The sequence below is a fragment of the Haemaphysalis longicornis genome, unplaced genomic scaffold, assembly GCF_048455015.1.
Source record: "Haemaphysalis longicornis isolate Haplotype H1 unplaced genomic scaffold, Haemaphysalis longicornis Haplotype H1 scaffold_9, whole genome shotgun sequence".
Lineage (NCBI taxonomy): Eukaryota > Metazoa > Arthropoda > Arachnida > Ixodida > Ixodidae > Haemaphysalis > Haemaphysalis longicornis.
This window is the reverse complement of record NW_027526460.1, coordinates 825,842-897,516: the sequence shown is the minus strand read 5'-3', so window position 1 is coordinate 897,516 and position 71,675 is coordinate 825,842. Positions and strand designations below refer to the sequence as shown.

At 50.8% G+C, this 71,675-nt stretch overlaps 1 protein-coding gene and 1 long non-coding RNA gene across 2 annotated transcripts in view; both read right to left on the bottom strand.

The window, feature by feature from the left end:
- The window catches only part of LOC144152725 (uncharacterized), a 1,892-nt gene extending 1,290 nt beyond the window's left edge, over positions 1–602 (bottom strand). The window contains exon 1 of the long non-coding RNA XR_013319216.1: positions 494–602. This is a non-coding gene — a long non-coding RNA (uncharacterized LOC144152725). The remainder of the gene's footprint in view (positions 1–493) is intronic.
- Positions 603–21,863: 21,261 nt separating this feature from the next.
- On the bottom strand, positions 21,864–71,295 carry LOC144151913 (uncharacterized). Its single transcript, XM_077683084.1, has 2 exons — positions 71,090–71,295; positions 21,864–28,009 (listed from the first exon to the last, which is right to left on the bottom strand). Exons 1-2 carry the CDS (start codon positions 71,278–71,280, stop codon positions 27,664–27,666), a joined length of 537 nt encoding a protein of 178 aa, XP_077539210.1. The 5' UTR covers positions 71,281–71,295; the 3' UTR covers positions 21,864–27,663.
- Positions 71,296–71,675: the final 380 nt, after the last annotated feature.

Here is a 71,675-nt window from a genome sequence, read left to right as displayed (position 1 = left end):
CAACGCCTTGAACGCACATCAACATTAGGCGGAATAGCGTGATTAGCACAGTAAATTTATGGCTCTCAGAAGACCAACACAACCCAATTAACACGGAAGTTTGAAAATACCGATAAGTCTAAAGACTGACGCTCCGACAAACATGTTGTGCAGTGTGTGCGCCTGAGACAATAGCATGCGACTAACCCGAGAAGATTCAGTACCGCTGACAGGTACAGCAACCGTCAATATACAACTAAGCAACACCACACCATAAGGGGACATGCAGACTCGAGAAATGCGCGCACCAGCCACTTTCTAAATAGCACTAGCTAACGTACGCAGTCATAAATGTCAAGCCGACTCCAACCCACAAACGCACAAGCTTAAGTGAATAACGGCCGCAAACGTTTCTCGCATCGAAGAGGAAGCGGAGCGGCACGTTTATCGGACGCAGTGATGAACAAGTCAAAGAACAACAACCGTTACCAGAACATAAATAAGCAGCACTGACCTTTTTTGCGCCTCCCGGCAAAACTTCACATCGTCGAACAGTAAATACAGCCCGAGGACATGAAGAAATCCGCAGTTTCACGCCACAACCAAACTGGTAACCGTTCCCGCCAGTCTGACCGACAGGCGACAGTTCATTTAGTACATCAGGCGCATAACGCGAGCGATCGAGAAAACCGCTATAGAAGGCCACTGGTGGCGCTGCATGCGGATGAACAAAAACTAGCTTCCGTAAAGGTTGAGACGTAGGGGCGCTGCTGTCGTTAAAAGTGTTCACGCAGTCCCGTTTTTCCCTAATCGTCGTTGTACCCGTTGCCGTCCCACTATACCATGCATCAACGCAAGCGGCGCTGCCTTGTATTCTTTCCTCCATGCTGTCAACGCATGCGCACGGCATGCCGCACTGAAGTGGCGGTCGTTTCGTAATGGTTTCGGCCAAACCACGGCGATGCACGCCGTGGCCAGTGACCAGGCCGCGGAAGAGATCACAAGCTCGGCACCCTTGATCGCTTATATTTGCTTCGGAAAATGGGAGTAGGCCTCTAAGCGGACGTCTACGCTGCTCTGAGGCTGGAACAAAGAGCTCAGATATTAGCCAATTTAACCCGTTAGTTGGGCTAAAGTTGTTTCTCTCCGCAGTCCGTAAGCGCGTGCGGTATGTGTGCATAAACTTTGATGACAGCTTTATTTCTTTCTTTGCAGTGAAAACAAAACGACGCTTCTTTATTGACTGCGTTCTCTTGACAAGTCTTTCAAATACCAATAATATATACTGCAACGTTGTTTGATACCCACGTTATAGAAAACTACTTCCGCATAGTGAATCCAGTGTGAATACTCGCTAATTAGCGAGTAATAATACATCTGCGCGTTTTCCAGCAGTTTTTCTTCATGAACACCAATAGTGCAGGAAAAGAGCAACGGGGGGACCAGCAGGAGAAGGCAGGTCATTCGGTGAAATTGAATTACTACGGCAAGTAACAACATTAGGGAAACACTGCGAATTTTCGCGATACTGCAGTGCATAATTTGAAATAAGAATGCCATTTCAGTATAAATATATAGAATGTAAGGCAGATGCCGCGGGGTAGATTTAGTTCTCCGGGTTTTGTGTCATTCTCCTCCTGCAAAGAGGCTTTCGTTTTTGCTTGTGAAAATTACTAGCCGGGACGAGACAAAATACAAAAACTAACTTCTAAGCAAATAACTGCATGCGTAGCATTATGTGTGTGGTGTAAAATGTGACGCAGTCGGTTACCATTATGTATGTACCCCATCACAACATAAGTAACGTGGACTAAGTACCATTGAGCGCGTACTACACCACAGCGAGATGATGACTGAGTGTTGAACAAAAACTGCCGTTTCTGCGACGCTTTGTAAACCAAATGCATAAAATGTAATGGCCTCAACAAGTATTTCGTAATGAAGATGTTCACAAAAGCACCACGAATTCTTCAGCGCTATAGCAGCTATGGCTTTGCCCGAACGGCCTATGGGGAAAGGGAAGACGTTTAGTCCTTCTCAAATTGAAGTCACTGGTAATTTTGTACTTGACGCCTCAAATTAGAAAAATACGACGTTCACGAAAGCGGTTTGGGTGCCGCAGAACACCTGGAAATAGATTCCTGCAATTTCTTCTTTTGCCTAAGATATCCTCCTCTCGACATTTTTAATGCTTCATACGGCGCTGACAAAAAAGTGGGATTTCGTTTTCTGTCAAAGGACGTCACTAAAACTACAGCTTAGCCATATTATGAAAGTTAACTGCTGCAAGGCAGTATCATAGATGTCGGCAAAGTTCATTAAATTGTATGTGCGGTGTGCGCGTGTATATTAAACGCGCACGTGCATCTTGGGTCAAGAAGCACCTAATATATATGCGGTTCATTGTTCCAGTTGATACATGAAAGAGTGCATACTTCACTGCCGTGCACGAGTTATGTGGAACAAGACAAGAGCAAAAAATATACAAACGCACTCTCCCCAACCGTTTACTGGGACATAAGTGGAACAGTAACCGGAACCGCCGACATCGCATGACCCCATTTCTTCGGTTCCAGATAACAACCACGAACATAAAAAAAACAAGCTGACGGTTCCAGATAAGATCCACCTATATGCCTCGTTCCAGTTATTCTTTCGTTCGGGTCCACATAAAATATATGGATCACCCTTTTTAACTGGAACTTATATGGAACCAGATTAAGAGTGTAGTTATGGCATTGCTCTCATTGTGCTTTCTGTTTCACTGATTGATTGATTATGAGGGTAACGCTCCGACGCAACACAGCCGGTGAGGCGTGCTGCAGTGGAGGATTAATTTATACAACCTGGAAATCTTTAACGTGTGCCGAAATCGCGAATACATGGGCGTTTTCACTTCTCGCTTCCATCGGAAAAGCGGCCGCCGCGGCTGGTAATCGACTCCGCGTCCCTGGGCTCAGCAGCACAACGCCATGGCCACGGCGGGATTCTGTTTGTTTGAGAGTTTTGTTAGTTTGAAGCTTTGTACGGCCCACATGGATTTCGTATTAGTAGGAGTCAACTGTATTGCGAAATTGCAATTCGAAGCGCTTTTGTAACTCATTTCATAGAATCATTTTCATTAATATCTAACAGCTTAGCTGTCTGATCAGCTGAGCAGGAGTAATGGTCAGTTTTTATACGAAGATTCCGTATTTTGGTACCAACTGTGCACATCGCTGTCTAAGTTGTTCATTTTGGCTTTCTGAGTTTTTAAAGCGAAGCTTCAGAAAGGTTCAAATATTCCAGCAAATATTCAACAAATAAACACGTTTTTGGCAATGCCGCACAACCAACCCCTGACCTAACCTATCGCAGGATTGCGAACAAGAACATCTGTAATAAATAGGTTCGTATACTAAGTCCGAATCAAAAGGTCCGCGGGCCGCGTCTTTGAGACCCCTGCATCAGAGGAATAGATCAGGAGCAAGGCGGGCCGGGAACGGCTAGCGGGGCTCCGGCCGTGGTTGGGGTCAAGATGACGACGTAGGCCACGTCTGAAGCAGTATTGTACAGAACGGCGTTCCAAGGAACGGCGTTCCTTGCAAGACCGAACGTCTGGGCACCGAAAAGTCCGCACCGCAACGTCCTGCACCGAAATGTCCTACCCCGAAATGTCTGGATCCCCGGCGGAGCGTATACGCGCAGTTCGATGGAGGAATAGCGCCGCCACGGGAATGCTTTTCACCTTTCATCGTTTCTCTGGACCAGGATGCGCGTCTGGCCGATAGAATTGTTCCCTGCCGAGGAAAGGTTGTTGGAAAAAACTGTATGGCGTGGGGTGCCGACGGGGGAGTCGCGCTCGCTGTGAGGTCATTCGAAGTGTCGATTGATTGATTGTAGGGTTTAGCGCGCCGGCGCAACGCAGGCGATGAGGCGCGCCGTAGTGGAGGGCTCCGGATTAATTTTGACCGCCTGGGGATCTTTAACGTGCGCCGAAATCTCGTACACACGGGCGTTTTTGCTTTTCGCCTACGCCAGAAAAGCAGCCGCCGCGCGGCTGGTGATCGAACCCGCGTCGTCGTGCTCAGCAGCACAACTTCTTCGCCACTGAGCCACCGCGGCGGGTTCATCCGAAGTGTCACCGGCTATGAATAGGGCTGGGCGCGCCGCAGTGTCTCGGTATGCTGTACTGCTCAAAGTTAGAGTACGCATGCAATTCGTCACGGCGCGGTCTGGGGGTCGACGGGAATGGGTCGAAGGGAGTGCCAGGACCTTTTGTATTGCACGCGTCGTGTTGACAAAGGACAGGAATTTCGTCATTGTTGGGCATACTTTTGCCGCATGCGGTATGGACAATACCTGAGAGAGGCCGCTGGAACGTGGACGACCAGCGTTCAGAGTTACTTTAGTTGGTCGGTTTCAACCTGTGCTTTTATTTCCTGTGCTTTTCCCTTATGCGTATTTCTAACCACAGCAACTGATTTGTGCGTCGAGTCAACATATTTGGATATTTTCGGTTGTTTACCTTATCTACTGCCGTGATTGTATTCGGTATAGTTTGTAATTCTTGCGCGTAGATTTCATGTGTGACTACAGTGCTGACTTTTATTTTTTTATTTTTCTTTACTAATACTTGTATTGTGAACCTTGCAGCCATTACTTGTTCTGTTATGTTTTGCTACTCGCAAATTTGTGCTGTATGATCTGCAAAGCTTACTCAATTACTCTTACAAAGCTTACTCACAGCTTACTCAAAGCTTACCCCCTTACGCAATTCCCTGCGCAGGGCCTGTAAGGCATTTTAGATAACCTGCAATATTGTAATAACCATTCATTAAACACCTATGTATTGCTCCTTTCGGCACAGTTTTTTATGCAAACATTTTAATTATGTGCCTGCATGTAACTTTCTATCTGCACATCTCAAGCGCAGTAACCTTACGGCGCATTCGTAAAACCGAAGTTGAAAGTGCCATATGTGTTGCATCCATAATAGACGAGCACCAAAATCGCAGTTAGACATGTCTGGAGTTTTTCTGGTTCTCCCCGAAAAAATTTGTCTAGGGGCGTTTCTGTGGATCCATTTTATCTCAAGATAATCTGCTGCCGGCAAGGCTCCTATTCGTATAATATACGTAGTTTGGTGTGAGTTTTAAATTTCACACTTTATTTCGCCTCGGGATTATCCGACACCACACTTTTATTTAAAAAATGAAATGTAACGTTAATGTAACGACACGTTCCAATGTTCGAAGTGGAGCTGGAACGCGTGCCTTTCGCAATAAAGGAACTTGTAACGGTAACTCGTTTCAAAATTGGGAAGGAACGAGGAACGAGCTTTCTTTCCTGTTTTAGAGTAACGTGTACAACACTAGTCTGAAGTAAATTTACTGACTTTACTGCATGATCAATAAATATTTCTTCCAGTCGATATTGAAAAAAACATAAAATGAATACAACATAATCGAGAAACGATTCTCAATAAAGAATGACAGGAGAAATCGTTTCAAGGAAGTAGAGTGCATTTATATTAGGCTGTGTTTATATGCCGTCCGACAGTATTGTAAGCCCTCTACTGAAGCGCTACCACCGGCGTTGTTTCGATGAAAAATGTCCCGCCTGGCTGTAGTGCCTAGAATGTACTAGGCACTGTAGTCTGGCACTGCTTCAGCTTCCATGAACGCACCTAAGGTGAACGAATCTAACATAACCTTACGAACAGAAAAAAATTGAAGACACCGAAAACTAACCTGAGCTGCGAAAATTACAATAAAATATGAGGATGTAAAAAATAATAAGCAGAGAACCGACAAAGACTCCTGGGTTATAAGGTTAAATGGATCTTTTTTCTAGTACCGGTCCTCCAAGCAGCCGCCACGGCGAACTGAAATTATTCGTAAGGCACTTCCCCCCAAAGTCGGGCTTTCGCAGAACCTGTGCACAAGATATCTTCGGCCTGCAGTGCCTCCCGCCCCCACGCGTCACCTGCGCTATTCACGTGGATGTAGCAGGCGCGCGCTCGCGTGACCAATCTGCAGTGGCCGGAGCGCCCCTTTTTCTTAACTTTTTTTTTTTATTTTCGTTGCTCCCTCACTGGTAACCAAGTGATCGCAGGGTGGTCAGCCTCAAAAATTTTCGCCCCTTTCTTTTGAACGCCTTTTTTGTGTGCACGTACGGATTCGCTGGGAACTGTTCGAAAAGAGGAAACAAAAACGTGCAGCCCTAGGTACATATCCGCTCCCTAAGCAGCAAGCTGAGGGGCGCCTTTTTGTTTAGTTCACCTGAGGTATACTGCCAAGAATGGCGTACCGGCAGTCCGCGCATGCGCAGGTCGCTACTGGTAAAAGGTCCATTAGCCAGTGTTTAAGGTGTGGTAATGTATTTTTATGTAGTTTTCTCCAAATGAGCTTCACAAACATTCGGTTACCTAAAAAATGCAGAAAATCGTATGAAAAGATTTATGTAGGCTGGACTGTCACGCTAAAATGAATTTGCAAACACTGTTGTCGCTAGCTTTTTCACAGCCAAGCCTATAGGATATTGTCATGGAGGAAAAACGGTCCTTTTTGGAAACAGCTGTTCAAGCTCGTACGGGTTGTGCTCGCAAATACCACTCATTCCCGTATTAGGGCTTTCTGATTGCACGCGTACTTCCATTTCATTTTAATTCTTCGCCCAAGCCTTCACCCATTCCCTCCCCACCCTCGTCTTTAGGTTTCAATCTCCCCCGGATTCCTTTTCCACTCATATTCTTTTCGGTTTCCCTTGAAAACCTTACATGCCTCTGAAGCCTCACTGCATTGATGCAAGAAAAAGCTATACGGTCACCATGAGCGCACACAACCTCAATTACGCAACAAAAAACCACCCGAACTTGAAGCCGCTGAGGACACAATGTCCAGGTATCGTTGGCGCCTGTCCACCCGTCGAGGAACAAGCTTGCTGGCTACACTTCCTCGCACGTGGGGTCTTGCCGACTGCGCCTCCCCTCCAGGAATCGCTCTTTTTTCGCCTTCTGTCGCCCCATCGGAAATTACCTCTTCAAGTCGTGCATATCATAGACACCCCAGATAAACATCGCTTTCTTCCATTATAAAAAGGAAAAAAATTGAATAGGCTGGTTTGGCGAGAGCTGAGACAGTCGTCTTCATGAAAAAAACAAGTGACACACCCCTCTCTTTACCAAGGGGGCTGGTAGATGAATAGGAGAAAGCCTGAAAATTACCAATAAATATAGTTATCAAATGAACTAGAAATGTGCTCGGAATTGCGATTTCATAATACCTTCTTATTGAATGCATTGATTGGGCTCACTCTAAGCGTGTGTGTAAGGAGTAGAACAACCTTTATCACTGTGATGCTAATGGATTGTTTCAGGAGGAGCGGCTTTGTGTTCCTTGTATTAAAACTGCGACTGGCAATTACTCATAATATTGATTGGGATAAAACTTCCTGCGATTATATAGCCGCTTGATCCGTCAAGCGTCATTCATTCGTTTCAGAGTAATTACGATAAGTAAAGAAACTGGGCGCGGCGTAGTGACATAGCAATCCTATCGCACCGTGATTTCTTCCCGAGATACAGAACTACAGAAGCTTCGTAGGAATGTTGGCTTCGTCGCAAAGCATATTCTGCTGAACGATCCCGCTTACGGGCCGCGACAAGAGGAAATGAAGTCGGGTGAGCCATATACAGCTTCCCGCAAAAGAAAGATCACTGCCACCTAATTCTCACATAAAATATAATAATTGCCATCGTTGATCGACTCATCAATCAATCATTTAAATTATTTGACTAATTAAAATGTTTTGATTGATTGATTGATTGATTGATTGATTGATTGATTGATTGATTGATTGATTGATTGATTGATTGATTGATTGATTGATTGATTGATTGATTGATTGATTGATCAAAACGTTGTTATTCGGATATGGGGAAAATTCCCCTTGATTAATAAAATTCCGTCGGGGTCGAAGCCCCTTAGGGGGTCGGGCTGTCGGCGTCCCGTGTCATCGTTGTCGTCGTATCATGTAGTCACGGCACAAAAACCGGGACACTCGTTTTCCAATTCCTCGCACTAGAACGTAACGCATCCTAAACGAACGCACCGGGACACTCGGTATACAACGCTTCGCGCCAGAACGTTTTATCTCCGTCGTCAAAAACTCCTACTAAAAACACACCATGACACTCGCTTTCCAACGACTCGCGTCAGGGCGCTTCGTGCTTCAAAGACACGAGACTTACAGCAAAGCTGTATATCATACCCCCGAACGGTTTCATCTCCGTGGGCAAAACCGCCAAGCCGCCGAGAATACACATAGAGTCGTACACTTTTCGCCCCTCCGCAGGTTTCACGTTAGTGAAGATGGCCCGGGACTAGTTTGCTAATCATGCGCCGGTCCAACCTTCGACTCCGCGTCCTTTAAATGTACGTGTACAGAATATAACTTGCAGAAACAGACTCTACAGAAGGTTTTGTACCGGAAAGCCTTCGTCCAAACGTTTAATGTTCGATGAAACGGCCGCCGGGAGTTCGATAAAATGGCGTTTGATAAATTGCCGGGAACAATTTCGCAATCCACCCACCTGCTCTCTCCCTTTTTATTTGTCAGGGTTATTTTTCCCGTGAGTGCGGATTAAGTAGTTTTAAATATTTCCCGAAGGTAATTTGAAATATCTCCATTTGCTGCCCCAGTATCGCGACACAAGGAAGAAATCGAGAAGCTCGCTCTGGGAATTTGAAAAGTTTAGGGGGGCGAGGAACCAACAATTTATGCTCTACAGGGCTGAAAGTTTACCTGTGAGTGCGCTTTAAGTAGTTTTAGGTATTTCGCGAAGGCCTTTTTAAAAATCTTTCTGTGCAGCACTAGTATAACCGCTAGTATTGCGAAACAAATCAGAAATCAAGGGCCCCTGTTGGAAAACTTTAGGTGGGTGAGGAACCGGTAATTAATGCTTTACACTGCTCTAATTTTCGCCGCGGGTGCGCTTTAAGTAATTCTCGGTATTTCAAGAAGGCCTTTTGAAAAACCTGCTTCCGTTCGAGAGCTACGATTTTTTTTTTGCTCCCTCCCATTCAGTTACGCTCGCCGTCGACGGCTGCCGCCGAGGAGGGCGCTAGGCGTCTTCGGAGGCGCGTGTCCCCGAAAGTTGGGGATGAAGGTGGTTGGAAAGCAAAGCTTTGAACGACACCCACAACAATTGCCCATGCGACGTCACTTGAATTCGCACACGTGGCTCTACAAAGAGTGAAACTAGAGATTCTGACATCCGTGACCTGGAATTTGCGGGGGCGGCGTCCCGAACGCAGCAGCCAGGTTGGAGCGGCGGACGCCGCGGCTGCAGCCCGGCCGTGATTCAGGAGAAAGAAAAATTACGCCCACCTCCCCTCGCGGGAACCCTGGTGTGATGCGACGCTCAGGGGAGTTCAAGCGCAAGCAGAGAGCAACCGTCGACCGAAAGGCCGCCGGAGAGCGGCACACCGGTTATATGCGGAACGCGCCCGAAGGAGAGGAGACAGCGGAGAGAGAGAGTACTTCACATGCGCAGCACCGCGCGCAGCGCGGAGTGAGAGCGCGCTGGGCCGCACACCCGCAGATGTTGAGAGAGAGTGTTCGCTCTCACCTGGGCACGTGCCGGCGCCAGTGCGTCTGCGCGGCTATGACGCAACACAATCCAACACAATCCACTTTAATCCAATTCAATCCAATCCAAATCCAATCCAATCCAAGCCAAGCCAATCCAATCGAATCCAATCCAATGCCCCTCGCGGGAGAGTGGTCGCTATCGGAGAGGAGAGGGGGTGAGCGGAGGAGAGTGCGGACGACGACGACGGACGCACGCAGGAAGGAACGGGCCGCCGACAAGAGATGCTCTCAGCGTCGCATCTAAAACGGAGAGAAGCGTCTTTACATGGGTGAGACAGCGGAGCTTAGGCAACCTGATGTGCTAGCCTAGGCTTTCACCACCGTGCGACACAAGCGCAGACTCCGACACAATTCATGTGAACTTAGTGATTCCCATTTATACCGATTCAAACTAGTTGGTTTAGTAAGTTTGAGAATTGCGAGAAAGCTGAGGGAACTTTCATAGCCGCTATTTTTCACAACCAGTTGCTTCTGTCGGCTTTAGCAATACCTCTTAAAACACAACCGAATTGGTAATCACCAATTTCGAAAGCGGAGTCCCATTCGTGGCAAGCAGTGCGCAAAAGGTAGCGTTTCTCTAGCGGCCAGATGCGGTCTCTACATTTTGTTTTCCCGCTTTTACGACCACTTTGTTTTGCAGTACGACCACTTAATTCCTTTGGGTGCGGGTTACCCTGGAGGTGCTGTCGAACAAGTTAATAAAGCCGTGCGAAGGCACCGCGCAATGGACGCGAAGCTGCACCAAAACAGGCCCAAAACAGCCATCGCTAAAGCAGACGACAAAGCCGCACCGCCGACGCCGGCGAGCAGGCAGTGCGGGGGACGCTGGATAACGTCGCAGCGCCATCTCTAGTGTGCTCCGTGAGTTAAACCATCCGATCCCTCTCCCCCCCCCCCTCGCCGCCGCCTCCGAGGCGTTGGGAGTTTGTTATCCCGCACGCCGCGAAAGATCCGTTGGCTGGTATAGAGCTAGAAAGCTTTGCTTTAAAAGGAATACCTCAAGGAGCCGTTTTGAGCCCTCTGCTATTCAACCTTACAAAAGCGAGTACTCCGGCCTGGCGCCCATGTCACACTTGATGCGGACGATATCTGCATCTGGAGTGCGTCGCGGTTGTGTCGTACCACGCAGCAAAGGCTATACAGAAAGATATTGCAGAAATATCTGCGTATCTTTCACCCAGAGGACTCCACCTATCTTCCGAGAAAAGTGTCGCCATTGCTGTTAGTCGCAAGCAGATCAAACGATATCCACTGGTTCTCGGAGGCCGCACCCTGCAATATGTTTGCAATATGTGCGAACCCAAAGATTCCTCGGAATCTTAATAGACTTGAATCTGTCCTGTGCTCCTCAAGTGATGAAACTACGTACGAAAATAACCGCGATATCAGAAACCCTCGGGTATCTCGCTGGCAGTCGCTGGGGCACTGACTGTCGCTCAGTGGTACTGCTCTGCAAAGCTTATGTCGAAGGTTTACTGCCGTACAGCCTCCCTGTCCTTCAGAAGCTTCCACCCACAAGCAGAAAGCAGCTAGATGCGGCCAGAAAAAACTGCCTCCGCATCTGCCTCGGCCTCCCGAAAGGGTCGTCGTGCTTAGGTACGATCGCTGAAGCTGGCTGTCTGCCTTTGGACGTGATTCGAATCCAGGAAACTGTGCGAATACGTCTGCGTCATCGGCTGCACGTCCAAAGCCATACGCTAACACGTATGGTTGAAAAGGGTAATTCGAGTTTCAGGCAAGCACTCAGTACATTAAATCTTTGTTTCCTCCCAGGCACCAAAAGCAATTCCATCTAATTTTCCACCCTCGACCCTTTCTCCCCTGCATATCAGATGCAGCATCCCCGGAATTTACTCCAAAAAGAGCATGCCTAAAATTGGACTCTACAATTAACACTTGACCATATCAGCCGGATGAACTCTAACGCAAACCACATCTTCGCAAATGGCTCCTGCATACCTAAGCGCAGTTCCTGCGGAATATTTATTCCCTCTACTGGCCGCACGTTTTGCTACCGTCTCGGGCATGCGACATGATCTATGACCGCCGAACTTCACGCCGTCAAGGAAGCTATGCGCCGCATTCTACGCCAGCAGCCGAAGCAATGGTCTGTTTTCACGGACTCGAAGGCGGCTCTCCAAAGCCTGCAACGCAGCGACTGTTTCACTATTCAGAAACATGCCTCTCGTGACATCACGTACCTGTACCACCTTGGCAACGACGCTGGACACCGTATAACGTTTCAGTGGCTTCCAGGTCACTGCGGTGTCCTAGGAAACGAGAAGACGGATGAAGCTGCTCGCAGGGGCCAGGAAATGCGCAATGTGAGGAAGATTTACTTCACTAAGCGTGATGCCACAACTATGGCGATTTTGCGAGGGCGCTCGTTTTAATGAAACAAAACCGTCTCTGGTCACTTCTAGAGCTCCACCATGCGTTCCTACGCCACATAGACCCTGAGCTCCGGATGAGGCTCCCAGAGGTACTTCCCTGCCGATTAGAGACCCTATACCACCGACTTTGCCTCAACGCGGCGCTTACGAAGTCATACCTTTTTCGACTTGGTGTCACCAAAAACCCTTACAGCGAAAACTGCGGATCGCTGGAAACCGTGGGACATGTGATGTTGGAATGCTCCGCATATATCCACGAAAGGTGCAGTCTTGTGCAGGAACAGAGCGCCTCAGCCCCGGACCAATTACTTTGACAGTACTCCTTGGTCCATAGTCATCCCCACCAGTTCAACGCAAAGTACTGGCGGTGTTGTTCGACTATCTGTACAGGATTGGCGTCATTGCAGTGATTTAGAGTTTAAAAAACAGTCTTTTCAATGACACTACTGACACAAACTGAACGTAATTTTTTGTTATTTTTCTTTCTTCATTTATTTATTCTCTTTCTTCCTCTTTCTTCTGCCCTGTAATCTCTAGGACATTGTCTTACCCACCTTCCCCCTTCCCCGCCAAGTAGCATGTCGGTGTCGAAATTCCGGCAAACATCTCGGCTTTCTCTTCAGCCTTCACTCTCTCTCTCTCTCTCTCACGCAATTTGGTAATCGCAGTGACGATGGCTTTGAAGGACTGGAGTTTTGCTCGAACTGCGTTTCCTCCCGTATAGAAAGAAGTGCGTGCATTGAGAGCAGACGGAAATTCCACAATCTTTGCAGCTTGACTTTGCAGTACTAAATTGTGAGAAGTAACTGAAATTGGCCGTAATGGTAATGTCGATTACGCGACCAGTTCTCATATAAGTGTTTTTTGGGAAAGCTTTCGTGAAACAGAGTCAGAGCTATTTCCTGCGGATCATTCACGATAAAATTGGCTTTGCCGCCAGGTGTTTCTGCGCAAGCAGAACAAGGTGCATGCCATTGCAGAGAACCCTTGCTTATGTGCGTCTCGAACGCGGCATTCATCTCAGTTATGTAGCATCGATGAAGGGAATGCATTTGGGCGCGTACGGGGGGGTACCGCACTCGAACCCAAGTCCTTCCGTGAGGAACAGCGCGGTGTGCGCTCTAACTGCGCGGCCACCTCCGGAATCATAGGCCGTTCTTGACGCCTTGCTTCACCTCTCCTTGCCGGAGGGCTTGCCGCTGGATAAGCTTTGCTTTGACATCCCCGCTTTCAGATGGCTGCGATGCGTCTCCTACGCTTATGCGCCGCTGCTCGCATATGCCCCCGTGTAATGGGAGAATTGAGACGACGGTGAATTCCGCTACTTGTCCTTCCCTTCCCTTGTACTGGCGGAGACAACTACCTCTCGTTGCTCCCAAGTTTAGCTCGCGCTGTGCAATGCCACGAGAAGTGGCCGTTTCTCTGTTGCCGACTCTCATGACGGGCGCTGGCGTTTTCGCTCAAGCTCGCACCGTGGAGCGCCTGGAAGCAGCCGTTTCTCTGTTGCGGACATCGATTTTTTTTTTTGCAAATGAGACATTACAGCTTCGGCCTTAAAGCGCACTTCAACAGGAAGACGGAAGACTGACAGTGGCAAGCGTAGACTAACATATTTTTATTATCATAAAAGCCGAGGGTATATATATATATGATGGAAGCATACGACAAAGTGCGAACATATAAAAACAAAATAAAAGCGTTTTGATGAAAGCAAGACACGACCGTGCATTTGCGCCTGGTGCGTGAAGCTAATTTCACACTCCGAAATGCGGATTGAAGAGGAGCTGTGTCCTTCCAGCCCCGGCAGCATTGTGAATGGCTTCCAAACTTGGCGGGTTACCTGACCCTCGGAGCGGAAGAGGAGAGGAGGGGGGGAGGACGACGACTCTCTGAGCGCAATATAAAAACAGCCGCAGCGTGTCTTGGCCGCCTCTTCTGGTTGAGGGACCCTGCAGAGGCTCATTACAGTGGCACGCTCTTCTTCCGTTCCCGCTGCGGGTGGCAGAAAGCACGGCACGCGTGCCCAAAGTGGGCGTCCGTGGCGCCGTGTGTTGGACAGAGAGGGAGAAATGAGCGCGTTAGCAGAAGCGGTCTCGTTAAAAAGAAGGGGGCGAGATGGCGCCCTGCGCGGTCAAATTGCTCGCACCCCAAAGCACGGCGCGGTTATTTCGAGTAGACGCTAATGGCCCTGTTCCGGGCGCTGCTCTTGCGGGCAGCTTCCGAGGCGCCTCTGATGCGGGTCACTCGTCCCTCCTGCCGGGGAGCTCGGCTGCAGAGGGGTCTATACTTAGAGAAGAGCGCACCTTCGCGGCCGCAACTGGACGTCACTAAGTTACGTCAGCCGTCGAGTAGCGGGGAAGGCTGCGTGGACGAAGCGTGATTCGCCGTGATTGTAGCCGTTTGAGTTTCACTGCGCGGGCAGCCTGGCTATCGAGCTGTTGCGCAACTTCCTATAAGCGTGCGCAGGGTAGCGGTCGTCAATTAGGGACACGCACGGGCGTTGAAACGTCACTTGTTTGCTCCGGCCCTGTCGTCGCTTATGCCGAAATAAGCGCCCCGAGACGCAGTTGGCGAAATCGGGGCTTTCTCGAACCGCCTCCGTGCATCGGCGGACGAACTGGAGGGATACGTGGCGGGCCTGCGGGACAGATTTCTTCCAGGCGGTCAGGTAACAGCAATACCAGCAGCTAAGAGGGAAAAAAGCAACTGTGGGCAAAATGCCCTTCTTTCCAGGAGGCAGCCCTATAGCCTCGAATGTGCACAGTCTGTCCTGTCCCATTTGTACTGGTCTCGTCTTTGACGTGCAGTTTCTTTCTATTCTTCAAATGCAGTACCGAGTAGCTCAAGAACACGCTGTACTGCGCATAGCCCGCACTGATGCCAGCGTAGCTGCCAGGTTGGCGAACCGCGTGCACGTCGGAAGGCTTAGAACTCAGCGGATGCTACCGCTGCGAAGGCCCGGCAGACTGTAAACATGCACAGGGAAACTCGTCCGTTCCAACTTCAAGAATCCAAATTTATGGGTAATTCGAACGGTACGGCTTGGTCCGGCTAAGCTGCGCACAAGTCAGTGCGAGCCCGTGTATTCCGGAGAGGGTATGCAGTTGCGCCACCGATAATTCGAACTGCGCACCCCCGCGCCGGCTCCAATTGGCGCCCGATGAACGGTCGGATAAGCGCTTCCTACACACGAGCCTGCGTCGCCCCCGGCACGCACGGAGAAGGCAACATCGTGCAAAACCAATCTGAAACCTCCGTGGTGGGCGTTTCGTTTTATAAGACGTATTCGTTGTCGACTGCGTCGGTAAGGACACGAGCGCAGAGGTGCGTGGTGCGCCGACGGATGCCCTTCTCTGGTCAGAAGAGCAGAACATGTTGTGGGACAACAAGGAGGAGGAGGGGCTCCGTTATTTCGGCTTTTTGAAGGGGCCATGAAGGCAAGAGAACAGTTTATTTTATTCGAAAGATGTGCCTCAATTAAGTGCATCAGCGCTTGTGCGCCGGCAAACGCCAGTGCGAAATAAAACATTTTAAGACTAATTGTCAAGTTTTTCCGCTGTGAAACATGGTTAAGTAGCGCGGTAAAGACGGGACAAAAGTAGAGACCACTTTAGTAACGAGAGACCGCAGGACGTTTCCACAGCGTAGGTTTAATGAGAAATTTAAGGAACAGCAGAAAAACTAGATGATGATGGTTGCACGCTCCACGAGGCAAGGCTTCTTCTTTCTCACTTCCATTGTGCCTTCTACGGGAGATCCGCTGATCATGATCTTCAACAGGGTCCCGCCCGCCGGAAATGGTTCAATAGCTTGAATTTGCGCTCTCATTTAAGCAGTTCTCAATCGGATATAGGTGTTTTGTTGATCTTCGTAGCAACTCCTTGCGGCTTGTCCGCAGAAGACATGATCTTATTCTTCCATCGCTTCCGGTATTCGTCCGTTCTATACGGCACATCTTCCAAAACGTCCTGGGACCTTTATCTTTGATGAGTACGACGTCGCCTTCCGATAACTGTTGGCTGCTTGTAGCCCTGGCTTGTACCGTTGATCCAATGTCCTCTAGGAATTCATCGCGACATCTCGCCCACCACTCTTGCGTGAAGCGACAACGGCTCCTCCACGCTTCTTTAATGTCGCGGTTCTGTTGCTTGCCTGAGGAGTCATGAAGCTGTAGCTTGCGGCCAATTATTTCCGCTGGTGTTAATGGAACTGGCTGGTCAGGTTCGCCGTGTGCGTATGTCAGTGGACGATTGTTTAGAGCTCCTTCCACCTCTGTTTCTACAGTCCGTAGCTCCCCAAGAGATATGATTCTCTTGACGATTACCTTGCGTATGGATGATTTCATGCTTCGTATGAGGGGTCCATAGAAACCGCCCCACCAAGGTGCACACTCTGCAATGACCTTCCACTTGATCTTGTGCATACTGCTGAAACTGTTCACTGGATTATTCATTAATGCTTCAAGCGATCTGTTGATCTCCCTTTCGGCCCGTTTGAAGGTCTTGGCATTGTCCGAGTATATGACCTCTGGGAGTCCTCTTCGAGCTACAAATCGTCGAAACGCTTGTAGGAAACTATTTGTGGTCATGTCGTCTGTCAATTATAAGTTAACTCCTTTTGTCACTGCACATGTGAAAATAAGAACATAATGTTGTACTTGTTGGTCTTTGTACGTTGCGTACAGTTTTCCGGTGAAGTCTACTCCAATAACTTCGAATGGCTTCGATTAGTTCACCCGATCCGCTGGCAGTGGAGGTACTGGCTGCTCTACGTGTCTTGCATTGCGCCTTTTGCATGTTATGCATTCGCAAATGATCCGCTTCACCGCCTGCCCTCCTTGCACGACCAAGAAATTGGTACGAAGTCTTGTGAAAGTTTCCTGGACACCATCGTGCAGCCCTATAGCCGGTATTCAATGGCGTGGAATGCATGCAGGCAACCAAGTGTGCGCCGCCATATCGGTGGCCAAGCGTCTGTTGCTAGGCGACGTTGTGCGCACCGCCCGCAGATCAGGCACCCCTCTTCTCCTTAATGTAACCGTGCGACTGCGCCGTCACTCGTTACGTCGGGCTCCGTGGGATGGCGGTACTTGTCCATGCTAAGCACGACTGTGAAACACGTGACTGTGTTCACAGCCACACATGCGTTTACAGCCACACCGAACGCAAAGTATTGCTTCGAGTTCAGTGTGAGTGGGATGAATAACATCTCTGTTGACGCCACCGTTCAGAATTGGATTGGAACGGAGCAGACGACGCGCGCCGGTGGTTTTTTTTCTTCGGCGTGCGGCCGCAGTGGCCCAAGCCGCGCCGTGTCCGTGCCACTCCGTGTTTCCCACCTCATCAGGAGTTACGGTGTCACGTCGTACCGAATGCAAGTGTTTGAGCTCACGAATTTGCACCCGTAATTTTTTTACCACGCGTGAATTTTAAAACTCTGCATGCTAGTGAAATCAGAGTCCACCTGAGCCCGAGCAAATTCCTAGCACGAGGGAGTTGTGAGGCCATTTGAGTTCTCAATGCATTTTGAGTTTTCAGTCCATTTTGAGTTCTGAGTTCATTTTGAGCTTTGAGTAAATTTTGAGTTCTGAGTACATTTTGAGTTCTGAGTCCATTTTGAGTTTGAGTACATTTTGAGTTTTGAGTACATTTTGAGTTTGAGTACATTTTCAGTACCGAGTACATTTTGAGTACTGAGTACATTTTGAATACTGAGTACATTTTGAGTTTTAGTACATTTTGAGTTTGAGTAGATTTTGAGTTTTAGTACATTTTGAGTTTGAGTAGATTTTGAGTTTTGAGTGCATTTTGAGTACTGAGTACATTTTAAGTACTGAGTACATTTTGAGTTTTACTACATTTTGAGTTCTGAGTACAGTTTGAGTTTGAGTACATTTTGAGTTTTGAGTACATTTTCAGTACTGAGTGCATTTTGAGTTTGAGTACATTTTGAGTTTTGAGTCCGAGTTAGTTCTGAGTTCTGCGCTTGCTGTGAGTTTGAGTTTGAGTGAGCGCAGATGTGCCGCTCAGCATTGAGTCTGAGTGTGGTTATTCGAAAAAAAATTTGTGAGTGAGTTTGAGTGAGACGCGCCAATTTTGCCGAGCTATGCCACAACTACACCTTCCTCTATTGGATTTCCCCAACCGCATACCCCCCCAACTGCCCATACTGTTCCGGCACCCAAAATACAGCAACTCATTTGGTTTGGATGTGCCCTGCCAACCCCCCACCTTACCAACCACACACCCTTGAGGAGTGGGAGAGCTTGCTGCACAGTGGCCAGCTCGCTGATCAGGAGTTTCTTGTGACGCGTGCCCGGGCCTCCGCAGCACAGCGTGTACTACCGGACTATACATGCCTTGCAATTACGTCATAGGCTCACGTCACACGCAGGTGACGACCATCTTGGTGGCGGAGTTGGCCGTGTTGACCGCCATTCAGCCATGGTAAACTGCGCCGCGTTCGGCTGCAACAACCGCTCGTGCAACAAAAAGAACGACACCGGCAGCTTCAAGGGCGGCTTCTCCCATGTCTCGGCGATAGTGACGTCGGAGAGCCCCGAGGCAGAGCGTTTGTCGAAAAAGCGAAGGCGGGAGTGGCAGAGCAGGCTGAAGAGAGCCGACCTCGACGATGCGGCCACGCACTATGGAGCTTGCGGGATGCATTTCGTGAGCGGTGAGTGATGTGGCCCCTTTTATAACATGTCTATGTTCGTGCAAGCTTTGCGACGCGCTACAGGTTAAAGATATATTGGACTTCGTACATCGAACGAAAGAGCTTCCCTGTACATGCGTGTGTGAAATACACCTTCATATTCACGTATTCCTCCCCGAAAGACAACAGAAAGACGCCAGAAAGGGCTAGGCATTTACCATGAAGTAACAACGAAAACTGGGCGAGCTGGTTTGGGTTCATGGTGAAAAGAGGCTCGACGAAACAACGACGTTTAGGATAAACAAATACCAATTCAGAGGAACTAATCAGCGCTCCGTCCCCAGTTGTTTCTTCGCGCTTCGTTTCACCATTTACCATGCGCCCGTACGCATCATCGGATGTTCGCAAAAAAAAAAAAAAAAAAAAAAACAAGCCACGGGTCGCATGACCAGAGTCTCGTTGGCCCTGATGCCCACCCCCGTACTCTTCTCGTCTGCCGTTCTAGCAGTGGTCCTGGACGCGATGAAGGGGCTCTGTTAGCCCCACTGTCGCCCCATTGGAAAACAAGCTCGCTCGCTGCACCCCTCCGAGCGTCGCAGTCACACCGACGGCACAACACCCCCCCTGGAGGAGTCGTTCCTTGTTCGCCTCCACTCACATCCTCGAACCCTGCGCGACATTCCTGGATGCCGAAATTCTCCTCGCTTTCTTCCATTATACCAGGAAGCAAATCTGAATGGGCTGGTGGGGGACGTAAACTGAACAGGCGAAAGCTGTGGTTTTGTTACAGGCGTGTTCCAGTTTTAGACGTCCGCATTACACATTGGAGGGACACAAGTGGCACCCCCTCCCTTTACCGAGGGGCTGGTACCCGGGGCCCAGGTTCCCCCCCCCCCCGGCCCCCCTTAGAGACGCCACTGATCCTTGCCATTTTCATAGCATAACTCGCCGCCGCAGACCATTGCCATTTCCATCGTCATTACTCGCCACCGAAGGCAAGGCTGTAGCACGGCCCTATAAAGACTACAACTCGCCGCCGAACGTGAGGCCATAACTCACAGCCCTTTCCATTTTCTTGCCATTTTCATCGGCTTAACTCGCGGCGGAAGGCGACACTATACCGCTGCCATTTTTACAGCCAAACGTGCCTCCGGAGATAATTAGGGTGCATGTTCACAGTCTCAACTCGGCCGCCAATGCAAAGCCATAGCCCCGCTACTATCCTGGCCATGACTCGCTGCCGAAAATACCCTTGCCGCTTTCCCGCCGCGAAACAGCTAAAAGAACTCTAGTGCGACTGCTACGGGGTAACTCTTTAGAGCTGCATCACTTTCTTTGTCCATAGCAAAATCACGCAGACGCGGCGCGAGGGACAAAGGCTCTCTTAACTTTTCTCTGTCGCGGGATTAATCGCTGTTCTTTAACCTTGGGACCCTCAATTTTTTTCTCCTAGTCCTGTAAATTTTTTCTACGTTCCGAACTGATTTTATTTTCTTCTCCCTCTTATTCATGTTGCTGCGTATTTCTTCCCTTTTCTTTTCTTTTTTTCACCTCACTATGTTTACGTCCATCTGAAGTAGCAAGCCCTGCCGTTTGTGGGGCTAACTCCTTCAGTATTCATTAAAGTTTTCTCTATCTCTTTCTCGCTCTCCGTCTGCCCTACATAGACACGCTTGTAAGGCAGAGGAATGGAATAGACGACGGAAATGCGACCAGGTATGTAGCTTTGTTTATGCTCCACAGCGCAGCCAGGTGTGGAAGCATTGTTTTTTCTTTACGCAGTGGTCGGCCTTTGTGGATGATGTGCCCAGCTTGTTGCGCGTGGAAATTAACACCTGTACACCATGGCGAGAGGCAAGATTTTTTAGACTATGAATAAGCCATGCATGTAAGGCAGCACAACAATTTTTTGCGCTCTTTTTCAGAGGAGGCGCGGTCAGTTATGCCACCTTTCTGAATGTTCTGCACCCACTTCTGGCAGGCCAGAGACAGCGCGTCCTGCAGAAAGCCAGCTTCTCTTAGTCGCTGCATCTGACCGATGAAACTTGCTTCTCTCAGTTCGGGGAACGACGAAGTTACCGCTGAACGAAAGCAATAAAAGCAAAGGGCATTTTTCACCAATTTGGTATGCCCTGCGCTGCACTTCAACGAAGGTTTGGCCGACTTCGTACGTCTTCACGCGGGTGTACCGTGCTGTTGATAAGAAAACCACGCGGTCGAATAACGCGGGAGGGCATTGCATCAACAACTTGTAGAAAGCTAAGCGAAATGGCTCGGCTAACCTCACTTTCACCATTAAAAAATAATGCGAACCGGGCCAGTACTCGCGTATAGGGCAGGCGCAAATGAAATATTAGACGCGACTGCTTTATTGGTTTATACCGGTTATTATCTGAGCATTTAAATCAGTGCGGAATGACAGATTGCGCCACACACATTTAGATACATGTGATTTCATGCCGTCGAACGACTACTTGGACCACCGCTAATACGAGCGAAAACATTTGCACATCTGCGTGAACAAGTTCGTAGACAAGTCGGCGGGTGGGTGGTACTACGACGAATTCTCCCTTAAAGCGCACTACCGGTGCCAGACTCCCCTCCACAAACAGTGGGCGAATGTACCCTATTGACGCTGTAATACCTGCGAGACACAAAACGACACAGAGCGCTTCGGTACTTACAGAAGGGTGATCCCCGGCGTCGTCTTCGCGCGATTAGCGCAGCCGAATGCGATGCACGAGCACGCCATTGCTGAAATTTCTACGCCCTTATATCGTCCAGACAACATTCACGCGTGCAGTGGGGAACCGGCAGAATGCGACAGATGCGGTGCGGCTGCTACCTATGAGCGCGTTTTCTGCCCAAGGCAAGAAGGCGGCCATCGCCGCCGTCAGCTTTCGAGCGCCATCTCCACTCCAGAAGTTTTAATTGCGGTATTGCGCGAACATTTTGGTCTACCTTTATGTCTGTCAGTCTGTCACTCGATTCGCCACCCGGCCAAAGTGAAACAGAATCTGCACAATTGCTTTATATAGCCAATGCCAAATCTAAACGTGTAAGTCCGGTGGCAATATTCACAGTTGTGAACATTGGTGAACAAGTGCAAGACATTACGCAAATATGAGGTAAAAAATCAACACGTAAGCGATATTTGCAGTGTTCCTTTATTACAAATTCATGGATGCTTTGATTTTTGCAATAGCAAATGCAACAGCAATCCAGCCACCCGGCGTGGAGCAGTGGAAAACGGTAAATTTGAATTGACTTGAGCAAACCTCTATCGTGAGGTGAGCAGGAAAGAGAAGGGAGATATATACTTGAGAAGGGCGCCAGACGACTATCGTTTTTCGTCGACATTTGCAACGAAACTAGCAGATACGGGGCAATTTTTAACACGAAAGTATTTGATTCCGGGATATAGAAACACTTGAGTGACGCCATTTGCGTCGCGGAAATGACGCCAGTAAAACGAAGCAATCGGCCTGTAAATGGTGCACCCCCGCATACAGGGTCTTAGTAAAGTTTGGTTCGTTGTTGAAGGTGGTTGGTGTCGTCGTGGAGGGTGGTGAAGGACCCGATGACGAGACGAGGCCAGTAAGTGATGAAGAAAAAGAAGTCTATTTACACGTATTTACAAGAGACGACGAAACATAGCACAAGACAAGAAAAACTGGATTAAAATTAAAAGGCGCCGCAGCGCACAAAAGGGGGTATCGCGGCGCGATCCCTGATGCGGGCACGGAGGCCAAAAAAGGGTGCCGAACCGCCGCACGGTTGGCGAGAAATTCGTGGGGCTCTAGCGCCCAGAAACCGCCACGGGAGCAAGTCTTGGTGCGACCACTCTGGGCCGCAGCTCGGAACAAACTCGTCGAAGCGTGTGCGAGCAGGGCGCGAGCAATGCCGCCTCCCCCACAGCAGCGCACATGCCAAAAACGGTTTTGACCTCCGCTCCCCCCCGGCCGTCCCCGAAGGTCAAGATGGAAGGAAAGCCTCCCCCGACGCCTCACAAAAGCCGCCGGCGGAGCCCAACAAAGGGTTGCGACTCGCTGGCGTCGGCGGAGGCCGCCCCAACATTCCGACACCGGATGGGGAGACCCAGCAAGGCCACGAGAAGGGAGGGGGGTCATCGTCAAGACGGGGGTCATCGGCGCTGCAATCATTACAGCTCCCCTATCAAAAGCCTGTGTCAGGACTGCTTGGACTACTACAGGCGCCAAAACAAAGTGATTACAGCGCTGTAACCCAAACAAACACACACAAAAAACTGCGAGGAATATCCCTTGAGGACTCCATGCATGCAAGCGACATTTCCGCTGCGAGCAAAGCGCACAGTAAAGGCTACGCAAAAGAAATTAACCAAAAAGGGTGCAAAAGAAATCAAAGAAAAAGGGTGCATAACACTCCAGGGGCACATCATGCAACCAGCAAAATACCCGCGTGCGGGATACACCAACAAAGGCAAACGTGGGGCTCACTCGCGGGAACAAGGGAAGAAACAAGAGAAAACGGCGGCCCAATGAGCAACGCAACTGCAAAATAAAGCGACAAAACGCAGCGTGAACGTTACACTCCGCCCAAAGCACAGGCAAGAAAAAACAGCAGCGGAATGAACCGCGCACGAGCGTTCAATCCGTTCACCACAGTTTTTCCTTCCGCCAGTAGCACCCAGATTAATCGGGCGCCGCTTCGAGGTGAGAGTCCACCTGGTTGCTGCACCAATTGCGATGTTCGGAGTTCGCCGAGGCGTGAGGTGATCCGCCTCTGCAAGCCGTGGGGGAAGTCCCCACTGTCAGAGCCACACGCATGACCACGAGCCGAAGCGTTTGACACTGTCCCCTCCAGCGCATGCAAAGTGGCTCTCCGCTGCCCCTTTGTCGAACCTTGCTCTCACTTGGGACCCTCGATTTACTGCTCCCGCAAGCAGCAGTCCATCAGCGTTCGATGCTGTGAAGCTGCGCCTAGACCTAGGCGACCCCGAAAGCTTGTACAGCGCAACACTGGAGCCATGGTCACAGCTGGTCGACGGCTTGTCAACGCTAATGAGCGCTGGCGGACCTTGCTGAGGACGCGTACCCGCATGTGTGGACGGCGGCTCAGTGCCGTCCGAGTCCGTGTCGCTCGTCGGGGCATCACCCGTCTGCGTTAGCCCGCTGGACACCGCCGCCGCTATGCCTGCCGGGTCTCCGCTACCACAAATACCCGCGGAAGCTACTGCCGCCGGAAGCCCGTTTGAGCAGGATCGGGCACGATTCCGAAAAGAACCGCGATCAGTGCGGCGGTCAACCAGGTTCGACGCAGCTGAGCCTCGTCTACTCTTAGGGGGACCAAATATGTCACCCGGCGAATTCCGCAAGCCTCTATTGATCCCGGATAGTGGCTCGTCGAAGCAAGGGAACACCGGCGGGTATGCCTGGGCGCGAGCACAAGTCTGCGCGGACGGGAGCTGCATGGCGCGCAAATCCGGGTCTCTCGCCAGGGCCCCGCCGGCCGGCGTTCGTACTCTGCCGTCGGCCGTCGTGCCTGCTGCAGTTTTACCACCGCAAACTTCGGCGGCAGCGTCTGCCCCAAGCGAACCATTTGGGCATGGCCGGTCGTGATACGGCAGAGGTTTTGCAGCACCCAAGCGGGCGTTGGCTGTCTGACCGACCGCCGCTACCTCTACCGCTGAAAATCTCAGCGGAGGCGCCTCGATATTGCCCGGCTCATTTGCTTTCCCGGGACAGCCGCTGGCCAAGCCCGCCACCACTTTTCCGGCGCGTGCCGCCGCGGCGAGCGTGCATGCCCGGCGCGTGGCCTGGCCTACCGACTCTGCTAGCCTTGGCTGTGTAGCCGAGGAGCCGCTGACGGGAAGCTTCTGCTTCTGACGGGAAGCGCCTTCACGGGAAGCCTCTGCCAGAGAGGCAGATTTCGCCGGCCTGGTCAGCTGATCAGGGGTAACAATCCTTCTCAACAACGCAATTTCGTTCACTGCGCTGAGGCTCAGCTTGAATGGCTTAGCGGGGACACTCGGCCCGCCTAGCCGGCCGCCCACCTTGTATGGCCGTCTTTTAAAGATCCCGGAAACCGCCGCAGTGACCAGACGCGGCCTTTCAGCGGCCTCGGAATCAGCGACTTCAACCCACCGTTCCCTCTGTGGGAGTGGACTGGCTTCGCGATCGAGATAGCGGTAACGGCGGCAGTCCGCGGACGAATGTGTTGTCTGACCACAGCTGCAGCATGGCAGCACAACGTTCTCGTTTCCCGGCCGCGCCCAGAATTCCGCTTCGGCCAACCTTAAAAGCCGCTCCAGCTCTCGCGTTTTTGCGCGTTCGGCCTCCAGATCTTTATCCCTAGTCATGGTGGGCTCTGGCAATGGGGATGTCCCTCCAAAAAAAAGAAAGGTGCAGAGACGGACCACTCACCGTCGATGATACGGCCGCTCCGCTGCACCACGCACGTCAGTCCCACACGTCCCGCGGGGATCGGAAGGTGCTGAAGTGAAGTTTCCCCGGCAGGAAAACTAATTCATCCATTGTCTCGTAGGCGGCGCGCAGCCGCCCTGCTTCGTCGTTTTCCTTGCGTGTAGACGACTTTTTTCTTCTACTCTCGCGGTCACCTTTAGGTCACACTTCGTTCACGAGTTCGCCACTTGAAGCGACGAAGATATCCACGACGCTGTCGGGCTGCGCCAGTAAAGTTTGGTTCGTTGTTGAAGGTGGTTGGTGTCGTCGTGGAGGGTGGTGAAGGACCCGATGACGAGACGAGGCCAGTAAGTGATGAAGAAAAAGAAGTCTATTTACACGTATTTACAAGAGACGACGAAACATAGCACAAGACAAGAAAAACTGGATTAAAATTAAAAGGCGCCGCAGCGCACAAAAGGGGGTATCGCGGCGCGATCCCTGATGCGGGCACGGAGGCCAAAAAAGGGTGCCGAACCGCCGCACGGTTGGCGAGAAATTCGTGGGGCTCTAGCGCCCAGAAACCGCCACGGGAGCAAGTCTTGGTGCGACCACTCTGGGCCGCAGCTCGGAACAAACTCGTCGAAGCGTGTGCGAGCAGGGCGCGAGCAATGCCGCCTCCCCCACAGCAGCGCACATGCCAAAAAGGGTTTTGACCTCCGCTCCCCCCCGGCCGTCCCCGAAGGTCAAGATGGAAGGAAAGCCTCCCCCGACGCCTCACAAAAGCCGCCGGCGGAGCCCAACAAAGGGTTGCGACTCGCTGGCGTCGGCGGAGGCCGCCCCAACATTCCGACACCGGATGGGGAGACCCAGCAAGGCCACGAGAAGGGAGGGGGGTCATCGTCAAGACGGGGGTCATCGGCGCTGCAATCATTACAGTCTTCTTGCGAGGAAGCAACCTTTAGAACTAAACAGTACGTTATACTTTGGGTTCTTCGTTTTCAGTTTTTATATTTTAAAACGAGAGTGTTTTATGCCGGGATACACCAAGATTTCACTGACGTCATATCTGTCACGGAAATGAAGCCAGTGCACCTTCACCGAAGCGACCCCACAGCAGGACGTCGCTCGCCAAGCACACCCACAAGACAGCCGCCGACCCGCAAATCATGCTCAGCTGCAGGTTTCGCTGCCCATCTCACTTTCGCGTTTTACCGATTCCCATGACAGAGGAGTCAGCCACAATTTTGTATGCAACCTCCTTTGTCTGTACCCTTGCCATTTTCACAGCCATAACTTCCTGCCGAAGGCAAAGCTGTAGCCCTGCCGCTATCACGGCCGTAACTTGCCGCCAAATCGTCATCATCATCATCAACAACAGCCTACTCAGGTCCATTGCAGGGCGAACGCCTCTGCCATCGACCTCCAACCGATCGTGTCCTGCGCCTACGTAATTTCTATATTTCATCCCCCCACCGGGTTAACGGCCTTCCCTTTCTTCCAGACCCGTCTCTTGGTAGCCATTCTGTTACCCTGATTGTCCACCGGTTGTCGGTTCGTCTCCCTACACGGCCAGCTCAAGTCCATTTCTTTTTCTTTAACTGAACTATGATATCATCTACTCGAGTTTGTTCCCTGATCCATGAAGCTCGTTTCCTGTCCCTAGGTATTTTTCCTGTCATTATTCGTTCCATGGCCCGTTGAGCCAATCTAAGTTTGCTTTTTAATTGTTAAGTAAGGCGCCAAGTTTCAGCTCCGTATGTCATTACTGGCAGCCTACCGAACAAATGCATGATGTGCGCGGTCATTGCGAGGACCTCAGAGAAATGTGCGATATTCTTTGGCGGGTTCGACCCCTCTTCCAAGGTATGCAGTCGTATAACTATAATGTAATGATCTGGTCCAGTATTCACATCGCCAATAAAGTGGTTGATTGCCGCTGACATCATACATAAATGATATATCGTCTTGTCTGTGAACATTGATGCATCAGATCGTACAAATCTGTCGCACGTTGGGCACTGAGCGGGCAGAACAATCGGTAGCACTGCGGAGAACAAAGGGGACACGTGGCCTCAGCACGAACCTGCGAAGTGGGTTGCTCAATAGTCTGGGTTGCACAATAGTGGGTTGCACACCATACGCACGTGTGGTATTGTGGCATTCCGAGCGATAGTCCCTGTGTCGTCCCGTTGGGAAAGTCGCATCAACCACATTATTGACGCTCTTGCTTCTTGTGAAGGGACTGTACTTAGCCCTAGGAAATATTTACGCTCAGGTTGCTGGTTTGTGTGAGCAGTACTGACCATCTTCGGTGTGCTACAAGCATGTGTACAAGGACGAAGTAAGGTCTGAGGAATTGTTCCAGACGCAAGATCTTAGACGAGGTAAAAGTGGGACGTGTGGGGCCAAAAATATATATATATATTTCATTTCATTCGCGCGACTTGGAAGTTACCCAACGTGACGCAAACACTGATGGCGTAATGCCGTCGATTTCAATGCGCTTTTGTTGGGTTCCGGCGGAGGCTGCTCCGGAAAACCTGCTTAAGGCAGGCAGCGCGAACAGAAGCCGAATGGGCTTGCTACAGCCTCCGGCTGCAGGTAATCCGATGCGGCTAGAGCAGAAAGGGCTGAGCGAACAAAACGTGCTCCAACGGCAGGGCAGCGAAGACAATGTCCCGCGGCAGGCGACGTCCTCCCCGGCGCTGCTGCGTCTGATAGTCGTCTTCTCCGGGAATGACGACCCGACGACGCGTAGACGAGGTGACTGTGGTGGAAGGCCGGTCCATGTCGTCCTCCATCATGTCGCCGTCGCTGCCTCTTCCGTGCGTGGTGCGCTCTTCGTGAGTGACCGTCTCGTGGCGTTCGCGGGGCTCCATCGTGCGCGTGCCTCCCTCGTCCGCCAACAGCAACAACAGCAGCAGCATGACCAAAGGTGGCAGGCCGGCCCACGTTCGGTTCCTGGTGCGGAAAGGAGGCACCACCACCGTCGTCAACACATCCTTTGTCGATGCCCTATCCCATTGACTTCCAACTGTTCTTATCAATTCCTATCCAATCCTATCATGTCCGCATTCATTCGCCGCCACCAAATTTCCTTATACTATCCTTCCTCTCGGTTGGAGCTATGCCTCTCGAAGCGAAAGGAATTTATGTAGTTCACGTCTGCACATTTCAAGGGAGGAGTGGCAAGACCGTACTGCAAAAAAAAGTTGCAGAGAAATCTACCTTTGTATCCTACAATGTAAAGTGCGAAAGCGTTAATTCTTCTTCGACGGAGCGTGTTAGTACACACCTGCTTCATTTCCAATTTATAGTTCACGAGGACAAAAGGTTATCGCAAGGAGAAAGGCTAGCAACCAGGGTTTTTAACCGCCGTGTCCCAGGAGAGAAAAAGGCCCTCTGCGCTTCTGTCACTTGTGCTTTGTTGCTGCCCCCAGTATTCATCGGAAAGATGCGTCTTGGCAGCTGAGCTCAGCAGATTGGACAATTAACAGTTCCAACTAGAGACTATTCTAGGACAACGACACCTACAATTGGCTTCGCAGAAGTCAACAAAAGCCCTTCTGCGTTATATGAAGGACACAGGTTTAGCTGAGAGACTGTAGTGCCCACGAAGGGACTAAAGTGTGTGCGCGACCCCACCCCTATCCCCTAAACACCCCTTCCACAGTGCCGAGTAGCAATCCGGGATCTAAGCCTGAATAACCTCTCGCCCTTTCCTTTCGCTTTTCTCCTGCTACTAAAATGTGAGCGTGAAAGGTAGCAAATGCGAGCTGTTGGCCAGTTATGGCGGGCAGGAGTCAGTGTCGGTGTGTCAAAAGGTTTATTCTGTGATGTTTAGGCCGGACTGAACAATATTTCTTTTGTCAGAGAGAGAGAGAGAGAACATCTTTCTTTGTTCGGGGAAAAAAGTTATGGCTTAGGAAAATGAGGTGAAGAGATGGCAGGGAGCTCAAAGGTGGAACCTGAGCGTACCGCACCAGATGGAGCACCTCCTTCCCTTGCCCTCTCAACCAGGTCGCACTGATCTTGAAGTAACGAGCCGGTGAAATCTGCCTCCCATGCTTCGCAGAAGTGGAATATGTTTGAGTTGTTCTCTCCTGGCCATACCCTTGGACATGGCTAGTTCGCGCGCAAGAGGGTGGATGCTTCCCCTATTTTAGCAGTGTTCTAAGTTAATCTCTGAAGTTCCCACCGAACACACACCTTAACGCACATGGATTTTCAGATAACTGCGTTGGTTTTTCGTTCACAGAGTTTGTGATTCTTCGTCATTGAGACCTCGTTGTAGCAAGGGGGAAGACTGCCTTCTTAGGCATAGGATGAGGATTCATTCTTAACGTTTTTCTAAGTGGGCAGTGTGGTAGTCGGGGTCGCAAGGAGCACGGTATGCGAGTTCGTGTGACTCTTGCATAGTGCGTCGTGCGCTTCCACACCATTGGATACGGCTGTCTAAGTGACCTCGTTAACTTTCTGCTATATTGATGGGAATATCTCACAGAAGCGCTTGGTATTCTACCTCCAGAAAACAATATAATGTCCTTTGTGAGTCTGTAATGATGTTACGCTTCTATTTGACACTTCCGCTATTCGGATTGCCAAGAAGATGGCTGCAACTTCCACTTTGTCCTGTGTGTTGGAGGGACATGCAGCCACAGAGGTTGCCAGAGTAGTCAACTACGACAACAGGGGCTCCGTGCTTTCGTACATTCCGGGTCGGTGTATGCTGTGCTCTCATGATACTGAAACCTTCCCAGAATGAACTGGAGCCTGCCATACCGCCCCCTATTGTGTAGGATTGTATCCATATTTTTGGTAGAGGAGTTTTTATGCAGTGTAGGAGGATCGGTGCCATGTCTATCATGGCGTGGAGTGGTTTCTTTTCAAAGGGGGCGGGGAGGTGGCTTTTCTGTTCTGTTGGCGGTTGCCTGTTTTGCGGTGCCTGTTTCTTTTTAAAGGGGGTCTGATGGCCCCTCCCGATTTCGTTTATACATCCGCTTTCTTGGTGCTAGGAGAGTGGTTTCTGCGATTTCTTGAAATGTGTTAGGAAGACACAAGTTGAGGACCTATTCGTCGTCATTATCACCAACATCCTATTGAGGACGACTGCAGCGGGAACGCCTCTCCCATTGACCTTCACCCGCCGTTGTCCTGCGCTTCCCGAGTCCTTTGCTTGACCCGAATACTGTTATTTCATACCTGCATCGAGTAAACGGCCATCCCCTTCCTCTGGACTCGTCTATGCATGTTCATTCGTTTACCCACCCTGATGGTCTACTCTTTGGGTGCGTTCCAGTTTCCCCTTTAGACGGCTTCGTTGGCGTCTTCACGGACAGCCCGCCATGTTAAGCACCGTGCCAATTGAACGAAGCAGTCAACGAAGACTGCTTCGAGGAGACGGCATCAAAGTCAGCAACCATGCAGGCTACCTTCCTGTCTACACTACGAGGTGACGCCAGCGCCACCTTTTTGCGTAATGATGCTGGAACAAAAGCACTTGTTCTTTTACTGAAATATTTAGTATAATTTACTAGTGGTGAAGATGACTTTGTTTAATTTTTAACTCACGTAATGTTTGGGATAACAGCGGTTGTATTAGTTACGAAACCTGTGGCTTGCGTTTCTCAACGTTTGCTACGAGGCTGTCGTCTGCACTGGTGTTGCGTTTCGGACCACGGCGCCGTTCCGATTTTATTCCATTAGACGTCTGGTTAGACTGTTTCGTAGGCTGTCTACCAAGCTGTCTGCGAATTGGACTGCAGCCTTTGTTAGTTCGTCTCACGGTTAAAATTGAAGACCTGCGAATTGAAGCTTGCCTCCACTGAATGCTCGCATGACCGTTTAATGGCCGCCCCCAGGCACGTCTCCGCCAAAAGCTCTCTCCTGCCAAAAAAATGCTTCCAGCCACTAGTTTAAACATGACATTATGGCATTCTGGGAGTCCCCCAAGATCTCATTACATCGCATTTAGGTCACAGGCTCACACATATAAATGGCACTGCACAACTAAATCGGATAATTGTTGGCATCCCCCACGGCACTATTTTAGGTCCTCTTCTGCTCATATTATATGTAAACTATCTTGTTAACACTGATAATGATACCGAATATATACGAAAATGACACCACATTACTATTTACAGCCGAAAATCCCAACATCTGAATCATGAGTGCAAACTCTATGCTAAATAAAATGCAAGTATGGTCCAGGAAAAATGGCTCAAAGATCAACGCCAACAAAGCAATCAATTCTATTGAGAGCAAAAAGCAGACATATGCGCATTTTGATGTCTAAGTAAACTAGTCACAAATAGAAATGGTAGCTTCCGCAAAAACCTTCGGTGTCTACTTTGACCGAGGTATGTCATGGAATGCGAACATATATTTTTTAGCAAGTAAACTTTCCCAGGTTGCAGAACAAGTATATTTACTTAGGTATCTCCCTTGTCAACTGAAACTACTCATTTATGATTCTCATTGCCAGCTTACTAAACTACTACAGTCTTGTTTTGGGCTATGACCACTGCGTCCAATATTATCCGTCTGTCTCACCGCCAAAAACGAAAAATTCGCTTTGTTCAGTAATCTCGGTGTACTCCAAATACAGCACCACTTTACCGGCCGCCTTGAACTTATGTACCGCAAGGAAAGAAGAAACAATCACAGTTTTATCGTTAGTCAAGCAAACCTCAAACTAAATATTCCCAGCTATACCACCGGAAAACCAGAAAAATAGTATGTCCCGCACACTCGCACTAATTATGCCATGCAAATGCTTTCTCACAACCTTCCAAAATTTCTGAACAGCCTGCTACTTAATGGAATTGATGTGACATTGTGTACAGCTGCAAGCGTAATAAACGACCTGGCGTTCCGCAACTACCCGTAAAAACCCGCGTATAATACGAGGCTTTTTTCCAAATTTTACTCTGTGAAATTTGTGCCTCGTATTATATGTGGATCCCAAAGTTTTCAGCCGAAAATTTGCACTTTATTTCAGCGGAGGATGCGTCACCTTGCGGTGGCGTAAGCTGGCTGCTTCTTCTCTCACCCGGCGCCATTTTGATTGTTTTGACCACGCGAAGGATCTCGGCACGTTCACCGCAAGTGTATCACGATGTCGGGTGCGCGAAAGCAGTATTCGGCTACGAAAACAGCACCCCCATTAATATATTTCTACTAGTATTTACCCGCTATACCCTCCTTTCATATCCCCTCCCCCTTCCCCCTCGGGCCTGATAAGGTGTCGGCACCCTTCGCCAGACAGTTTCGGGCCCTTTTCCCCCTTCAAAGCCTCATCGCATCGCATCGCTGCAATTAAAAGAAAAGTTATTTTATGTGCCGAGACCATCAGGAATTGCGCCGCAGGACGGCAGTTCGGCGTCACCGAAGGCAGCATTCGTGGGTAGAGAAAGCAACTGGTGCTTGACTGGATAAAGTCTGTGTGGTGTCGGCGGCCTGCAGCACTGTTGGGGATGCCCGTCAGTGCTCGTGTTGGACGCAATTCGCTGCCACCTGGCCGATTCCGTGGAGAAGTTGTTGCGCGAACCCCGCACCAAACTCATTGTCATGCCAGGAGGAATGACATCCCAGCTTCAACCACTAGATGTTTCCATCAACATGATGAAACGATTCATCATGTAATCTTAGAATGTCCCCGACATGACGATGCCAGGAGGAACTTTAAAAGTGTGCTCATGTCCTTAGGCAATAGGCCGTTTAACCTCGCCAAAGTTCTCGGACCATGGACAACACCCAGTCAGCGACGGCGTTCTTTTTCTGCTCTTAAACTCTTTCTAGAGACTGCTTTATTAGGACTTTATTAGTAGGAAATGTACCTCTACCTTTGGTATTATTGCGCTTAGAGTCTCCAACCATGACTACGCTTTATTGCGTTTCTCGTTGTGCCGTTTTTCCTTCCTCCATTCTGTACTGCACATTGTGACTTCTTTAGTGTGTGATTTGTTTGTAATCTTCTGTGTGCTTTGTGATCTCCTGTTGTGTGTGACGTTTCCCCTAACCACCATCAAGTGTCTACCATAGTTGCTGACTCCTATTAAGGGACACCAGGGACACATTTGTGTTTGCAGTATATTGTGTGCATTGACTCCATGAATCATTGCAAGAACTCTACCGCAAGACCTGCCTTCGCCGAACTGGCCAGTGAGTTTGAGACTCTTGAAATGTCTATTACGAACAGTACCTTACGCGAGAAGGAGTAGCCGGCGCTTCTATAAAACGTCAACCTCTCCTTTTTTTCAACCAGGTATTAAAGAAGAAGAAGAAAAGCCTTTCACAGACTGCATCAGGTCCTGCTACCAAGAGTGGATGAGGTCAGGAGACCCGTAAGTAACAGCTACCGAATGGCTGACGCCGGTTTCTCCAGCGGTGCTTTGTGGCTGGATCGCGGATGCGTGGGCCAGCATCCCAGAGGAGCTGGTCAGTCGCTCTTTTAAGAAATGCGGCATTTCGAACGCCCTTGATGGCACTGAGGACCACTTTCTGTGGGAAGACATTTCCGACAAGGCGACTTCAGGAGACAGCGGCAGCGAACCTGACGATGACTAAACGAAAGTCGGGAGACAGTGCCAGCGAAAACTGACAATGACTGAACGGTAACTGCAGTGCAAATGAATGTTTTCTGTGCTCTTTACCTCGCATTATATGCGGATGCAAACTTTTTTTCTGATTTTGCTGTCCCCGAATTACACCTCGTATTATACGCGGGTCCGTATTATACGCGGGTTTTTACGGCCCGCCTTTATTGCACTTCAGTGTTATGCTGCTACATGTGTAGTAAACTCGTGATTTTTCTTCTTTTCTTGTTTTTCATTTTGGAGTCATTGTTCTCTGTATTCAATACCCGTATATAATTTGTCCAGATTTTTTCTTAAACGCATACACAAGAGTGTGCAGGGCATTGCTTTCCGATCTGCATCCCTGCAGCCTGCAGCCCCCTCATTTTTCTGTGTTACCACTTCTTGGCAGGGTATGCTACGAGATCAATTTCTTTTTTCAACGTTATTTCTGTGTCTCATTTTGTATAGAAGTCTATACTGCTTTCGCTTCTTTTCCCTATCTTTTTTTTATTTATGGTTGTACGCTGCTGTCTCCAACTGCAATGGATTGTAGGGCCCCTCAAATTGCATGACTGCAGCATTTTCCCCATTGTCCTGGCCGTACACTTGTTTGTGGAAAATAAACATTCACTCATTTCATCTGTGCTGGTTTTGAGGTATTTTGACTTGTTGGCAAGGTGGAGCCACATTCTTTAGGGATTAAATTTCGTTTGGGCTCAGTGCTCACTTCGCGATCGATGCCCGACGAACCATTGGCGCGCCGGTTAGCCGAGTGATTATGTGGGCGGGGAACCGCGCAATCGGCGCAGGCAAGCCATTCCAAAAAAAAAAAAAAAAACTTCGTGCCTTGTATGAAATTTGTGCCGAGGTTGAAGAAATTGGAACAGCTAGCCCTTTCAAATTCATTTTTCTACCGAATGAATTCGCGTGAACGCACCCGGAGTGGTTGAAACATGGCCTAAGGGCTCCATACTTTTAGATGCAAAATTTTTCTCCCAATTTTTACAAGCCGCTCAAGTGGCCCTTTCAAATAAAATAGCAAGCAAGCGTGAGGCACCATATTGTTGTCAAAGCAGCAATAAACCTCTTTGGGTTGTGCGATAGGTAATTTATCACGGCAAACAATAGCAGAGACCCTATTAGGCGCGTCCCAAAAGTTTCTGCAATGCCACGAAAGCAAGGTATACTCAATTATCCTCTCTTGTGGAAGACAGTATATCGCCCAGTCAGCCACCCTCCAAACTTATTATCTAACTCTAATAGTTGTCGTTGGAAACCTTAGTTCACAAGCACATAACTTTATCAGTTGTTTTAGAGATGATTTCGAGGGAAGTATAGAAGCGTTTGCGATGTGACAGCTCCAAGTGAAGAAGTGTCAGTACACGGAGCATCCGTCGCGTCAATAGAAAGCCTTCAATTGACCTGCCAGCGGTCACACGACGGAGGTGGAAGAAAGACATCAGGGACTGTTCGTGTTTTATTATATTTTCGCTTCTTGTTGGACCGCACTGCACTACCCTCTTTATATCCAGAGCGCTATTAAAGCACAGAAAATGAACCATTCATTTCTAGCGCGCGCAGCGTCTGTTTCTGTATATTTCGTCATCCACGTAATATATTGCCACGAGGAGGCGACGAGCGCAGTAGGGTATGCGCCGCTGTAGGCCCGTTTACGAACGACGAAGAAGCTGTGTGCGGGGCGTACAGCCTGGGCCAACGCCGCTCTGCAACAGCTGCATAGGTCATCTCACCCTGTAAATAGACCGCGTCACCATCCTCCATGGTTCGCCTCATTCCTTCTGCAGCCACGTAACATTTTGGTAGGGGTGCTGGGGACCGGACATCTTCGGTCGGCGTGGTCTCGGCCTGTAACGGCTCGTCTCGATCGGCTGGCTGCTCTTCGGCTGCGGTCGTGGGGCGAGGGACGTCGTCGAACGCTGTTCGCAGTGGGCTGCGGCTGCCCGACACGGCCCGCGTTCCCTCGACGGTTTCGGCCTCGCAAGTTCTTCTGCCAACGCTCCCACGTTTAACGGTGAGCCACCTGAGTTGCAGAAGCTTGGGAACCATTTCGAGGCGACGATCCGCGACCACACTGAGAGCATGCCTTGACGCTCACGGCCATCGCGCAGAGAAAACGAAGCGTGACCGCATCGAACCGTTTCCGCACACCGCGACGCCAGCAATTTCGACTGGCGAGGCCGGGATCTCGTCTGCAGAGCTCCAGGTCGGCGGTGCAAGAGCCGTGGCGTTCCCTCCGACACGACGCGCGACGTGGGGACAGAGAAAGAGAAGACGATGGAAACCGACTCGTCCGGTAACGTCTCTCAAGTATCCGCAAAGGAACAAACCGCCGTTTTACCATTCCAAAATGCCGAAGTTAAAATGAGGATGAAAAAGAAAAACAAACGTGGAGGGCGCGAGGCAATGCGGCTACGCGGACAAGGACGACTCGGAGGCTCCCGTCCAAGTAGACGACGAAACGCGTGAAGTGAAGGACGTGAAAGAAAGGATAGAGCCGCCACCGTTTGAGGTTGAGTACAGCTTAGTTCCACAGTTCATGAAGGGTGAGTCCTCACCGGATGTTCTCAAAAACCCGACCAGCCCGAACCATCGAAGGAATGCAGGAATTTGCAGTCGTGCGGGAATCTGAGTTGTTCCATATCACCCAAGTTAGAAAGGCTGAGCAACCTTTGCTAATCCCTCGTGGGGCGTGCGAGGACGCCGCGAGGCCTGGTCCAGAAGCTGCAGAGCCATATTTTGAGTTGATCTCCACTGCGAAATTCGAGTCACCGAAACAGAAGCTACAGAAAAGCAAACCCAAGGAAGGCGCAAGAGTCATTCCAGGACTCAACTCGACTCGCTGCCCCTAAGCTACCGCAACACTGAACATCTGAGAATTGTCCGTCACCCCTCCCACTGCACTTTCCACAGACGACCTGCAGGACTTGAAACGTCCCGGCGAGCTGGACGCATAGTCTGGTTGTCGCCTTGGCGAGGCCAGGCTGTGCTGAAGGTTGCACGACGACGGCGGATGCCCGGCGGGGAACGAAGAAGGCACAGCGCTTCATGCCTGTCACACGGCACTTCTAATGCAATTCACAGTAAATGGCATTCGGCTGGGCCATGCGCGCCTAGACGGCGAAAGAAATATCATTTGGTAGTAAAAGCGGGGACGATTAGCAAGCTCGCAACATTACAAAAATATAGTTCAACTGGGCCTAAAATTTTCTCATAGATAATATTTTTTTAAAAACAACACAATTCCTTCTTTTTTTTTTCTTTTTTTAAACAAAAAAGAAGAAACTAACCTTTTTTGTTGACATAAGTACACATCGCAAGCCGTGAAAAGTCCGCAAAAAATCGGTATATGGGTAGCGCGCGCATTGGGAACGGGATTTTGCTTTTGTAAGTACTTGTCTTTCTTTATTTGAAAAATACTATAAAGAGGAAAATATAAGTTCGCTGACAGTTTTTAGAAACGTTATTTTTTGGGTTGTTACTGAACCTTATTGCCAAGCGACGCGCCATTGCTGTAGCGGCGTCTCATTTGGCGGGTGAATGAGCTCCCTAACCTCCTTTAGCCGCTCAGTGCCATTCGTCTCGAATGTCATTCAGTATTCTCGCGTAGAGCAAATTCAGAGCATTCAGAGCAAATTACATTTGCTCTAAATGTCATTAGATCTTCCGAGTGACTCGGGATTCACGCCACGGACAGGAAAGCAAAACGTCAAAGTTGTGGACAAATTGTTTATCCTCGCAACTATTTTGTCGTGGGCGAAAGTGAGAGAAGTGGTAAGCCACTTGACGGCGAAGGTGAATTCTGGCACCTTCGGTACAACGCACCAAGTTCGGCTTGCGCGGCAACGCTTGCATCGATTAAAGCAGGCAACAACGTTGCGGGCCAGTCAGTCATCATAATCATGTAGCTTTCCCGCGAGATAAACGTTATCATCCTCGTCTGCGTTTTTCCAAACGCTTCGCATCACAGCGCCCCACGTGACATGTGTGATGTCACTGGGTGTGCATGTCATCACACTTCTGCTAAACAGTCCCGCCGTTCGGGCTCTGTGGTTTCGAGGTAGAACTTGCACTGACGGCCTTGGTTCAACCCTCAACGGGTCTAATTTAAATTTCTATTGCAATTTTTTTTGTAAACTCAATTTTTTATTGATTTGGTTGATTATGAGGTTTAACGGGCCGACGCTTCATCAGGCGTGGAGGGCTTCGGATTAATTTTAAGCACCTGGGGATCTTTAATGTGCGCCGAAATCTCGTACCCAGGGGCGTTTTTGCTTTTCGCCTCCATCAGAAAAGCGGCCGCCGCGGCCGGGAATCGAACCCGCGTCCTCGGGCTCAGCAGCACAACGTCTAGCCACTGAGTCACCACGGCGGGTAATTCTTTTTTTTTATTGTTTTTGCGGAAGAACTCAATAGACCTTTCCAGAAACTGCAGCGCCGCTCCTTCCCCTGGCGGGCGCGCGCAAGGCGTCATGGGAACTGCGTGCGCGCGCGGGGCGAGCGCCGACGGGGTGGTCGCGCCGCGCGCCGCGTTCGCGGCGTCCGTCAAAGGACCAAGTTTAAGTAGCGCGAAAGGATGGGCTTCCGAAGTTATGTCGCGCATCAATTAAATCATCTTTAAACCATAGAACCCAAAATAAGAAATAAACTCCGCATCCTTCTGAAGCTGCCTGCACCGCATGAGAACCTTTTGTCGTCTGCTAGCAACGTCTTCTGCTAGCTGCTGGCAGTTGAAAAGCGTCTTCGTGCTTCTTGCTGCCCGCGGGAAAATAGAAATTCCTCAACACGAGGAAATAAAAAACAAATGTGCACTTGAGCTCCCAGAGAAAAATACAAATAACCAGCTTTTGCCTCCGGCAGCCCGCGGGGAGCTGAGTGTGAAAACGAAGAAGCTCATATCGTGTGCACACGTTATTCGTGATGCATTTCCGCGTGTGTAAAGCTACACTCGTTTACGACCTGCCTTAGCGTTTGTAGTTCACATGATACTGACGATATGGCGCCAAGGAAGCTGCAGGAGGCGGAAAAACGCGTGCTGTATGATCGGATGGGACAACAATACGCTACGAGACCGGCATGTTTCATTGCACAAGTTTCCGAAGGACAAGAAACTTAAAAAGGAATAAGTTCGCCAGATAAATCGCCAGGGTCGTGATGGCCGATTCGCTTTGTGGGAGCCGTCCGAACATCACAGGATATGTGGAGCCCATTTCAACGCGAGCAGACGCAAATGTTACATGGACCGTATGCGACCATTTTTCCACACCGGGTCTTCTCCGAGAGGTGTCCTCCGGTAAAGACAGGTACGCCCAGCATTATAACGTAAATTCCAGGCATCCGCTTCCAGGCATCCAAGACGAACTAGTGATATGCAGCACTGTCGAGATACCCCTGTCAGCTCAGAGTAATCAACGCCCGTTTTGTAATGAATTTTAGCACAAACGGCGTAACAGGGCATAAAGCAATATTTTCACTCCAGCAGGCAACGATGCGGTTTCTCCAACGACAGCGACTGCCTGCAGCCCGTTTCCTGCGGCATTGGAGCAACGGGGTTTCTGCTGCAGCGAGTTCAGCATTTCGACTATTTCTTTTCGGTCGCTCATTGTGGAATTATTATTTCCACTTTTAAGGTGTAGTGTATACTTCCTGTGGGAAAACAAAGGAGACAGCTCGTCATAGCTGACCCAGGATTCTTGATCGAATGTGAGCTCCGTGAACTTGGCGTTAAATTGAACAGACCCCTCATGCATGGTCGGCGTAAACTGACAGTAACGGAGGAAACACGCACACGGCAAATCGCCAACCTAAGGAGACACGTTGAGCGAGTTATTCGAAAAGTGAACTTGAGAATACTGTAGTATGTTTTCCCAAATGCGATGGCTGACAAGCCAAACCGGATACGGAAAATTTGTTGCTACCTGAGCAACTTCACACATGAACCACTTCTCAATTGATAATTAAGCAAAATGTCAACTATGCGTGTTTTGTATTAGCGCCCTCTGAACAGTTTTACCTTTTAGTCGGTATTGGTTAGTTTTTCTAACGGAGTAATTAAAAGTGTACGTGTCTTTTTTTCGACTGAAAGAAACATTTCTATTTTCATATTTACACACAGCCGAAATCATCAAAAGAGCTTAGGATTGCACAATAAGACTCGCCACCTCTTGGGCACCAGTACTTGAAACAAATGCAGACATAGTGTAGCGTGAATAGACGGGATACACACTGCAACTCCCCAAAATGCAGCAGTTTGTTGAAGAAATGCGGGCGGTGGTAAGAATGCTGAAGTTTTGAAAAAGAAGCCAGTGAAGAAAACAGCTGTCCAGGACTTGATTGATTGATTGTGGGGTTTAACGCGCCGACGCAACGCAGGCGATGAGGCGCGCCGAAGTGGAGGGCTCCGGATTAATTTTGACCACCTGGGGATCTTCAACGTGCGCCGAAATCTCGTACACACGGGTGTTTTTGCTTTTCGCCTCCATCAGAAAAGCGGCCGCTGCGGCTGGGAATCAAACCCGCGACCTCGTGCTCAGCAGCGCAAAGCCTTAGCCACTGAGCCACCGCGGCGGGTCAGCTGTTCGGGACAGCAGATGTTCTGCATGCATCACACAATGTTAAACGCCGAAGCTGCACCGTCAACAAATGCTCCCTCCACAGGCGCTGTCGCGCACGGCACGGTTTGGCACGGTAGAGCTACATGAAGAGCGGCCTGGGCGGCAGCGGCGGCGGCTGCTGCGGCGCTCACAGTTCCCAGGCTGCTTTGCGGCCGCCGTTTGGGGGCGCGCGCAACTTTCCGGAAAGGTGTATTCTTCGTGTAGTACTTTTGTTATAAATGGTGATTCGGTAGGTTATAAGATCGCTTCAGGCACGGGGCGCAGCCTATAACAATGTTTAATTAACGTTCTGTATCGCGCGAAGACAAGCATTTGGAAACACGCTCCCCGTTTCAGGCAGCCATGGCCACGGTCTCGCTTCCGTCGTTCTTCCGCTACAGCATAGCACTAGTAAAACACCTGAGGGAGGCATTGTCTCTAACAGTGGAACTGTTGTAAAAGCCGGAAGTTCGGTGTTGCAGAAATAAATACCGAGAGAATGCGGAGCGCTCGGGAGCACGTGCCTCGCGGAGACTGCCGAGTGTTCCCGGCACGCGCAGTGGCTTTAGAAAAAAAATGCAGAAACTATGATAAGCGAGAAAATGCCGAGCGCTCGTGAGTGCGTGCTTATTGACGCTAGCTACCGCCGATTCTTCGGCTCGCGCAGTGGCTTTAGCCAAAAAACAACAAAAAAGCGAACAAAACTCCAGTGCTGTCGTCAAGCGCTACCGCGCATGTAAGGCTTAGCAAGAGGAACACGACGAAATCGATGCATATTGTCACGTACCCCCTAGCATCTGAATGAACATTTAATTTGTGACATCCCAGCCAAGGCGACGACGACGACGAACGAGTGCTATCCGAAACCCAACATCATCAGTGTTTTGCTCTGGCAGCTGGAGTGCTTCGCGGTCAAGAGCGTTCTTCTCCGCTGCTTCTTCTATTAGCGTTTTAGTAAAGCTCACCAACACCCCCAACGCGCATTTTCTGTACGTTACACTGGTGGAGGTTGCGGGGTACGACAACCCCATGCAAAGGACCCCTTCGGCCAGTCCGGAACGGCCTCGCCCTGTCCACACACCTGTCCATCGGGCTAGTCGTCGGCAACGCGGACTGTCTCCAGAGTGCGGTTACCTTGACTTCACCGCACGTAGACGTCAAGCCCCAGCACCCCAAGTAATGGCGCAACTCACCTCCCAGGTAACTCTCCAACAGCCGCGTACGCCGGCCATTTTTCACGGTGAGGTATTTGAGGACGTCGAGGACTGGCTGGAGCAGTTTGAGCGGGTCGCACCGTTCAACCAGTGGGACGCTCGTCAAAAGCTGCGTGAGATCTATTACTCGCTAGAACATGCTGCAAGGACGTGGTTCGAGAACCCCGAAGCGAGTTATCTACTTGGGAGGAATTTCGCCAGGAGCTCCTGCAGTAATTCGCCAGCACCGACCGCCGTGACCACGCTCAGCGCCTTTTGGAGTCCCGCATCCAAAAACCGAACGAGACGGTGGCGATGTTTGCAGAGGACATAATACGCCTCTTCCGTAGAGCCGACCCTGAAATGTCAGAGCCGAAGAAACTACGGCATTTAATGCATGGCGTGAAAAAACAACTTTTCGCTGGCCTCGTACGAAATCCACCCCGCACAGTGAAGGATTTCATTAAGGAGGCCACAACCATCGAGCGTGCCCTGCGGGACAGATGCCGGCAGTATGACCGGGTTACCGGCGGTTCTCCAAGCGCTACTGCTGCAGCGACTGCATCCAGTGACGAGGTCACTGCGTGAGCTCGTGCGATTGATAGTTAGGGAGGAACTACAGCTGCACGGGATAGGCTCTTCGCAGCCTTCGCATGCTTCTGTCGCCGACATCGTGCGTCAGGAGATCCGGCAAGCCTTGGTGTTAAGTTCGGGCTCCGCATGTAATTAATGAAGGCCGCCGGTGGCCCGTGTATTGGCGTCGCCTCCGCTGGTGGCTACTTTCCCGTGTCCCTTTCATGTAGCCGCACGGACGCCAAGTTCGGAGACGCGGAGAGCGTGTGTTATGCCCGTCCTTTTGTGTGTCAAAGGACGGGGGCGATTAGCCTGCGTCGCGGGTGGCTGGGTCCTCCGGCATAACAGGCTGACGGGAAGCCAGGTTATCGTATCTCTTAGTGTTGAAAGCGCGCGCCGTGTAAGTTTGGAAAATCTTCGACTCCGGCGGCGGGCGCTCTTCGTCGACGGGTCGTTCGCCTCGACGATGGTCGCCTCGGCTGGCAGCGTCTCTCCCCGTGGTCTGTCCAGGTGGGCGGCGCCGCCCCTTCGTCTGGGAGGGAATTAGCAACCCTCATTGCCCGCGCGTCGCGGGACAATGGGGGCGTCGCGGGAGGCGCCGCGCGAGGACCGCTCCGGGCCCTCGGCTTGGCTGTTGTTTGTGCAGATGCCGCCCGCTTAACGTAATGGATGGTTCACTTAAGGCCGCAGATGTCCTGTATTTTCTGGCCGGGTGTAACAGCGTGCGTAGGAAACGCACTTTGAGTGCATAAGAGAGAGGGTTAGGTCACGTGACCGCAGGTGAGGACATGTGTGTGATTGGCCGGTTACTGTGGCCAATCAATGGTTTGTAATAATTGTTTTGAAAGGTTTTTCTCTCTTTCTTGAACGCCCCCTTTTTGGAGGCGGGGTTTTTGCTATCAAAACCGGAGTGTTGGGTTTTGTCGAGGGTCGGTCGAGAGGGGATCTAGTTCAGGATAGATCTCGGCCGAACAGGCTGCTGCTGTCAGAGTGACAATGTAGCCGTCACTCTGACGTGATGTAAACGTGGAGTCATGTAAATAATGTAAATAAACCTAATATCCAGCAAGGAAGGCAGTCCTCATCCCTCACCCGCTCCAAGCATCGGTCGTCGGTCATCGGAGCGAGTCGAGATCGTCCTCTCGGCTCGCACATCAAAAGAACATCACTATTTCGCCTCCATCAGTTCGCCAAGAAGATGGAGAGGCGAAATTTAACTGGCGCAGTCGGCAGGATGACCACGACCATGGGCTGGAGCTGGTGGGGCATTGCGGAGAGACTCCTTCAACGCAAGGTTCGGCTCCGACCAACGACGAGCCAGACTCCAAGCATCGACGGGGCGACACCTCAGCGGGAGGCCTCGTGAGTTCCGGCTCAGTGCGGCAGCAGCCGCGATTCAACGGCAACGGGGCGACACCTCAGCGGGAGGCCTCGGGGGCTTCGGCCCAGGGCGGCGTAGGCCGCGGTTCAACGGGGCGACACCTCAGCGGGAGGCCTCGTGGGCTCTGGCCCAGGGCGGCGTAAGCCGCGGTTCAACGGGGCGACACCTCAGCGGGAGGCCTCGGGGGCTTCGGCCCAGGGCGGCGTAAGCCGCGGTTCAACGGGGCGACACCTCAGCGGGAGGCCTCGGGGGCTTCGGCCCAGGGCGGCGTAAGCCGCGGTTCAACGGGGCGACACCTCAGCGGGAGGCCTCGTGGGCTCTGGCCCAGGGCGGCGTAAGCCGCGGTTCAACGAGGCGACACCTCAGCGGGAGGCCTCGGGGGCTTCGGCCCAGGGCGGCGTAAGCCGCGGTTCAACGGGGCGACACCTCAGCGGGAGGCCTCGTGGGCTCTGGCCCAGGGCGGCGTAAGCCGCGGTTCAACGAGGCGACACCTCAGCGGGAGGCCTCGGGGGCTTCGGCCCAGGGCGGCGTAAGCCGCGGTTCAACGGGGCGACACCTCAGCGGGCTCTGGCCCAAGGAGCACGGCCCCATCCCAGCGGCGAGAGCGGCGCATCGGGTCCACGAGCTGCTGCACCAGCGACACTGCGACCCGGCCGAACCCGGAGCGGGCACAGGTGGGCCCTGATTTGTTTTCTCCGGGTTCACCATGGCCACTATGCTAACGGGATGTCGCGGCACCGACCGGAAGGTTAGTGCCATTGTGCTCGAGATTGAAGAGTTGAGAGCGGAGTTAGCTCTCAAAAATGCCCAGCACGCTTTAGAAAAAGCAAGGCTAGCGGGTAGCCGGGGCGCGGGTAGCCCGTCCGTGTGGACGGCTGAGGAGCTTAGCGCTCAATTAGCCCAAGGGAGAGCGGAGATCGCTTACGAAAAAGCCAAGCTCCGCAGGATTGGTGAACTCGAAGAGGACACCAATGTCTTCACAGTGTTCGTTCCCTCGTGGGCGCTTCGAGCGCCACGAGATAAGGAGAGTGGGATTGCAGTTGAGGGGGCTGAAGCCATTCCAGTTGTTCAGCAACCCCTTTGCATTTCCACTGCTACCGATGAGATCGTGGAATCTCGCGAGGCAGATGTCTTAGCTGCCGAACTTCTTTCTGTGGAGGCGGACAATGAACAGCCGTCTGTCGCCGAGGCAGCACAAGGGGCAGGCAAGGACAGCGGAACGGCGCGCCTAAATGTTGAGCTTCCGTGCGCAAAGCATGAAAGTGCAGGCGGCCCGCGGCGTCTTGCGCGTAGGACGATTCAGACGGGCCCAAGAACGCGGAACGCGGGGGCAGGTGTGGCAGCGCAGGTGCGACATCGTCGTACGCGCTACCGCGGAGTAGGGTGTTCCTTCTCTCCCGGGAGCACAGGACACCGCGAGCCGAACCAGGGTTCGTGTAGGATCAGCTGGTGGCGCACAACACGGAATCAGCTTCCGTGCGACGGTCGGTGTGTGCCGCCGCGTAAAGGGGCTTTAGCGCTGAATAGTGTGCAGTGCGAGACAGGGACGGTTCAGTGTTGTTTGCCGCACACTTAGTGGTTAGCGTTTTGCGTTTTTTTTTCTGCTGTTTTTTTTATGTGTAGGGTTCGCTCCGACGAGCGTTATTCTTAGTTGTCCCTGTACTGTAGTTCTCCCCCTTGTTGTTAGTTTTTTTTTTGTTGGTTGTGTTCAGCTGTCGTAAGGCGTGTGATTTACGAGTAGCGCAGCTTGGCGGGTTTAACTGTCTTCTTGAGGACTAGAGCCGCTGTTACAGCACGGTAGGGAGTTTACCTTTGGGGTACAATGGCGAGTGCCTTCCTTTATTTGCGCTCGTTGGCATATGGTCATGGTGGGCCATGGAATGTGCAGGTAGGGCCCACTTGCGGCGCTTGTGTGCGAACTAGTGTTTGAGGTACTGAAAAATGAACTTTCAGTACATCGAATGTGGACAGCAAGTGAACCGCAACAGGGACGAACAATCTGTGTCGCATTCCGAAAGAACCGGCGTCCGCGAGTGCGTGAAGAAACGCTGAACTTTCTTTAAACGTTTTGTTATTGGTACAGGAGTAGCCTCATTTTGAGCGTTTGGGTTGTGTTCGAGAGTGGTTTTTTTTTTTTTCTTTCATTAGAGTGAAAGAATGTTCCTACATGCGCTGAACGGTTAAGGATGGATGGTGTCATTCATCCAGTTGTCAAGTTGTAACATTTATACCCTTCGTGGGGTTGGTTACCTTTAATGGTAGAGGGTGCCACGAGTTTGTTCTCACGGGCCCTGTAGTTGAGTGCCTTCGTTTATTGTTTGATGTTGCGCAAGCCATGGCTAGGCAAAGGCACTGAGTATGCCGTGTTGTATCCGTTTTTGGTGCAGTTGGCCGGCGCGTTGTGCTGTTTGGGTTGGTGTGTAGCGGGTTAATTTTTTTTTTGTTGTCTGTATTGTACCGCGTTGTATTGTATTTGCGTAACGGCTTGAGTGTTTTTTTTTAGTTCTGGCTCTGCAGTAAGACATAACCTGCAGGGGAGTTAATGTTGTACGTACAGCTAGTGTACGGACAACATTCTTAGTGCGGAGGTGTTAAGTTCGGGCTCCGCATGTAATTAATGAAGGCCGCCGGTGGCCCGTGTATTGGCGTCGCCTCCGCTGGTGGCTACTTTCCCGTGTCCCTTTCATGTAGCCGCACGGACGCCAAGTTCGGAGACGCGGAGAGCGTGTGTTATGCCCGTCCTTTTGTGTGTCAAAGGACGGGGGCGATTAGCCTGCGTCGCGGGTGGCTGGGTCCTCCGGCATAACAGGCTGACGGGAAGCCAGGTTATCGTATCTCTTAGTGTTGAAAGCGCGCGCCGTGTAAGTTTGGAAAATCTTCGACTCCGGCGGCGGGCGCTCTTCGTCGACGGGTCGTTCGCCTCGACGATGGTCGCCTCGGCTGGCAGCGTCTCTCCCCGTGGTCTGTCCAGGTGGGCGGCGCCGCCCCTTCGTCTGGGAGGGAATTAGCAACCCTCATTGCCCGCGCGTCGCGGGACAATGGGGGCGTCGCGGGAGGCGCCGCGCGAGGACCGCTCCGGGCCCTCGGCTTGGCTGTTGTTTGTGCAGATGCCGCCCGCTTAACGTAATGGATGGTTCACTTAAGGCCGCAGATGTCCTGTATTTTCTGGCCGGGTGTAACAGCGTGCGTAGGAAACGCACTTTGAGTGCATAAGAGAGAGGGTTAGGTCACGTGACCGCAGGTGAGGACATGTGTGTGATTGGCCGGTTACTGTGGCCAATCAATGGTTTGTAATAATTGTTTTGAAAGGTTTTTCTCTCTTTCTTGAACGCCCCCTTTTTGGAGGCGGGGTTTTTGCTATCAAAACCGGAGTGTTGGGTTTTGTCGAGGGTCGGTCGAGAGGGGATCTAGTTCAGGATAGATCTCGGCCGAACAGGCTGCTGCTGTCAGAGTGACAATGTAGCCGTCACTCTGACGTGATGTAAACGTGGAGTCATGTAAATAATGTAAATAAACCTAATATCCAGCAAGGAAGGCAGTCCTCATCCCTCACCCGCTCCAAGCATCGGTCGTCGGTCATCGGAGCGAGTCGAGATCGTCCTCTCGGCTCGCACATCAAAAGAACATCACTATTTCGCCTCCATCAGTTCGCCAAGAAGATGGAGAGGCGAAATTTAACTCTTGGCCATTCCGGAGACCCAGCCGCAGCAGCTCCAACCAAGCTATCTGTCAGTTGTCCGTCGTCACCCACCTGTACCGACTATTCCAGTGCCTCAACGGGCGCCCCAAACCGATTCCTGGCATTAGGGAGTGCACACCAGCCCGCATCCTCGGCCTCGAATGGAGACTTCAGCTGGACGACAGGCACGGAAGTCCGACGTCGGGCGCACAGATGACAACCGGCCGCTGTGTTTTCACTGTGGCGAAGCAGGCCACACATACCGCCGCTGTCCGTACCGCGGAATTGGGCTTTCTGGATTCGCTCCCAGGGCTCAACGCCCTTGCTTTGGGCAAAGACCCCCTGCTATCGAGGAATACCTTGCTGCGAGACGAGACCTTTCGCCGAACCGTCGACCACGTTCACCGTCCCCAGCGAACGACGTCCCCCCTAACCGTCGGAACTTCGGCGGGATACTGTGAGGCAGATCCCCAAGCCCTAGGCGGGGAAAGTAAAAGCAACAACCTCGGGAGCCAGGGTTGCTCGTAGCCTACCTACGCAAGACCTTCAAAACTCCTCGACGTCTCCGACGGAAAAGGATACCGCAAGAATGTCTTTCGCCGAAGCTGGAAACGCCGACATCGTAATTTGTATAGATGGACATGAAGTGGTTTCTCTTATTGACACCGGTACAGACTACTCTATAATTAGTCAGACCCTCGCAGATCGGTTAAAAAAAGTGAAGGTGCCGTGGTCTGGACTTCAGATTCGATCTGCTGGGGGCCATTTAATGACTCCAGTAGGGAAGTGCACCGCCAGAATTACCATTGGTGACGCTGATTTTGTCGGAATGTTCGTGGTCCTCGCGGAGTGCTGCAAGGACCTTATTTTAGGGATGGACTTTTTAAGGGAATACAACGCTGTGACCGACGTTAGTGAACGCCTAATTACATTCTCGTCGAGCCACCGCCTACCAGAACTCGCAGCATGCCGAGCGCCGTTGCGGGTTATCGACGAGGACGTGAACATACCACCGTGGTCCTGCATGCTAGTTTCAGTTCACTGCGACATGTTTAGCAGTGTTGACGGCATAGCAGAGCGAATCGATGAACTTTTGTTCCGTCATGGCATCGCAGTTGCTCGACGCGTGTTGCATTTAACCGATGGCCGTGCAGCATTGCTGCTTACTAACTTCAGCAATGAACGCCAACATGTCGCCAAAGGCACGACAGTTGCCTATTTCGAAGACATAGCTGATGGCGAAGACTGCTTTGCGTTACAAGGCGCCGCACCTGGTGAAACCAGCTCCGATTACATCATCGATGTCAACTCCGGCTTGCCTCTAAGTGAACAACAAGCACTACTCGCACTGCTGACGACCTTCAAAGGCTGTTTCTCTTCGACATCTGGCATGCGTCAAACTCCGCTTACAAAAATCGCATGATTGTTGATGATAATGTGAGGCCACTTCGCCAAAACCCCTATCGTGTCTCTGCGAAGGAACGGGATGCAATTCGCAGCCAAGTGGAGCAGATGTTGCGCGATGATGTCATCCAGCCTTCTCGAAGCCCGTGGGCATCACCCATCGTTCTCGTCAAAAAGAAGGACGGCACATTGCGATTTTCCGTTGATTACAGAAAGCTCAATCAAGTGACAAAGAAGGACGTGTACCCATTGCCCCGGATCGATGACTCCCTCGACAGGCTTCGTCATGCCCGTTACTTTTCATCGATGGATCTCAAGATCGGGTACTGACAGATCGAGGTGGACCAGCGCGACCGCGAGAAAACAGCCTTTATAACGCCGGACGGAATTTATGAATTCAAAGTGCTCCGTTTCGGCTTCTGTTCGGCACCGGCAACATTCCAACGGATGGACACTGTTCTTTCCGGTCTCAAGTGGTAGGCGTGTCTAGTAAACCTTGACGACGTTATCGTGTTCTCGTCAACCTTTTCAGAACACTTGAAAATACTATCCTGTGTGCTTCGCGCCGTAAGAGCAGCTGGTCTCACACCTAAGCGGAAAAGTGTCATTTCGGGTACCAAGAACTACGCTTCTTGGGCCACGTCGTCAGCCACGCCGGCATTAATCCCGATCCTGACAAAGTATCCGCCGTGTCCAACTTCCCGACGCCTGCCGACAAAAAGGCCGTACGGCGATTTTTAGGCCTATGATCCTATTACCGGCGCTTCATCCCAAACTTTTCCCACATCGCGGCTCAGCCTCAACCGCAATGACGTCACCTTCGTTTGTACCACTGAGCAGCAGGCTGCTTTCGAGAACCTGCGGCGTCGCTTACAAGTGCCACCTGTGCTCGCCCATTTCGATGAAGATGCGGCCACCACAATCCATACAGACGCCAGCAACGTTGGCCTTGGGGCAGTGCTTATTCTGTGGCAAGAGGCGCGGAGAGAGTTGTCGCTTCCGCAAGCCGAACACTGTCCCGCGCGGAGTCTAATGCTGTATTCGGGTGGTCGCTCTGATACTCCGACTCGGAGTACGCCGATGCGCCGCTTCCCCCAATCCGAGCAAGAGTCACCGCTCCCCAACCGAACGCGTACCCGATCTTGGAGTAGCACGCGACCGTGGCGCCGCGGCGCGGCCAAAACGGCAACTGCAAACAGCCAGGCCGACCAAGGTGGCCAAGGCAGCCAAGGTGTCTCAACAAATGGCGGCCTCCGTATTGGACGCGTTAGCTCCAAGCCAAAGTTCCCCGACATCAGCCGAGCGCCTGTTATTCGAAATGATTGAAGGTAAGAATAGGTGTGCACAACCTTGCGAACGTATTCCTGCACTTTGAACACTGGAAGTGGTTCGGCGAACAGTTCGGCGAACTTCGCAGCGCAAACGAGCGAGTCGTCGTCGTCTGAGCTGCTGTCCTCCTCGGCGTCGATTTCGAGCTGCAGAAGTAGCGGAGACGGCTCCCCTACACTCAACAGGCGTCTCCGTTTCGACATGATGCGGAGAATAGCACGAGAAGCAAAATCGTCGAAACACTCCCACAACTAACCGCTGTCGAGGCCTCAGCACAGAAAGGGAGGATTCAGCGAACGCCACCGACTGGGCAGGCGAGCGGGGCGAGCACAGAACAGGGAGGGCGAGCCCAGTGATGCCAACCTGAGGCAACGCTTTATCCCTAGAATGACCCCTCAAAAATCCCTAGATAGCAGACAAAATCCCCAGATTGCATTTTTTTTCTTTTCGCAAGTTGGCATTCACCTTTATTAGTCTAAACGCAGCTTGCTCGTCGCTTCGTTTGCTCTGAATCTTATTGGAGTTAAGATACAGCTTACTAGCAGCAACTGCAGCTCTTTTTTTCTACATTTTCTCTTCGTCCAGAAGTTGCCATTTCACATGGAGCGCGCCTTCACTTTGCGCAGTGAAGGTGCGCGGCGGAGGTGAATTTCGCGCGTTTTTCCGTGCACTGTAAGTCACAATTGCACTTTCACTCGCGAAGCCAAGTAGTCACTCGTGAAGACAAGTTCGGAAAAGTTCCTTCGAGTGTACAGCACACCTCAGAGTTTCCACAGTTGCACTTCACTTGCGAAGACAAGTTGTCACTCGCGACGACAAGTTCGGGCAAGTTCCTTCGACAGCACACCTCAGAGGTTGTTACTGCGAGAACCTCGCGTTACAGAACCACAGTCGCCCTCTCTCGGCTCGCACAACACCAATGCTGTTTTAAATGAAAAAAATAGAAATAGCGAAGGAAAGCTAGAAATGAAAAATAGAAATTAGCAAAAAATTACATTGTTTGCAGTCACTTATCGTTGAAAACGCGTGGTTACTCAGCAACACCAGTCACTAAGCTGCATAGCGTTTCATTTCAACAGACTCTAAAAAATCCCTAGATTTCACAAAAAGACGCCAAATCTTTAAAAGAGACAAAAAACCCCTAGATCTAGGGATAAATCCCTAGGGTTGGCATCACTGGGCGAGCCAGAGGCGAGCCGCGGCGGCCGGGGTCACGTGACCCAATCGCCTCCGGATTTCGGCGGCACTCCAACTTCGGAGTCAGAGCAGTCGGAGGTGCTCGGAGTGGAGTACGACGCTCTGAGACGACCAACCGAACATACGTCGAGCGCTCGATTTCGACCACCCGAACACGGAGTCGCTTTTCGGAGTGCTCTAGAGCGCTCTAAAACGACCACCCGAATACAGCATAACTATTCAGCTACAGAGAAGGCATGCCTGGCTGTTGTGTGGGTGGTCTTGAAATTCCGGCCTTACCTCTACGGTCACCCATTTCGAGTTGTTAGCGACCACCACTCTCTTTGTTGGTTGGCCAGTTTGAAAAACCCTACTGGTCGCCTCGCCCGCTGGAGCCTTCGACTTCAGGAATTTGATATCACGGTTGTCTTTAAGTCAGGGAAACAACATTCTGAAGCCGAATGCCTTTCTCGAGCTCCAGTCGAATGCCCTGTATCGGAAGATGATGACGACGCGGCGTTTCTTGGTTCCATCGACGCCACAACTTTGTCCGATCAGCAAAGGAATGACGTTGAGTTGCAGCCACTTTTCGATTTTCTGGAAGGGCGAACTACGCACAAACCAAAGCTGTTCATACGTGCACTCCAGTCTTTTTCTTTGAGAAACAACATCCTCTACGGGTGAAACTTCGCCCCGAATGGAAGAGACTTTCTCCTAGTTATTCCCGCGAGCCTTAGACAAGAAATACTACAGGCCTGCCACGACGACCCAACCGCTGGTCACTTAGGTTATGCACGTACGATGTCCCGAATTAAACAGAGCTACTGCTGGCCCAAACTTCCTTCGACAGTGAAGCAATACATCCGTACCTGCCGTGACTGTCAGCGACGTAAAACACCACCGGGACGCCCAGCGGGTTTACTTCAACCTGTCAAAATACCGGAAACACCGTTTCAACAAATCGGCATGGACTTCTTGGGCCCCTTTCCTACGTCTCATGCCGGCAACAAGTGGATACTTGTAGCCACCGACTATCTTACACGATACGCCGAAACGAAAGCCCTCCAGCGTTGCACAGCTCTCGACGTGGCCCACTTTTTCAACGAAAACATTGTTTTGCGCCATGGAGCTCCGGGAATTGTGATTACAGACAGAAAGCTAAAGTGCTATAATATAAAATAAAAGCCCAACCCGTACCACATACGTATCACAGGGGTACCGCATTCAACGCAGATTTGGTGCGCGACGCGTCATGAACCTCACAGGTACTTCCCACCGAAAATCGACAGCTTACCATCCGCAGACAAACGAATTGACAGAAAGGTTAAACAAAACACTTGCAGACATGCTGAGCATGTACGTCGATGAGCAACACAAGAGGTGGGACGAAGTTCCACCATACGTGACTTTTGCCTACAATACCGCGAGGCAAGAAACCACGCGCTTGACGCCATTCGCTCTTGTGTACGGTAGGGAAGCAACCACAATGTTAGATGCCATGCTCCCTCACGACGGTGGGGGTGACGACGCGACTGCGCAGGAGTTCGCCCAGCGCGCGGAAGAGGCGCGTCAGCTCGCAAGACATCGAATCAGGCAACAACAGCTGCATGATGCTACTGCTTACAATGCTCGCCACAGGCACGCCGCTTTCCAGCCTGGTGACAACGTGTGGGTATGGAGCCCTATCAGACGAAGAGGGCTATGCGAGAAGCTCATGAAGCGCCACTTCGGGTCCTACAGAGTACTACAGCAACTTAGCGACGTCACGTATGCAGTTACTCCGGTGTACAGCGTTTCCACAATGCGCCGTCGTCGTCGGCCCGAGGTCGTCCACATAGTCCGCATGAAACCATTCTTCGCGAGGACGTGACGGGTCGCAAATGAAGCTCGCTCCTTTCTGCCTTAGCATCGGGACGATGCTTCCTTTGGAGGGGAGGTAAACTGTCACGTACCCCCAAACATCTGAATGAACATTTAATTCATGACATCCCAGCCAAGGCGACGACGACGACGAACGAGTGCTATCCGAAACCCATCATCACCAGTGTTTTGCTCTGGCAGCTGGAGTGCTTCGCGGTCAAGAGCGTTCTTCTCCGCTGCTTCTTCAATTAGCGTTTTAGTAAAGCTCACCAACACCCCCAACGCGCATTTTCTGTACGTGACAATATTGCTACGTGGCGGCAGAAGGAATGAGGTGAACCATGGGGGATGACGACGCGATCTATTTACAGTACGAGATGACCTATTTACGTTATTTACAAGGCAGCTGATGCAGAGCGTTCGCCGACGCTGCACGCCCCACACACGGCTCTTCTTCGTCGTTCTTCATCGGGCCCACAGCGGCGCATACCCTACTGCGCCCTTCTTCGTCTCCTCGTGACAATATTATGACTACTATAAAACAGTGCAAAGCTAGCGATGACGGAACATTAAAATTCAATTTGAAAAACTATTTCAAATTTATAAACAATTTCAAACTTGTACGAATGCGTGGTGACGTGTCCTTGAGTGCTCTCGAACAAAGAAATCCTGCAGCTTCGCTAATGCTTCGCCAGCTGAGCTGGTGGAAATCTACAATGCTGGGGATGACGTTGCGTCCACCACTCGCAGCGAAGAAGACGACGGCCTCTTTGGTGCATATGCCGACCATTACTAGCGCCGCAACTATGCAAATAAACAATGATACTGGAACTTAACTACGTGCCCGGCAATGCTCACCCACAACAGCTTCGCCATTCACGTCTTGCGCGTGAGTGCAAGCTTCCCTGAATTTTTTTAATTGAAAATACGCTCTGATTCCGCTTTTGACAATGCGATTAAAATGCACCCATGGCCTCCAGTGTTCAAAAGAGCAGTGTCAAAGGGGGCGGTATAGCTGTATTTGAGCTGGGTTAGCGCGCCGGTGGCACGAGAGAGCGGCTGGGAGACCCGGCGGCCTCCTGTCCCGTCCTCATGGTTTGAAAGACAAGAGGCCTCCAGGCGCCTCCCGCTTAGCTGCTGGCGTCCCGTTCTCCGGATAAGCCGCCGATAAGGCCGCACCGCGTACGTTCGGCGACGCGTCTATCCCACTTGGTGCCTGTATTGTTACACGTGGAAGACAATCTCGTCCTAATATTACCATGTAAATTCACAGATCTATCCAATGACACGGATCTCGTAAGTTCCTCTTGATACCTTCGAAAACGCACGCAGGCGCGATGGAGTGAGCACGTTAAGCAATTAATCGGACCGAAAATTATGTGAATTGTTCATGAGGCTGCTACTGAACGATGGGAACCGAAGCAATGCAGGGTACGCTCAGCAGTCGCAGTATAATGCTTGTTACTCTGCTCGTATATGTCAAACATGTTTCAACGTTATTCTTTCTGAGACAGGAAAATATAGCGACAGGAAATATAACGAGACAGAAAAATATGGAGGCTTAGGAAACAGCTCGCTCATGAGCCGATAGAAAAACTGGGAAAAGATCGCATAACGAGTGCTACACCGCTTAAAGGCCTGAATACATGGAGCGAACTTTTACCACACGACGAAGTTCGCCCGGCGGAATATCCGCCGCGGCGCAGCGCCGAGTGTTTGTCGGGCTGCGCTACACGGGGCGAAGACACGGCGCTTGCCGTGGGTCCGCCGCTGCAAGGTTAGCAACGCGGGGTTACGTGACGGAGTTGCTCCGCGCGACAGGCCTCAGATACGAGGAGGCATCGGATGATCTTCTTCGCATCAACTCTATAAGAAACATCATCGTCGCCAGCACTCCCAGCGTACAGCGAGCAGAGAAATACATTGTCGTGCGAGAACTTCGACTCGCAGAGAAGAAGTACGAAGTCACCGCGTATGCAGAACCCCCTTAAGACACCGTAAAAGGGATTATTCATAATATCCCGGATTATGACAGTGCAGAAGATATCACTAGAAGCCTCGTATGCCAGAAAAATCCCACCATCCTTCAAGCAAGGAGGATGGGCCGAACCAACTCGGCCATCATTATTTTTGAAGGCAACACGGTACCATACTACATTTACTACCGCGGAGCCGAATACAGGTGCTTCTTACACAAGAAGAGACACGAAGTATGTGATGCTTGCGGCAGGCTTGGACACCGCGCCGATGTCTGCCCGGCCCCAGAAAACAAGATTTGCAAGAGCTGCGGCACCAAGGCCCCAACCGAAGATCACGATTGTGAACTAAAGTGCGCGCTCTGCGGCCACGATCCCGCGACCGGCGACAAAAAGTGCCCACTTCGTTTCTGCACCCCCTACCTTCTCAAGAAGCGTAAATGGGAGAAGAGACAACCACAAGAAAACTACAGAAGACAGGAAGACGACTTACGTAACACTATACTGAAGTCATCCAGCTTCAAGCAAGACTGCAACACCAACACGCGTGATCGCTCGAGCTCCTTCCCACGCCTCTCTTGTCAAGACCGACAAAGCAGAAGCGACACCTTAGCAGCCGACCACTCTACCGGAAGCCAACGTCGGTCGAGATCAAAGTCGCGGCGCCGCAGCCCCAGCACTCAGGGTGCAAGACGCAAGTCCAGATCCAAGTCCCGAAATGGAAGGCATTCACAAGGCAGCGATCAACAAAACAAGGTGAGCTGGGCTAGTGCGGTCTCCCACAGCGCGAAGGAATTAGCTTCAGATCAAAGCCATGCCCCGTCGGGTGGAAATAAATACGTTAATGAAGGAACGCTCCTCCAATTCGGTGAAAAGCTTACCGAGACAATTAGCGCCACGCTTGGCGCCAATTTCGACGCCCTTGCCGCGAGTATTGGAACTCAAATCGCAGCGCTGAACGCCAGAGTAACAGCTCCAGAAGCCGCCATCCCGCGCCTCGGAGCTGGACGGGAAGGGTGCGCGGGTCCCATTAAAGCCACCAAACCATATTCCCGACCCCCATTGGTGGAAGGCACAAGAACTTCTCTTGAGTATGCATCGCCCATAGATTATGCAGCAGGGAAAGAGTAACGCGCTGGTCTTGTGGCAGTGGAACTGTCGGGGGTTCAAAAAAAAAAAGAGGTAACTTAGAACAATTTATTAAAACTACAGGTTCGGATGAAGCGCCAGACGTCATCTGTCTCCAGGAAACTGGCGTCCAAACAAAACTTTCAAACTATAAATCATTTTGCGATTTGGAAGAGGGCGCGTCCGGTGAATGTCCAAAAAAGAAACCAATAGTAGCCACTCTGGTGAGGCGGAACCTTCCGTCCGTGCGTCGCGACATCGGAGAGGACACGACGTCTGCGAACCACGTCCTTGTAGAATTAATCCCAGATAGAAAACACAGGGTAAGCAGCATTTTTGTACTAAACATTTACAGCTCCCCCCGAAGCAACCACAGATTCGCTAAGCTTTTTCGTAAAGTGTTAGACTTAGCTCGAGGGAGCACGATAATTATAGTAGGAGATTTTAACGCCCACCACACGGAGTGGGGATACAAGCGGGCCACGACTAAGGGTAGGAACCTGTGGCTCGACGCGCACCAGGAAGGTTTTTCCCTGGTGACAGACTCGGCGCACCCCACACGAATGGGAAATAGTGTTAGCGATGATACGACTCAGGACCTTACGTTCACCAAAAACACACGCAAAGAAGCCACGTGGGTAAACACACACGAAAATTTAGGTAGTGACCATTATATCATCACTACCACAGTGGAGACTAGGATCGCCAAGCACAATGGGAAACAACTTAGGATTGTTGACTGGGATACCTTTCGCGAGATCAGGGACGCCGAGCGTGTCTATGATATAAACGATGTCCCTCTTACAAGCGACATAGACGATATTCAAGAATGGGCAGAACAACTGCACAGAGATACTAAGCAAGCCACCAAGGATATCCCGGTAGAGGTGGATCTTTATCAGGCTGATGCTAAACTCCTACACATGTGGGAGGCCAAACAAGGCATACAAAAGAGACTCCGAAAACAAAAATTAAATCGTAACTTACGACGACGTCTTGCTGCCCTCAATAGGGACATTGAAAACTACGCCAATCAACTGATGCGGCAAAACTGGTACAGTACATGCGACAGCATGGAATCCCAGATTGGTCTTGCGAAAACTTGGAATCTTCTCCGCTGCCTCATGGACCCGGAAAGTAGCAAGACCACGCAAAGGCACAACTTGAGTATTCTGCTTCACAGATTTGAAGGTTCCGACAAAGAGCTAATTGAAACAATTCGACAGAAGTACATAGGGTACTGCTCCGCAGAAGTGCTCCCGCCATATTCAGGGACCGGGAACGAAACCATGGACCGCCCCCTCACGGTGCACGAAGTACGAGGTGCCATTCACAACCTGCGAACCCGCTCAGCCCCGGGTCCAGATGGCATTACAAATAAAATGCTACGGAATCTGGACAACAATTCTGTCGAGGCCTTAACCCGATACATGAACGTGTGCTGGGAACGGGGTCAAATCCTGGGCCAGTGGAAAACCGCGAAGGTAGTCATGATTCCCAAATCAGGCAAAAAGCTCCAGATAGAAAACTTAAGACCTATATCTCTTACTTCATGTGCCGGGAAACTTATGGAACACGTGATCCTCAACAGAATTAACAAATACATGGAGGAAAACGGCCTATTTCCACACACAATGATCGGTTTTCGGCCTAAACTCTCAACACAAGACGTGATGATTCGACTTAAACATGACATCATAGACGGAGCGCATTGCTCACCACTAGACACCAGGGCTATACTGGGAATTGATCTCACGAAAGCATTTGACTGCGTAAGACACACGGCCATCCTCGAAAACCTAACCAAACTGGGTCTAGGCCGAAGGACGTACGATTACGTTAGCAACTTTCTTTCGGACCGCACGGCTACGCTCAGCGTAGGGGGTATTCAATCGGATACGCTGGAACTGGGGAGCAGGGGGACGCCGCAAGGCTCTGTCCTCTCTCCGTTCCTGTTCAACGTAGCCATGATTGGCCTCCCCGAACTCCTGCATAACATTCACGGCTTGCAATACAGCCTGTATGCAGATGACGTCACGCTGTGGGTTCCGCGTGGAAGTGACGGACAGATACAAGACACACTACAAAGGGCAATAGAGGTAATAGAAACTTACGTGATCCCTCGTGGCCTGAACTGCTCTCCAGAGAAATCAGCGCTTCTACTCTATCGCCCGACTAGCAGGGGACGCCGGACAGACTCAGTACCTCCGGACATCCAGCTCTTTACATGCGGAGGCCAACGCATCCCGACAGTTTCAAGTATCCGAGTCCTGGGCCTCCGCATCCAGGCCAACGGATACAATTCAGAGACCATACTCACTCTCAAAAAGAGCGTACACCAAACAACTCGCCTGATCTCACGAATAGCCAATCGACACCACGGGATGAAAGAACACAACCTCGTGAGATTGGTACAAGCCTTCGTTATTACTAGAGTAACATATGTCACCCCATTCCTGGACCTGAAACGCGATGAAGAAGCCAAGCTAAATGCCATGATAAGGCGGGCTTATAAACAGGCCATAGGGATCCCGTTAACAGCCCCAACCGCACGGTTCGAGGCACTCGGGCTTCACAATACCCTCAGCGAGATTATCGAAGCTCAAAGGCTGTCACAGCGGGAGCGACTTATCCAGAGTCTAACCGGCAGACATATCCTAAAATCACTTGGCATTTTTCCTGCAGGGATACCCCGAGCCAAAATAGACCTACCATGCCGCTGTCGTCTGCTACACTTGCGCCACTGATACACTCGCTCCGCTGAGGTCCGCTTGTGATGGGCAGCAAAACCTCAGCTAAAAATCGCCCGCTTTAATACTGTAGGGCATCGATAAGCGTATTTCCAGTAATTCAGTTATTTTTCCAGCTTCTGACAGCTTTTAATAACTTCAAGCTTGTATAGCGCAAAAGTTTGCAACGAATGAGGAGAGAGAGACCAACTTTCTTCAGAGCACCGGCCAGATAATCGTGTGTAACTCCTCCTCTCTAGCTTATTTGCCAGGTTCAGGGCTCAGAGCTCCTCGACAAGTATGCAAAATGCGTAGGCTCCCCTAAAGTATTTTCTATGTGTTCATATAAATGCTCAACAGTCTAATGGTACGCACCAAGCAGCGCGTCCCTACACGTGCATCGCAAAGCAGGAAACAAAGCGGTTGTCTTCTATTTCTTTCGTTATTGTTGAGTTGTATCTGGTGAATGTTTTTTCCAAGGCACTAAATTTTCCGCACCGCCACGCACGTCTTATTAGGAGCTTTGGGGATGTTTGAGAGGCGCACATAGTTCGTGTGGATATGTTCTTCAGGCTGTGAGGCACACACTACAATCTTCAGAAATTGGCTTTCGGTATGGCTGCGTACAAGAAGGTGCATATTCGCAGCGTGAGTTTATTCACATGCAAACGCAATTAGAAGGTTTGTGCTACGCCACCGCGAAACGGCGCCGACGACGTTGTCCAGAGTACTGGAAGGCGACTTTTCCGCCCCCAATTTCTATCGTAACTAACGAACTGAATCTCAACATGAACAGCTATGACATGATTACGGTGTTGAAGGCTTGATATGCTCGCTGAGAAACGCAAGAAATAGTGTACGTGCCGGTTTTCAGTATTATGACGAATCATAACCGATGAATACCTCCAAGCAGCGATTTATTTTTTTCCAACCCCTTCAGGCGCAAAGAACAAATCCTGGCCTACTCGGTATGACGTTCGATGAATTGAAGAAAATTATTCTTACTCTCTGTCCTGGACTGAGGAAGCCGCCCACTAACGAGCTCGATTTCACTGTTAAAGTTTTTTCCTCCTCCCCCTACTCCTCGTTCTCTTGAGTGCAGTGTTATTAATCTGAATATTGGGAAGGCATGGCTGTCGGAAATGTGCCAAAATGTCCCTCAGAGGTCTGAAGAAACATATTGTTACTGTATTTTTACCGTACACGTTTCCCGTTTTGCTCAATAAGCCTCCATACTGGTTAAAAGTCTGCACCAGCACGCGCCTATACACACGTAGGTTATTAGCCCCAAAGTCCTGGATTTTGTTTTGGTCTTGCATTTTCGCTGCTGTCGGTTTTTAGACTCAGGATGTTCCCTTGTCCGAAAGATTTCTCAATACAGAATCTGACGCCTAGCTCCGACTCTCCGCGTAGGACCGGCTTCGCAGGAAAGGGGCCACGCCGACAATGTTTCTTCCGAAGCGGTGTCGAAAACTATACTGTAAATCACCCCCTCAGCTAGTGTATGCGATTTTAAGTCTTTTCTTATAATAAAAAGTTGCTCATACGCAAAATCTGGTGCGGACAAACATCAAAAGTTAACCGAGTGCAAAGAAACAGCATATAGAGCGAGCCCGAGTGAAGCAGACGACAAATGCGAAATCCCTAAGCCGACGTCACGAAGACGCCCTTCGCAGCGCCACCCGTGGTCGCGCTCACCGCCAATAGAGGCTAGAAGGCATGGAGGAAGAAAAATGTTAGGAGGGAGCATGACGTCAGGCGGCACAGCTTTGGCAAGCCAACCTCCTCTGACGCCGCATTCTCCTCTCTTCGGGCTCCTCCGGCGCAATGCATTATGGAAAATCCACCACGCTCAGGCCCGCGGTAGCATTTAATGGCTCCGGCTGGCTGCCGGTGGAGATGGAGGCGAGTGCCGACGCCGAAGGCGCCGTACAAGATTGTTCTCCAGCGTTGCGCTCCAAGCTTCGTATCGTGGAAGTACTGCCGCTGTCGCTGTTCAAAGCAAGGCGAGACTTCGATCGCATTCTTAAGAAGCACCCACACGAGCTGCAAACCGAATTTCACTTCTGACGTTGGATCGCTCAAACGCGCCGCCGTAAACATTCACAAACATGGAGCGGCCTACAGCTGCGCGGTGTTTTCCAGGTGTGCTGTGACGTTTGCGTTTGGCATTCTGCTGAGCTATCGCGCCTAACGAGTGTCGTGTCGGCGGTGAGGTGGTGAGACTAGCTTTGGTTTCGCTCGCGCGCGCTTTTGCATACGTTCGCCTTTTCGGTGCTCCGGCGTGGTGGTACGTTTTTATCTACTTCAGTGCACTGGAAAACATAGGGTTCAGAACCCTTATGTTGGGTGTGACCACCTCGCGTCGCAAGCAGTACGCCGGCTGTTTGTCCGCTGAGGACCGCTCGATCGGTGCGATACGTATAAGAAAAAAAAAAACGAATGCTAGATTACGCCTGGGAGGGACCTTGCTGAATTGTGGACTGACTGCGCCTTGGCAATAAATGGTTAAAGAAAGGGTTGAAATGGTTGATCTTTTCAACTTTGCCTGAGCGGCAAAGTTGAAAAGATCATCTCCACTTCTGCACGCGCGGCGGCACACAACTCTCCGACTGCGGCGTGAACTTCGGCGGGTCCGAAAGCTCAGTAAACCAAGACGTTTTCTTCCTCTCCCGTCCGACCACTTTGCCCGCACGATCAGGCCGCTGCGCGTTTCGGGTTCCAGGCAGAGCTGCGCGCAACGACTCGTCGCCGAAACTCGAATACGCGGACGGCCCGGCAACCAAACGGATAGACGCACGCACGCAGCGTCGGCGAAGGGCGACATGAGGCGCAAAGAACTACCGCTTGCCTGTCACGTGAATAGAACACCTCCCATCAGTCTTTCCATTTTATTTTAAGTGTGAATACACTTTATAAGCGACCCCAAACCATCCACCGCCGGCGTCGGCGGCGGCGGCGTCCGCAGTGCTTTTCTATAAAGAAAAACAGCATCCGGCGCCAGGTTTCGATCCGCGGACTTTGCGGCCGCAGCGCGACGCTCTACCGATCAAGCCACGGACGCGACGGTGATATCAGTGTTGACGCGCCTTATATCTTTAACGCATTCAAACTACGTCGTCAGCGGCGTGCGTTGGCGACTCAGCGGCGTTATAGCGGCTTGATAACTGCGTGGTGTACACGTGATACTACAAACCCGATGGAAGAGATGGAAGAGAAGGCGGCGAGGCGGTGGGCTGCGGGGGCCGAGCGCAAGCGCCGCAAGCGGGCCGACAACCGTGTATTCGCACTTTCACATTCTCCCCCTCGGGGAAATGCGGGGGAATTTTTTTTATGACTAGTCTTCACGATTGTCACGTGATGCTCCCTCCTAAACTTTTCTTTCCTCAATGCTAGAAGGTTTTATTATGGTTTTATAGACTCGCCGCTGGCTCGCTGCCAGTGTGGCTAGATGATGCAAATGCAGCGAAATGAAGTGCATCACAAACAAAAAGCTCTCGATACCACTACAACTTTTTGTAAAATTATGAAACACTAAAAAAAAGCGTAAAATTATCGTTTAAAAATAGTTTCAAATCTTGTGGTTGTGTTGCCGATATGCATTTGCCGGCGCAGTTGGAAGAAAGCGGCGACCTGAATGTGGTCTGGCTACACTGGGCAAAAATCGTCTGCACTTCATCGTCTGCTTCAGCTACGCGGGAAGCTTTTGTCACTACCTCCGCTGAATGGTTACGGTCATTAGGTAGGCATCCGGGCGGTGGGTGTTGGGTGGCCGTGAAGTAGCCGAAAGCGGCTTATGTACAGTCGCTTATTCCCAGCTGCACAGGTCGCCGCCACTTCGTTGTGTGCCGGTCAAGTGTGTGCACCGGCATGAACGGTGAGAGAGAGAGAGAGAGAATAACCTTTATTTCGTTCCAGCATGCGGGATTCCCACCGGCCGCGCAGGGCGCGGGGTTCACCCTATCTAGCAACCACCTTTACCTCGGTGGCACCCGGGCCTAGACCTCGGGGCTAGGTTGCCGGCCTCCTATTGCTACTCGGAGTGTCCCCCTTTCGCTTTTGGAGGGCCAGCGCAGCCTCGAGCTGCCGGACGGCCCGTAATTGTTCTTCGGGATGCCCCGACCCCACACAGTGTTTCACAGGCGGCGGCAGCACGCTGTCCGTCGCCCCCCTTTTGCCACACCCCCACAGCACATGGGCCAGCGTGGCCCTGTCCAGGTTGCACAGGCTACACGTGTCGTTTTCATAGAGTTCCGGACACATGTGTTTTGCCAACGCGGCGGTGAGAACGTTTTCAGTTTGTAGCTGCCTGAGTAGTACCCCCTCCCGCCGAGTGAGATCTCGGTGTGGTGGGGGGAATACCCGGCGGCGTTCGCGATACCATTCGAGGATTTCCCTGTAGCTGGTGAGTTGCTGGTTTTCGTCTTCCAGGCTCGTAGTCGTCTCCCTTGCAACACCGGCGGCATAGTTCGCCACTTCCCGGCACTTTGCGAGATCACGGGCCGCGGCGTTTGCCACCTCGTTGCAGTTCACTGTATGTTCGTACACGTCCCATTCCGCATGGGCTGGGAACCATTTCAGTGTCACAGATGATGCTGGCACTGAGTCCCTTAATAAACTCGCAGCCGCCCCGCACACGGCTCCGCGCCCGAAATTTCGTATCGCGTTCTTACTGTCACTCAGTATCGTCCTGACTCCCCCGGTTTTCAGGGCCAGAGCTATCGCGACCTCTTCGCCCTGGCCCGCACCAACGGCGCGGACACTGCACGCGTTGATCACCGTCTTTCTTGTCGCCGAAACCACCACTGCGACGAACGCCTTCTCCCCCGGGGTCCTGGCGGTGTCCACGAAGACCGTCCCGTCCTCGCTTCCGTGCAGTTTGAGCAGCGCCCTGGCTCTCGCTGCTCTTCTGGGTTCATCGTTCGTCGGGTCCATGTTACGGGGTAACGGGTACACGATCAGCTTTCTCAATGTTTGCTCGTCTATTGGTGTCGTGGTGTAGTCGCCATCCCTCGGGGACTTTAGGCCGACTCGCTCTAATATTCTTCTCCCAGCAGCCGTGTCTCCTAGGCGCGTTAGCTGGGCTGTGCGTTGGGCCTCGCTGATCTCCGAGAGCGTATTATGAACTCCCAGAGATAGCAAGGCCGACGTCTTCGTGCCATTGAGGAGGCCCAGGGCTCCGGTGTATGCCTTCCGGATGGCCGCATCGATGCGCGCCTCTTCTCTGGCAGTCCACTTGTGGAAGGCGCCTACGTACGCCGCGTGGCTGATGGCGAAAGCCTGCAGCAGTCGTACGAGGCTAGCCTCTCTGGCGCCACGAGCTCTAGTCGCAATTCTTCTTACTAGCCTCGTGGCGATGCCAATCTTTGTTACCACTTGGTTGGCTGCCGTGCCGTTGGTGCGGTGGGCGTCAATGTGCATCCCCAACACCCGGATCTTGTCCACGTGAGGGATGGGCATGCCGTCCCCGGTGCTGATTGTAATGTTTCGTTCCGCTTCTGCAGCGGCTTTTTTTCGTTGTCTTCCCGGTGGGGGGATGATCATAAGTTGGGATTTCTGCGGAGCGCATTTCAGTCCGCTGCCCTCCAGTGTCTTCTCGATAGTATTTACAGCTTGCTGCAGGCCGGCTTCTATATCGCCGTCGCTGCCGCCCGTGGCCCATATTGTAATATCGTCTGCGTATATGCAGTGACGGATTTTCGGGCCGAGCTTGTCTAACTCTCGGGCGACGTCTATCATTATTAAGTTAAAGAGTAGAGGGGAAATCACGGACCCCTGTGGGGTGCCCACACTGCCTCCCTCTCTTTTCTCCCATCTCTCTCCCTCCACCTCCAAGCAGGCCGTGCGGCCCGTGAGGAAGGATCGCACGTAGTTATATGATCTTTCGCCCATGCCGAGCGCCACCATGCTAGAGAGGATGGCTGAGTGTGTGACCTTGTCGAAGGCGCTCTGTAAGTCTAGTCCCAGGACCGCTCTGTTGTCCTTCTGTGGGATGCCTCCGACCGGGTCCAGCACCTCTCTCTGTAGCAGCAATAGGGCGTCTTGTGTTCCCAGATGGGATCGGAAGCCCATCATGGAGTCGCTGTAGTGGCCTTGGGTTTCCAGGAATCTTTGCCATCTGTCGTTTAGTACGTGTTCGAGGACCTTCCCCACGCAGGAGGTGAGGGAGATCGGACGTAGGTTTTCTATCCCCGGGGGCTTATTAGGCTTCGGGAGGAGAACCGTTTTGGCTGTTTTCCACTGTCCGGGGATATCCCCTTTCTCCCAGCATTTGTTGTAGAACCTCGTGAGGGCCGCTATCGCGCTGTCACTGAGGTTCCTGAGGGCTTTGTTTGTGACCCCGTCGGGGCCGGGTGCAGAGCGGCAGTTGAGGGCACCTGTCGCTCGGCGTACCTCCCATTCTTCGATCTTTCTGTCCAGTATTGGATTCGGCGTTCCTGCGTATTCCGGGTGTTGAACCTTCTCCGTGGACGGTATGTACTTCTCGTTCATAACCCGGCGTACATTTTCGGCGCCCATTTGTGTGGTCGCCTTGTGAATGATTTGGGACATCCTGTGCCTTTGATGCTCCTTGCTCTTAGTGTTGTCCATTAGGCTTCTGAGCAGGGCCCATGTGCCTCCCCTATGTAATTGCCCGTCCGCCATATTACAGGCCTCGAACCACTGTTGCATACAGAGGTGTCTGCTGTATTTCTCTATTTCTTTTCCCAGGATTGCCACTCTCTTCCTAAGTGTCTTGTTGTTCCTCTGCCTCCTCCACCTCTTCTGCATGGATCTTCGGGCTTCCAGCAGGTGAGCTAGGCGGGAGTCGACGACCATGTCCTCGTTATCCGCTTCGACCGTATCCGTGGCCTTTTTGGTCTCTTCCACTAGCTTTCTTGACCATCTGTCGACGTCTTCTATCTCGCCAAGGTCCGCTTCGCGAAATTTATGCCAATTTGTGATGTTCCTTGCCACCTTTGGTCTCCTTGTGTCAGTTCCGTGGGGAGTCGGTATCAAGGTCTCCAGAATGAAGTGGTCACTCCCGAGGTTCCACCCACATCACGCCCAGCAGACGGCGCAGACAAGCGGAGCAGGCGGAAATGGGGGCGAGCGCCGAGACCTCCTGATTGGCTAGTTTTGGTACGCTGTTTGTTTGCCGCTTCCGGTGCCGTCGACGCCGGACGAACTTTTCTGTCCTCGGCAGATCGGTGGCAGACGACGTTTTTTGCGCCGCCGCGCGCCGCGGGCGGACGCCGCAGGGCGTTGTTCGTCGACTTTTTGTCGCATATTCGCTCCATGTATTCAGGCCTTAATGGGTCATTTCAGATAAGATCGAACAAAGCATGGCTGGTCGACCTCTTCAATTCGCTTGAAATTTTTTTACCTCATTCCCGCATGTATGTAATGTGCGGATTCACAAATATTTTCGGCGGAAAAAATTTTGGTCGACTGGAAAAAAATTTGGAACCCACCCGCGTGGACCCCGGTCGCTACCTGCCCATGCGCTGCAGCCAAATTTAGCGACGTCTAGCAAAAAGTATACTAATCAGGCGGGAATGGTAATTTTTACGCTTAATCTACGCCTGGTGTACATTTCGCGCCCAAAATATCGTTGGCTAGAAGAACATATATTTTTTGTAATAAATTTCCAAATCTTGCTCAGAGCGCACTTTGTTGTGTATTTTGCGGGCCAGTATTATCGTAAGTAATGGAGCTAGAACGTTAAAATTTGAGTGAGGGCTGCTCCTGGCAAGCACAAATAAGGGCCGTAAATATCGTGTCTGTGCACACTACGGTTAAAAAGTAAATGGCGCACAATTGTGAAGAAAACACTAAAACACTCCGAGTTCAGAGGCTTATTAAAAAAAAAAAAAACACTTCTTCGATTTTGCTGAAATTCTCCCCAGATGTTAACCTGTGAATGTACTTCAATGATCATTAAAAACATGTCGCATTAAAAACAGGTCGGCCAGGTCTTCACAAGATCCTGAGACACGAAACAGTGAGACCAACTTCCAGTGAATGTGCAGACGTTTGATAATTTTTTTCTACCAAAGGCAAACTGTTACTTATTGATAGTATTACAGAGAATTCAGAAGCAAAACTGAAATTTTTATGTGAATTTTGGAATGAAAATAAACAATCTGCGCACCGCTAAACGTGTACTCTTCGAAGAAAAAACGGAGGAACTCCAGATTCAAGCGCATTTAAAAAAAACGCTTCTTCGATTTTTATGAAGCATTCCACAGATATTTTCCTCTAAGCGTACTTGTGTGAGCCCTAGAAATATCGTGCGTCATTCTAAGCACAGCGCGGATACAGTCGTGCGGTGGCGAAACCGCTGCAATGTATGGTGGTAAAACGCGCAATTTGAAGGTTTTCGGGTCTATTTTTATAGCTTCCTCTAGATTTCCCCAGCCGCGGTCACTCTTTGTCTTACATTATCAACGCTCTTTTTTTGTGCGCACTGCTGCCGTGATGCGCTGTATTTGGTTCATAAGATCACCTATTTGACAAGGTGCACGCAGTCTTGTTTTTTAACTCGCCTGGACGTAACTTTCGTTCGCCTGAAATCAAAGGTTCAACGGAAGCCCGTCCGGTCGGCAGCACACATGGCAAGTATTAAAAACGGACATCGGCCACACACGACCCCGGCGCGGGTAACGTCTCCAGGTAGCACGCCCCTCTTCGGTCCTTCTCCGGACACACTGGTTCAATTACCGAATTAGCGACCAAACAAGGAAGGCAAACGCCCCTGAGCCCGGTGGGGTCCGGGACGACGCATGTGGGATCTTCATTTTTTTGTTTGACTCAAGTATTTTTAGGGCTTTTTCAACCGTATGCGGGGGCGGGGACTTGGCTGACAGAAAGAGCGAAAGTGGGGACTGGAAGAAAAGGGGCTGCATGCGTTCGAACGGTTGGAAGTTTTCAGTTCTGTCACATTGGGAGAGTGCCTTGCGCTACCTCCCCACTATTTGACTACGGACGCATTTTAATCTTCGTTTCATCACTTTTTATTATTCCTTTTAAGTATTCTGATTTTATTATTCTTTTTGTATATATTTAGCTTGTTACTCAGTCTCTTTTGTCATAGTTTTGTGGTTGCAAGCGATGACGTCTGCCATGACTCTGCGCATGCCTGCTTGGCTTTAGCAAAAATCAGGCTGTGGGTAGACGACAATCTGCCACTGTACTCCAAGGTGACTTATGTGAGTGACCGAGCTGCCAGTCACTTTAAAAACAGGCACCAGCTTCATGAGTTTCATTGCGTTTCACCAGCTTCATGAAACGCAATGGATATTCTCCGCAACAGGGCACGGAAAGAATGCCTGCGACGGAGTTGGGGGAATCGTCAAACATCAGGCGACACTTTACAACCTAAGAGAACCACTAAGAAATGCGATTCAGACGGCAAAAGACATGGTAACTGTGTTGTCTGAGAAGATCAAGGGCGTTCACTTCATATATCTCGAGGGGAACGAAGTTTCCAGCTATCGCGAAACAAAAAAGGAAGAATGGCGAACAGTGCGTGCCTTTCCCGGCATACATTCCTGGCACGTGTGGCGTTTAAGGAGGTCATCAGAAGCAGATATATGCAAACTATGTGCAGCGCGGACTGTTTGTGCCACTTTGAGGAAACTGTGAACATTGATGCAGCAAGCAACGTGTAAATAAACAGCTAGTAGCTGCACGGTATTAATGGGGTGCCGATAGAACGCTGTCATTTCAAACGTTGACTTCGTTAATGTTTCTTGGCTATTCTATTCTTCTTATCTCAGAAGATATTCTGCCCTTTCTACAAAATAAATAAGGCAAATCTGCAGAAAGTCACAATCGTCGTTTTATGTCTCAGCTCCTTGTGACGAGCATGCTTGACAAGGCTCTTTTGCTTTTCAGTGATCAAAATGATGCGAGTTTTTTTAATGGCTCACGCAAATAAAGTAGGAGGAAAATATCCGTGGAAAGCTTCATAAAACTCAAAGAAGGGTTTTTTTTTAATGCGCGTGAATCTGGAGTTCCTCCGTTTTTTCTTCGAAGAGTACACGTTTATCGGTGCGCAGAATTGTTTATTTTCGTTCCAAAATTCACATAAAAATTTCAGTTTTGCTTCTGAATTCTCTGTAATACTATCAATAAGTAACAGTTTGCCTTTGGTACAAAAAAATTATCAAACGTCTGCACATTCACTGGAAGTTGCTCTCACTGTTTCGTGTCTCAGGATCTTGTGAAGACCTGGCAGACCAGGCTTTTTTCTCGCGCTGCAGGCGCGTCAGGAACAAAATGATGCAACATGTTTTTAATGATCATTGAAGTACATTCACAGGTTAACATCTGGGGAGAATTTCAGCAAAATCGAAGAAGTGTTTTTTTTAATAAGCCTCTGAACTCGAAGTGTTTTAGTTTTTTCTTCACAATTGTGCACCGTTTACTTTTTAACCGTAGTGTGCACAGACACAATATTTACGGCCCTTATTTGGGCTTGCCAGGAGCAGCCCTCACTCAAATTTTAACGCTCTAGCTTCATTACTTACGATAATACTGGCCCGCAAAGTACGCAACAAAATGCGCTCTGAGCAAGATTTGGAAATTTATTACAAAAAATATATGTTCTCCTAGCCAACAATATTTTGGGCGCGAAATGTACACCAGGCGTAGATTAAGCATAAAAATTACCATTCCCGCCTGATTAGTACATTTTTTGCTAAACGTCGCTAAATTTGGCCGCGGCGAATGGGCAGGTAGCGGCCGGGGTCCACGCGGGTGGGTTCCAAATTTTTTTTCAGTCGGCCAAAATTTTTTCCCCCGAAAATATTTGTGAATCCGCACATTACATACATGCGGGAATGAGGTAAAAAAATTTCAAGCGAATTGAAGAGGTCGACCAGCCATGCTTTGTTCGACCTTACCTGAAACTACCCTAATGCGAACTTTTGCGCAGCGCAAACTGCAATCTTCTCGGTCACGGCGCATATCTGCTGCGTCCAAGAAAGTGATCGCGTGCGATCGCGTGAACAGCGAACGCCCGGCGGCGCGCGCTGCTCTGCCGTGGTCTCGCAGCGCATCGCCGCCGCGGCCGAGCATGTTGCCGCCAATAGTGTTTGAACCTCCCGCGCAAATGTCGCATGGTGTGGAGGAGCCACAGCCGGTGGAGGAGCGTCTCGCGAAAGTATGGGGGGGAGGAGGGCGCTCCTCGCCAGCGACTAATGGCTTTTTTTCTTTTTGCCGGAGTGCCTCGTTCGCTCGCTCGGTTACGCGGACGCCTTCGCCTTGGCCGCCGCGAAACCCCTGCCGCGGGCGCCAAAAGGCGGCGCCCTAAAAAAGCTTCCACATAAAACGACCGCTTTTTAACATCTTCCTGTTCGAACAGAATATGGCTGTTGTGAATGGTCAAATAGTCTTAGCTAGGTTTAATCGTTAATCGTGCTCAGCAGAACTGGTAATTTTCCCTTTGAACAGAATGTGCTGATGATTCGAAAAGGTATTACGATTCTGGAGTTAATTTTCACTTCAGGCTAAACACAAGTGAAATTCGTTAACTTGTATGTATTAGACTCACTGAAGTACCTGCGCCTATATTGCTCTCGTTTTAGAGCAATATAGGAGAACCGAAAAAAAGCGAACAATAACTGAATCATTGCGACGTCTAGTTTTATACCAGCATCGTACACCTGCAATTTGAGTCGAGCTAGTCGTGCGACCATAGCAAGTAACAGAAATGCTTCTTTTCCGTACACATCGCAAGCATGTGGGCATTCGTCGGAGCAGCCATGTTGCCACTGAGATGTCGCGTACACCTGGACATGTGCAACACAGACCACAACGTGCCCGAATCTTATAGCTTAAAGCGCCGCGTGACGTGGCTAAGGCGTTTCGCTTTTGTTTACGAATTAGATTAGAATGAGGCGCTACCGATCATGTTTTCCGTGCGTGTGATCGGGGATACAAAAAGGAACGGCGAAAAATGCTCCACTACGTCTCTTTCCAGAACAAATTTCGAGGTTACACCCGGGCGATGTGGCGCGTTGTAGGGAAGCTTGGCCGCGAATTAATTTACTCACTCTGGACCTGATTGCCATCAACTGAAATTTTGACACACTACTAACGAGAGTTCCGGCCTCCAGGTGCAGTCGGAAAAGTGCCGCCTTGCCGGCATCGAACCCATGTTCTCCGGTTCAGCATAACAGCGCGCCATTGTGGTGGGCACCGCTGAAGAAACACCGGCGGTTTAAATTATTCCGGAGCATGGCTCTTTTACCCCACGCGACTGTGGCTTCTACACCTTAAGACAAGTTAAGTTGGCGCTTCAAACATACTTCACATGTATTTCATAAGTTCATAACCTACGAGAGCAGCAAATTAGCCTTGCTACCTCATAACGGATTGGATGTTTTTGCAACAACTTATGCAATAAAGTCTCAGCCAAACATATTTACTTACACGCTGTACATGATTCCACCCCCGTCAGAAACGGCTACGCCAAACCAGGAAGGCACACATTTATCCTTGAGGTACCGCGCAGATGCGCAGCTCAGACCCTTAAGTAGGTTTCTTGCCGGCAGCAACAGCGAGCGAGGGCCATTTAATTTGAAGAACTGCTCATCCAGCGTCCACGCTCGGCTGGCGACCATGGTTCGCTGCCGGTCGTCCCTCAGAACCCAGCAATTTCGGAAGATGTGCACTTCGGAAACCACCCGTTTTCGCCAGTGTCCATTCTCTCAGCGCAGATGAAGGGGGAGGAGAGGAGCGATGTGTCTTGCATGTGGGCTGCCGGGAGACAGTCGACCGGGCATGACCACTGCCGAGTCTGCGTCACTGGCCCTTGCGTGTAGGGCTCGCACCGTGAGCAGACCCGCCATTAGGCCCCCATTGTTGAGACGACGGCTTTTTTTAAAGAGATGCGCAGTCACGCCATTGCTTGATATGGAAAAGGAAACGTCGTTGCATACGTCACGCATAGAAGGCAGTTGTTCTGTACACATGCTGTCTTTAAGAAAACAAATCCTTACAACAAATGAATCCCGAA

What these genes read in the sequence shown, in the direction of transcription:
- LOC144151913 (XM_077683084.1), bottom strand. Translation starts at nt 71,280, where the DNA reads ATGGTCGCCAGCCGAGCGTGGACGCTGGATGAGCAGTTCTTCAAATTA. An exon ending in GGTGGAATCATGTACAGCGT is followed by an intron (nt 28,010 to 71,089) that starts GTAAGTAAATAT and finishes TTTCCGCACCAG; the next exon opens with GAACCGAACGTGGGCCGGCC.